Raw genomic sequence first — 72,089 nt, forward strand, 5'->3', positions numbered from 1 at the left:
TCGTCAATCAGAGGAGAGGGTCGGCCACCCTAATCCGTGGAATGCGATTAATCTCGATCAGCCCGTCCACCGTGAACGGATGGAATCGACGGTTCGCCGAAACGCAGAAATTGAGTTGGTTTCAGGAACAGTCTCGCGTGTACGGCTCGTTTTCGTTACACGCGTACGACACGTTGTGGCAATTAAATACCACGAACGAATAGAGAAACTCGAGTCGATGGATCTCGATGGAAACGATCTCGAGTCGACTTGTTTCGTTTCGCGAATGCATATTTCCCATTTCGTTTCGATATTCGATTTAATGCATATTTCGCGAAATATTGCATACCAACGTATAGGTTGTCGACACCATTGACGAGTGAAATATATAATATTTTGAGAAGAGAGAGTTCGAAGATTTGAATTCAGAGCAGAATTTAAGTAGTAGTGCCACGTGCCTCGTAGCAGAGTACACGCGACACTATGACATTTGTTGCAAGCATACTTGCCATCCACAGAGATAAATGTAACGCATGAATCATTTTTATTTGCAAATAAATATGAAATGATAATGTTTCACAACGATAACAAATGAAAAACACGTGCACATAGTCGAGCTGTGAACTGTTGGAATTATATTATATATACAGTAGTAAATGTGTATAAAATAATAAATATCGTAATATACACTAATCTGTAGTTACGTATGCTCTCGTACTATACTAACGTAATCTTTTGGTTTAACACTAGAACTATCGACGATTAAAGCATAAAATTTCCATCAGAGGCATCAGAGTCAAGAAAACAGTCTTACGATAAATTATTTAAATCTTTAAAAATACGTTGTTTTACATCTGTAAAATACCTAACAAAAATTATAAATTGGTCATTTTGATCACTTTGGTAGTTCCACTGTTAAAAGTAAACGACGTAATTCGTGATTCAAAGGACGTAGTAGCTCTAGAAAACTTTTATGTGGAAAATAAAAGTAACAATCGAATCCGTTCACACTCTTCATTCATTCGTCGTAAAACGGAAAAATTCCTCAGACGATATAAAAAGGAATTAATTTTACGTAAAGTCACCGTGGCTTCTTCTCTCGAGCGGGAAAAGAATCCCACAAAGAACATACCCCAGACCGTTTAATGAGAGACGTGTTCGCGAATCCTCGGTCACGGTTCATCGTAAGATCGAATTATACGCCGGAACGTTCCCTCGGCCGACTGTCGACCGGTGGGACGTTAATTAAGTCGTTCATTAAGAATAAATTCTCTGTATTCGGAACCTGGGTATTTTAATAATTGATCATATCGAAACGGCGAATCCGATCGTCCAGCGGGGATTGAGCAGTATTTCCAACGTTGGAATTGAAAGTCCGAGGTTTGAAAACGCATCACGAATTAAATCTTGATGGGATTTCATTCAGTTGGTAGAGCTTCTACTATATTATTTATTCGTAATACAAGGTTCTTTTTAACGAAGTATTTTTGCGAAGCGAAATTGATGTATGTTTTCGTAGAACACAAATCAGAAATATTAACAAATTCTGTTGCTTATAATATGGCAACGAAACAAAAGGAAGTTGTACGAGTAAATTTTTACAAATTTCAAATTATTTGACTCGAATTTTTATAAATACAAAGCAGAGGCTTCTTTCGATATTTCACGATGAAACTCGAATTCCAACTATTTTTACATGTTGCTAGTCTCCCAGTTATTAAGAGCAATCCATCAAATGCAGCGATATTTAAGATTTCTCTCTCGACTTTCAATGGAACAGACGTTCAAAAAATTCTTTCCTCCTCTCGCTCGCCATTTTCTGTCCGACTTTCCATTAGTTCACTGTTAATCCAATGTTTGCCTCGCGCGTTTGCGTCTCGTTACTTGTTACTACGTATACGTACACGGCGCACTTTGATTTTATCGATCGGCCTTAATGAGACATCCTTCGTCAGCGAAATTTCAAACTCGCTGTATACTGTTCCCCTTTGCTTGAGAACGTGGGCAACGTCGCACGTCAGGCAAAATTCCGCGACAAATGGAAAAAGAAGGAAGTACACCCGTCTAATGAGAGACCCGGCGTTTTACTGTCATTTGCATTTCAGATCAAATCAGGGAAACGAACCTGACCGGAATCTCGACAAAACCGTATTCTTATCGGCTCGAGCTCGCCAATTTATACGCGAAGTACAAAAAGACGGAGCAAACGGTTTATTGAAGTTTTCGACGAATTCCACAACAACGCAAGACGTTGTATAAATATTTTATGCAACGACGGGTGGCCAATTTGTAGCCCTTCTAGATTGTTGCTGTAACTACTCTCGTGTAGTATTCATTCACTCGATGAAAGTCTGTCGTTCACGGTCATTTACGTTAAATTTGAACGTTTTTTCTTTGTCGCTTCGAATTCTATTTGTAACTAGATTCGTCTCAAGATGTTCGGACATTCATAAAATCTACACAAACTTGTAGAAACACATAGTTTACATGTAAATACGTTTATTGAATATTTCATTATTCAATTCTGTACTAAGCTTCATCGCTGGGCTTGAAACGTTAATAACATTCTATATAAAACATTTACATTCGTTGAAGCGAGTCGCGTTATCGCTTTCGAGCAGGAACGTGCGTAACGAAAATACGTTCAAGGTATATAAGTTCGATACCTAAAAGCTACCCGATTATTTTCCTACAAACACAAGTTATTCTTTTAGAAGCAGTCGGTGACGGGTCAATTCGTTGGCGCAGTCGCTTGATAATGAAATTTTTAAGAACGAGGGGCAGGGATGGCACGCGTGCACAGCGAAATATAAATCGCGGGGGGGAGGGGAGGGGGGGGGGGGAAGGTAATCATCACGAATTCCCGGCCGAGTGTAAATTTTCGTCCGGTCAAATAACAGGAGGCATTAGCAGAAATTTATCCATTCATTTGCACTCGGTGTAACTCATCGACGATTTAGGGACGGTCGTTACGGCGGTTCACCCTCCCTTCGACTGGACGCGCCGGCGAAATAAACTAAATGTAGCTTAAACAAACGAACGTGCCGCGATAAAAGCTTAGTACCAGAGGGCCAGCCACGTCCCTCTGTAAAAGTGTGACGTCGAGCAAACGAGAAGTCGCCGCTGTTTTTCTCTCTCTTTCTCTCTTGATCCCGTCGAGCCGGGATCCGCGTATTTATCGCGTTCACCGTTGCTCACCGTCAGATGCACAACCAACGCCATAGACAACGACGAGCGAAGAGAAACGACCGGCGACGATATATTTTTGACGCCGTCGACGCGCCCGCCACCGGCCATTTACTCCGTCGCGTATCTCGTTCACGCCGAACGCCCCTTTTCGAAAAAGTTCACCGTGTTCCTCTCTCTTTCGCGACATTTACCGCGTTACACGGCTAGCTACGCTAATTTCGTTCGTGTTCTCCGACTGTTTTTTTTTCTTTTTTTCGACGCAGCAGGGCGAGCCGAAAGGAGGACGAAGAGTCGAGGATTAACTTGATCGAGGTTAAACCGACGACACCACACCGATGATCGAAGTGTAAATATTTCATCGAGGAAGTTCAAATGACCAAGGTGCAGAAGCGTTTGTATCTGTAGTTTGCGAAAGCTTATACTTCGAATTTTTATGAAAAATTACAAATCGATCTTTTTTTTTGACTATTTACGTAGTCTTGTGGCTAGGTTAGTTTTTTTTAGAATCTATTATTGACTATATTATACAGGGTGGGCCAAACATCACTTCCCACTAAAATAAATCCGTAATTTTCAATTTAATTTAAAATTAATGAAATTACTTTTTTCTTATAACATTTTTGATGTTTCATTAAACAAAATAGGCGGGAAGAAACTTTGGTCCACTCTGTGTGTATTATATTATAGTAGAATATATTGTAGACTATAATTATAATAGAAATTATATCATAAGATAATTATAATATAGTAAAATCTCAGTTTTTCTTTTCTTTAACATTAGAACTACCGGCGACTAAAACCAAGAATTTCCATTAGAGACGTAAAAGTGAAAGAAACAGAAAATCTTTACAATACAGTCGAGTACACAAGCTTTTATTTACACATCCTACGAAGGATCGTTCAAGTCTTCAAAAATACATTGTTTTACATCTGTAAAATACCTAACAAAAATAATCATTTGATCATTTTGGTAGTGTTAATACCAAAAATCGCCATGCGACGTCAATCACTTAATTATTATTTTTTTCTTACATTTTTCAACGTCTTTTACGTTCCTTTTGTTCTTTCTTTTCATTTTTTATCTTCTTCAATTAACACTGCTTTCTGAATAAAAGTCCTCACGGCTGCACTAAACTGTTTCACACGCACTCTCATCCGTACATGTTTGAAATGTTTTTCACGTTCAACTTTATCTCCAAGTTTGAGTAATTTCTTACCAGTCTGGCGAAACAGAGCGAAACATCCAATGCCAAACAAGTTGAAGTTCCAGACTGCAGTTAACAACGAGTGGGTCGGTCGAAGATAATGCCTTCCATTACACCGAGAGTCATTGTTGGCCTCCCTGTTACTCGCCATCCCCTGAGACTCACCCACCCCCGTAGGATCCCCGTCTCTTGACGGCGCAAATTCGCACTTGGCAAGGGAACAGATTTTTAAAAAGACGCGGACTCGCTAGACAGCGAAAGCTGAACCATTACAAGCCATAATAAATCGCGCGTTATGTAGGTTAACGCCGAGCCAGGGAGAATTATTCGGCGAATTTACGGCGAGCTTGTTGCCAAAACCACCGGCCTGAGGAAAGGAGAACCGAGACGAAGAAGGAAGAAAGGGGCTCGCGACGATAATGGCCCCCCTCGGTCCAGACGGAGAAGTTAATTTGGGAAAGAGGATTCCTTCGTGGACAAAAAGCTTGTAATCCTTAACAAAGGGTGGCCCCTCTGCTTCCCCAGGGATGGTAATCTGCAAAAAAAGGGGGAATCGTGCCTCCCTTGGTTGATTCTTTGTTTTGTGTTAGACGATGACAGGGACGGCTCGTCATAATCGTTTCAAGGATTCTTGTTTGATTTGAATTAAAGGACAGTTACTCGCCAATTTACGGGGTCTTCTCGCGAATACGCATGTTTGCATGTTATGCGGAACGTTTTGAAATTTTTGTTAACATTTTAAAAGATAGAAAGGGATTGTCAGATTTAGAAATTTGAAAACGTACGGAGAAATTTATTTGGAGTTATTTAATACAAATATATTGGCCTTGAATTTATCTAGAAATTCTTTAAGTATCTGGAGTTTTGAACAACGATCGTAGAAAATAAATTACGTTGGTTCAGTTATTTTATTGTACAAAACGACACGTTCGTATTGTCTGTATTCTCATGTATTCTATTATACATGCTCAAGATAATTCGATGATTATAGTTTTGATTTGATAAACGTATGACTATATTTTGTTTAATAATAATCACACTCAAATCAATTTTGATGAATTTTAATCTATCAATCTATTGAAGTTACTGCACTTTTAATTCTTTTATTTACGGAATAAAACCATTAATAAGGAGCTAATTGTTTAGAGCATTTAGTTTCGCAAGATCAATGTATTGGATATTGGATTTTTGACGTCTGATGAAAAAAAAGTTCCAACAATTTACAAAATGGATAATACCATGGATAAATAATTGATGAGACGTTACATGGACATTGTCAATCATATTTGAAAATATGATTGGCTGATGGACTGTAATAGCGTGTTGCAATAAATTTCAATAATTTGATTGTTTTTCGGAATCGAATTGATCATTTAAGTAGAGAGCATCGGCAATGTGATATTCCATTGAGGTCTCGCAGTGAATTGAACGAAATGTTTTTTTCTTTTTGCACTCGACTACAAGAACAAGCGACTGATTCGATTGTTTTACAAATTATCTAAACTGAAACGTGAAAATTAAAATGCAAGTTTGAAATGCGTTTGAAATGTGTTTGAAATGCATTTCGCGTTGAAGAAGTTATTAGCTAATTAAGTTATCAGTTAATTGGCGTCAGTTGTGCTCTGTAAAATACGAAGCATTTTTCACATATAAAATGTGAATCAGCCACAAAGGTATCCTTGAAATTCTGACTCTCCATTATTTATTGACGGACAGCTCATTTGTATTTTAGTAAAATCCATATTCGGAGGTTGTCATAACGGATTATTATAAATTTATGAATAAATGGAAGAACGGCGAAGAAAGGTAGAATATTAATTAATAAAAAAATTAATAAAAAAAATCATCTGCCATTGACTTATGAAATGTAATATTAATGAAGTCGTGTCTTGTCCTGTAATATTATAACGAAGTACATAATGTCATAACGAAGTTCGTATAATTCATTGAATTATCTATGATCCAGTTTTTTGACCAAAATATTTAATATCCCAATTATGTAAAGAGCAACTATAAACTAGTGAAAATTAGAACAGTATAAACTAAGTTGTATATAAACGAGGATCGAAAGAAATAACCCTTAATAAGTCAAAGTTAGGCGACTTTAAGTAGAAACCGTATGCATGAAACCGTATCAGGCACGTGTTGGAGTCTACAGTATGATATAAATAAATCCTAATCTCGCATAAGTAAATAGGAAAATGCATTATTCGTAAATACAACTGATCATATTTGCAATTCCCTCTGTGGGCTTGGGGGTAGAATAGACCCACCGTAATCCCTGCGTGTCGTAAAAGGCGACTAAAAGGGAAATTCATTGCATAATACGCTACATGATCTTTTATTTAGTCACAATTAATTAACCTTATTACTTGAATAATTATTTTTATTAAAATAATTACTTTATTTATTCACAATTAATTAACTCTATCATTTGAATAATTATTTTTATTAAAATAATTACTTTTGCATTTATTCACAATTAATTTAACTTCCTACTTTAAGAAATTAAGAGATTTCTTATTTTGAACTTTTCGAGGATTTTACATCCACGTAAAATTCTACGTTTTTATTTTCATTATAATTCTATTTCTAATTCAATTTGACACGTGCATTTCATTTTCTCTATACACACTCGTCTACGTGTCGCCCTAACTTATTTATTTCTACTCCTTTGCAATCTTAATTCCTTAAAATGTGGCATGACTTGTAATTGGATTAATTTATCCTCCTTTCCTCTATTTATTCGCCCTCTCGCAGGCCAACTTTCATTTTTTATATTTTTTTAACGCACGCGAACCAATCCTCGAAATGAAAATATATTACACGCGTCGTGCATGGGTATTTCTCTTTCTACCTGAAATAAATATTTATGCGTTACTTAGCCTGTTCGTACGGTTTAGCTCATTTTTGGTGGCTATTGTATAAATAAACGACGAATATTAAATTTCTATTAAATTACTAGCAAATACGAGCAGTGCATTATGTATGTATCTCATTATAATCCAGTACAGGAATTTCGTCGAACGTTTTCATAGTCTTTAATCCATCAAACGCGAAATTACTCATTTTATTCGTATTGAGAAGAAAATACAGGTATCGAACAATTAAGGTCGAAAAACGGTTTCGCATTAAATATATATCGAATTAAATGTTAAATATTTTGGCGAACTGATTGTTCAATCTCCAAATCTCACGTATTCCAAGTATCTTTCTCCTCCTAAATGAACCGACTTTCGATTACGTGAACCACGAGAACGCGACGTGATACAACAGTTCGAGGTTCAAAGACATTCGCGAGCGTTCGTCTCTTTGGTCACATTGCACGCACGTATTCGTATTAGTGGAAACGCGCGGATTCCTGCCGTGCAGTCGAATACATCAATTAACAAGAATATGCCGCGTTTGCAGGACGAAAACCGCGAATCGAATGCGAACGACTCCTTTCGACCGACGTCGGTCGGGACGGTTGTTTCGCAAGTTAGCGGCATCGGCGGGAGCTGTTGGTAGCCGAGTTGGTGGTTGGCCTGATCTGCATAAATTACGAGAGGCCGCGATACGCTTCGATAATAAATCATGGCTGTGTGTAGCGACAGAGAGTTCGGTGGGGATCGTCGCCGCGTATGGAACAATTTAAGATGCCTGTGTACGTATGTACGTACGTCGCATATTTTAACGTTTCACAATCGCACGTCGACGCGTCCCCTCGATGATTTATGATCGTCGTGACGCGGTGAAAAATCCCTCTGGCACGACAGCTCGGCAGCCCGGTATCTTGTAACGGATTTAATTAAAAAAATCGCGCGACTTGCACTGCTGCACTTCGCTGCAGTGTAAGTCCGAGGAAAACGTTGCCGAAGTATTGTTTCATGTTTTCGGGGGGAGGAGGGGTGGGGGGATGCTGGTTACTGGTTCGTGAGGTTTATTCAAACATCTGACGCACTTTTTCATCGAGATGGATGGACACGATGGTTGCAAGTTATTTTATATCGGGCCTATGTCGTAATTCATAGTGCAGTTGGAGAAAGTTTTTTCCGAGGCTTTGTTCCTGGAAATGTTGGGAATGTGAGTATTTGACTTTGATCGACCGTACGTCGAGAAAGACGTACCGTAACTGTGAAAAACATATTCATTACCGTGTGTTTCTTGTAGAATTTTATTTAATTGGGTAGTGTATTACAGTATATTAAAACCTATGAAAGCATATTAATGTATATTGAATTATGTTGAAGAATATAAAAATATATCAAAGTAGAGTAAGATAAAATATATTAAAGTATATTAAATTTCATATAATTTAGCAATATTTTCACACAACTACGAAAATTTGATATTATGAAAATAAAATGTAGGATCTAATTAAAGAACGCCGAGTTGGAATGTAAGGACGTGTACCACTATTTCTTGTATTTACTGTATAGTATATTAAACTTCATTTTACTTAGCGGTGCTTTTATATTTCTGCGAAAATTCGATATTATGAAAATAAAATGCAGGATCTAATTGAAAAATAGGAGCGTGTATAAACGCTTTTTGCACTTATTTTACGAGCTCAAAGACGAACGTGTTTTTATCTCGTTGTATATTGCTGAATACTATCATTTGAATTTCTCGTAATTTTCATGAACGCTGGAAATGTTAATCGTTCTGAAATTCGATAATACTTCGCTTTTTACGAAACGAATAATTTTCTTTGGAAATATATTCTTCGCAATCGGTGAAGATGTTCAAATGTAACCTCTAAGCCAAATCAGCTCATAAAGCCACACCCCCAACTACAAATTAGATCTTTAAGCTAACAAATTATCTGTCCATTGGTGCTCGTTTATCCGAACCTGGCCGTTGCGCGCTTTCCACCGGATAATGGATGATCTCTGAGCGTTATTCACGACAGCTGCATCATTGTTCGATCCTCCACAGTTAGCCTAGTCGACGAAACGCTTTCGTCAGGAATCTCGGACTCGTTTTCGCAAGTTTCTTAAAAATAAACCGTAAAAAAGCAATAAGCATAATTTCTATACAATTCAATGTGTAATTGTTACCATCAAGTTGTATTCATTATTATCATTATTATCATTACTATTATCATCAAAAATTACGAAAAAAAAACTAAATGTATTAATTTTCTAAAGACGGGGTATTTAAATCCCTCTTCGCTAGTGGACGGATTTAAATCGCCAGTTTAATCGAAGTTTAATTTTACACATTTTCATATAAATTATTGTAGTTCCTACATTTTCAAAGTTAATCAAATCAAATAAAGACGCAAGCTACTCGAAACAAGAAGATATATCGGACGTTAGTATTTAGATGGTTAATTCACAACTTTCGTGAAACGGAATGTACTTAATTTTTAACGCAACTTGAACGAGAAACCAATAATTTACTTTACATGACAAAGGCGTCAAACGTTTTTTTCTCCTTCTTCGTGAGGATTGCCGTGAATGACCGCAGTAACGAAACGGTTCAGCCGGCAAGAAAGCCCCGAGAGAAATTCAATCCGCTCGCGTGTGTGTGACTAATGAACACATAAAATTCTGCTCTCTGTCACGTTCCTCGTTTCCAGCGGTGGATGTTTCTATTTCTATTCCAGAGAAAGAAGATAAGGGGTTGAAGGTGGTGGACTGAAGGGAGAACTCGACTGGATAAATCTTCCGAGCTAATTCGTTCTTAGGGCCAGGGTTGTAAGCGTCAGAATTCAAGTCGTTCCGTCCCTCTCTCCGCGAGATCCCGGGCAGAGCTTTTTGCGCTTGTCTCTCTCACCCTCTCTCGTTTAATCCGGTCCTCTATTTTTCCGCGATGACAGCGTCGTTTTCAAATCGTTCCTGGACTAGTTTGCGAAAGAGGCGAACTGGTTGAAACTTAAAGAACGACGTGTCTCTTCTGTTGGTTAATGCCATTGAAATTGGTACAGTCTCGCGATAAGCAGCTCCTGATACCGAGGGAAGGTTACGAAGTCGTAAATATTATGTCATCTCTATTCTTCGTTCTTCCAGCGAGATGTAAAGATAATATTTTGGGGAAATAATTACACGTGCTTTATCGCGAATGTTTCATCGACTCTTTGTTTGTCGATTGATTAAAAGGAGGAATTAACTACTTCAGCTTCCTATCTTTCGAGTTATGGATATTTTATATTTTAAAGTTATAGTTGATGGTGTACATTGCATCATACATTTTTGAGAGCACGTACATATCGAACGTACATATATACCGAACATACGTACATTCATGTTGTCTTATACACACCGTTCTATACGTTCTTGAGAAATTCAAAGTTTCAGAGATAAGTGTTCCTCACATTTAAAATAAAATGCAATCAATTCAATTTTATTTGAAGAACTGGCTTATTATTGATTCATCTGTCCAGAAATATATTATTCTATAATGTCATATAGTGTGTGTTGTATAGAAATAGGATTCATTGACCATTTTAACTCTCGCGACAGACTGTAAATCTTAATCGTAGTTTCTGGAAATTTCTGAATAGAACAAACAAATAGAAATGAGATCCGTTTAATTAATGATTGAATGATAACGTTGTTTCTTAAGAAATAGTGGCCAGAAACGAGTGAATGGCTGCTTGTTGGAGAATACTTTCACGCAATTCACCGATCGCCTGTAAAGGATCTTCCTGTTCGCTATTAACGACATAACTTACAACTCTTAACGATGATATAAACTCGGGCACAAGTAAAATTAATACGATAGCCGTGCGTAGAAATTGCAAAGGGCAACAGCGCTTTAGAAGAGCAGAAGGCTCTAAAAAGTCGAGGCGAACAAGTCACGAAGTTTCGAAGCTACCGAGGTACCTTTTACGTTGGCTTCCTTAAGAAGAAGTGCAATTTAAAGGTCATTCGAAAAGGACCGATTTCCGTGTTCTTTTGATGTACTTTTAAACTCGTTATTCCACGATTCGTCGAACGAACTTTGCACAAGTAACACTTGCGTGTCATTCGTTTACCATATTTCCACTGAAATCACTCGCGTCTGATTATTCGTCGAAATTCGAACGCTTATTCGACTAGAAAACTCTCTGAAAAAACGAAATTGACAAAGAAGGTATGAACTGTCCATCACACTTTGAGCAACGAGAGTCATTCCTACGCGATTCAATAAGAAAAATTTCATTTTACATGACGTACCGACGAATGTGCAGCAAAACGCATTTGGAGCTTTCACGTGATAAAGAAAAAAAAAAGAACATTTCGTGATGTTTGATTACAGATAACTTAAAAACTCGTTTACTATTAAAATTAATTAAAAGCCTCCTATACGTACGTACGCGTATACGTATGCATACGTGAAATATGAAAATCTACGAAAATCTACGAAATCAAGAGAACCACGAACGTTACACGAACGCATTTCCATTTTCATCTCCATTTTCCATTTTAATACCCCGAAATTTTTAACTGCATGTACACGGGCGTGTGTTCATCCTGTCAAAAATTTCCCCATCCTCACTCCCTATCGCCCGTGCAAGTTTCAGAGCAGGTATCGTATTTGTTACAAAACTGGGAAAAATTTAATGGTACACTGTGCGTGAAAGATAATGCGAGGCATTAATACATTAATACAGTTATATTGTTAACTACACGTATCCCTCGAAACATTATCTGCCCTTGTTACTCAATGTTAAATATAAGATAAAATAAATAAATAAATGTGAAAAATATAAACGAATATCGCAAGTAAAACCTTTCAGCAAGAATGTACAATACACGGTGTGTACCGAAGGTTCTTTTGTAGCGAGCATTGAAATATGATTCGCAAGCCCGCGTGTACACGTTCTGAAAAATACGGAAACGTTCAAGTACTTTTCGGGCGGTGGTGCATGTATGTACACCGTACATATACGATGTACACTGAAAATGCACGGTGCCGCGTACTCGAAAAAATTACGAACGCATCGGTGAATACGTAATAAAAGAGGCAAAGTCTGACGCGCGGCGCGGAGGCGGGCCTTTCACAATGGTTACCGGCGGAATCGTTTCCGGCTCTTTTGTATATTAGCTGCAATTCTACTGCCTCGCAAGATCAAACGGGTTAACCTTGCCGCGAGCAACGCGTAATCTAACTTCAAAGCGGCCGGAAGTATGCGTTTTGTTGCCAGCGTTAGTTTCTCTACGCGCCGCCGTGTATTGAAATATTCGAGGTACACGGTCGCGTTGCACGGTGAATCGGGGGTTGAAGAGGGAAGAGGATGGGTTGGGAGGGGAGATGGAGGAAGAATCCGCGAATTCGTTTTCCACGACGATGAAGGGGAAGTTCGACAAGAAACTCGTCCGTCCGTGCGTTTTCAACTCCGACAAAAGTTCCGCCGATCTGATTATGAAAGTTCGCGGAACGGTTCACGCGGAAGGGAACTTCCAGACGGATGGCGAACGCAACCGGAAGCGTCGCGTACGAATATCGCGCGCGACGCTTGTCTCGCGTTCTTAATCGTTAATGTGGCGAATTTTCTTGTTTGTTCTGACGCTTGATTTTTAGCGAATGTTCTTTTCTTATTTCTTTTCTTTTTTTTTTTTTTTAAGGAGATCGATGTGTTTAGTTTGTACTGGAGTATTGTATAGGTGAAACGTTTGAAGCAATTGATTTATTCATTAGGAATTCAAAAAGGATAATACGCACGAGAATTAATCATTTATCAAGAAAATTTACTTATAAAGAGAAATCATGGTTTCACATTTAATCTGACTATTTTATCACGGAATTATACCTTCAACGATCGACAATTATGATTAGGTATCAGAAACCGAAGTGTAAATGACAATAATGTAAAATGAAGTGCATGATTTTGCAATTATGTAATATAACGCTCTATTATTGTAAATTTACATTAAATATGATAACCTAATTATTATCTTCGTATTGCTCTAGTTATTACATTAATTTGTTAAATGGGTAGGCTATTAAGTTACACTACAATAAATTACTTTAATTCTCGCTTAATTTTAATTGATTAGTTTCTCAATAATTGTTCTCTTTGGAATATTTTTCCTCTGATACTAGACGGTGTATCGAAGATTCATTTATATTTATTTTTATCTTTATTATTAATGATACGTATAGCTGTATCAATTTTACATTGAATGAAATTACTCGTAACCTTTTCTTTTATTAATAACTATACGTTGTAGTTACATAGTAACTATTCATGTATGCACAAATTTCTTAATCATTCCTATATTTTTCGTAACATACTCCCTCCTACTATATACTATAATATGCTGTATAGAATAGTTTGATAATTTTTAAATACAAAACAGTTTAATAGTTGCATCATGTAAAATAATTTTGAAATAGTTTGGCGCACCGTATGGAACGACGTTGCAAATTTTTGATATTTTCGATCCGAGGCAATTTCACCGAAAAATAAAAGTTCGCGAGGACACAGGGGAGTCAAAGTGGGAAAAAGGTCAGAGGTACAAATCACGCGGAACGTTATCATTTGCCTTGGCCGAGTGTTAGCGTTGTTCCCTTTATTAAAGGATACCATTCGTTTTGGCGTGGTTCGCGCAAGTAGCGGGTCGCGGCCTGCGATCCCGGTGATTTATTATCCTGAAGAGCGGATTCGGTTTTGCACCGGACAGAAGGCACGTTCGCTCGACACACAGCCCATTAAGTAAGTAACACGCTGGCGCCGCAAAACGCGACGCGACTACTGCCCGCCGCTCTATTGCAACGTATTCCCTTCTGCAACATTAACGATTGATACTTTTCACGTACAGTCGCGCGCGTAGAAAAAAAGAAGGGAAAGAGAAAAGGAGAAAAAAAAAATCCCTCCAGCTATGTTTTTATCAGTCGACAGCGAGCACACGTGGCGGGTATTCGAAACTTTCTGATAACGGGGATCTAGAAATTTTCACAGTGCTGGCTGATTGATAGGAGTTTCAGCTGATCAGACGAATGATCGGTTGGTATACTTTGTCCATTTATTAAAGGGTTGCTTTATTTACCAATAGGTCTCAAAGTGTGATACACACAAAGTATGATTGAATCGACGTGTGATTATGACGGAGCCAATATGTATTTAGTAACAATAGCAGCAAGAATTGAAATGTTTCAAAAGATAAAATCGAACACTTCTTGAATTTGTTAAGTATATATTTGTTGGTTAATTGAATTTATTAACAAGTGTTTTTCGTTTTATAATTAAAACGCACGGAATGTGATTAAATATGATTATTAACAGATATGAAAATTTTATTTTTAAATTCCTTGTAAATACAGAAGTTATGTTTAATTTAATAACAATTCAGAAATAATTTCTTTTTTAAATCTGTATCATTCTTGCTTCGTCTTACTACTTCGGATCAATTCAAACTCGAAAGTCTTTCAAATCTATCGCAGTTTCACAATTCTGCAAGTTTCTCGCAAACTGAACAACGTTCATCAATCGAACAACAGCAATACTCAGACCAAAAATTTCTCCCAATCTTTCAACCAACTTCTCTCTCTCTCTCTCTCTCTCTCTCTCTCTTTCGAACAAAAAGACTGCTCTGTGTCCACAGTCGAAGAATTTTAATCTGCATTTTCTCGATACCAGGACTAAACTAAAAAGAAACCGCGTTACTTCCTTGCCCCTGGGAGGAATCTAATTAATCGCAGGGAAATTGGCATGTCGCAACGTGACACTCGCGGCAGAACATCTGCGAACGCGCGATTTCCTCTCTCGGGCGAGAGACGTGTCTTCGCAGCGAGCGGCGATTAATTATGCAGGTGGAATCGCGGTCAGCAAGTAGCGCTGGTAAATGAAAAATCCGGCCGAGGTGGACGTGAACCTCTTGCCTGTGTAGAAGCAACCAAGACCGAGAATCGATTGGCAATCGAATTAATAGCCTCGACCTGATCGTGCACGTGTGGACAGTGAACGTGTGTGCACGCTATTGAACGCGAGGGACAGCGTGTGTTCGTGTTGGCTCTTGAAAAGAAAAAGGAGAAAAGGGTCGAGAAGAGGAATGAAAACTTTGGGAACGCTTGACAAGCAGTGTAGAGTGAGCCGGACAATCATCATTCTGGTACCACAGTTCTTAGACTAGAATATCTATTAGTTCATCTATCGTTTATGAAGTACGGACCAATTATATGATTATTCAAGATGTTGTCGCTGTTATTGATTCGGAAACAGTCGAAAGATCATTACACTCGCTTGTTGCTAATTTCAGACAGTGTATCATCGTAGAAGAACAGCACTTTGAATAATTATTGCGACGATAATAACTGAAAAAAAAAGTAAATACTGCCTTAAACATTTCATGACACTTTCTAGAATATCTAATACGATCTTATTAGCTAAGATCAGTGATCTCGAGAGAGATAAATTTATACGTAAATTCCTCTGTATCAGTGTTATTTCAAGATCATGTTCTTTACATATCTGAATGTATTTTTTTACCAGCTATACGATGCAATAAAAAAAAAAAAAATATAGTTGTAAAAGTCCTTGAAAAGAAAATGATCTTCGGAAAAAAGTTCTTACCAACTATAAATTTTTCGATACTATTCACGACAGGCAAAAAAATATTGTTTGTATCATCACAATTGGAAAAGAGATTTAGGTTGCCTCACTTAAATTGATCATTCTGCATATTTGTAAATATACAGAATGATCGTTTCGTCATTAAATTTTCCATTCACTGCGGAAGAAAATTTCGCTCGTTAATGTTAATTCAATCATGTGCAAGAATTAATCCTCCAAAAAGAATATTCGCAAATTTAAAATTTATAAAATCTTCGTCTTGCCGATTGCCTCTGAACTTTGAAAAATTTACCGATACCTCTGGCCATGGCTTGGTTACCAAAAATTTCACCCGTGATGTTAATTCGGACGGAGGGCAGCGAGAGAGAATCGAGAGGATTTAAAAGGTTCGCCGCGGAAACCGCAATTAGCCCTCGACAGAACAGATATCGGGGCGCAACAACGTCCGGCGCGGCGCAGACCGATAAATACCGATTATCAACGGGCGAACAGCCTCCAGTGGCAGTTGGCCGGTGGCTCGTTCGCTTCAATTTCAGCCCCCGGGGGGAAAAAAAATTCAGCAGCGAGAAATATCGGCTGGCGGTGGCCGCCGGTTATTTTTACGGCGATCTCGCAGCGGACCCGGAAGCTTTGCCCCTGGTCGGGCAAAGTTTAAGAGCCGGCTGATTCGCCGGAGTTAACGGAGTTTTTCGTTCTTCTTTCGAGGCCGCGGCCGTCGTGATTGTTCACTTTGAGTGGCCCGAACGAGCGAAGTCCGCGTTGAACGGTTGGCCGCGAGCCGATTTTACGAGCTGGTCGAGTGCCACCGCCAACTTTTCGCGTCGTGTCGGCGAGAATCGGGATGCTTAACACTCGAACACTGCTACGGGAAAACGATGGAAACGATGGTCGAGTTATTGGATTGGCCAGAAAGTAATTGCGTTCTCTTTTTTCCTTTTTTCTCTGATAGATATATTACGACGTATATGCGTGTGTATCTTCGTGGCAGCGCGCGTATTTTCCACCACTTGCGCTGGCAACTGATTGCGGACCATAACGAGCGACCAAACCGTATACAAAAATTCGTCGCTTTCTTTCGGAACTCGTCGGTACGATATCACTGGATAGAAATTACTGGAAAGTGATAAATTTATTATTTGTTTTGCCTGAGTTGAAATTAAATATATTTAGAACTGAGAAATTGTTTCAATTTGGAACGAAAAATTCTTGACCTGAGTGCCACATCATTCCAGCGTGAGGTTAATGGAAACTCTCGTATCGCTGTCGCGTAAACCGTGACATTTATCAATAAATCTTCATTTTATTAGTAAATCTTTTGAAAGTAAAACGTCTCTGAATACTGAAATCTTCATAAAAATCACTTGTATCTTTCATATAATGGTGAAACTAATATTTAGCTAGTAAATTAGTGACGTAGCACTAGAACTATCAGAGCGGTCAAAATAATCAATTGACAATTTTTCCTAGACATTTCACAGATTTATCACGGTGTGTTTTTAAAAATTTAAATGGTCTTTCGTAGAATATATAAATAAAAGTTTGTATTCTTTGCCGTGCTATAAACTTTCTCATATTCTTTGTATTTTCAGTTTGAAAATACAAGTTTCACGTTTGCAGTTAAATACACAATTTTTTTCTTCAGTTCGCATATTTTTTCAATTCGATACTTCCAATATGATTGTTTTCATAAATTTTCAATTTTCCTTGTATAATCGTGTAATATTTACAAAAGACGCGGAAATGTTTTAATCAAAATTTTTATTAAAGACCGAGAGGATCTCCTGTTTCTCATTTTGCGCTAAAGGCAGCCGTTGAGTTTCACACCGGGGAATTTTGAAACACGATCATTCCTTGATCCCTCGCCTCGTTTAGAAATTTGAATAAAGACCTTTCACGCTGTTTTCAATTTCTTTTCCATCACAGTCGTTACCAGACCTTCTATGCCATAGACTAGACACGTAATTATCACCAAGAGAGACGAGTGGAAAGTTAATAAAAATTCTTAAATTATCCTTTGTTCCTAACTTTCGCGAAATTGTTAAATCGAGAATCACAATCTTGATATAATTACGCTTAAATTCTCTCTCACACTTGCTAGATTATAGATTAGACTATAAAAGTCACGTATAAAATGGTTTTTCGTTCTTGAATTTATAAACACTGGAAAAAATTAACTCCAATATTTCAGGATTGATACTTCCTTTTCAGTTAAAGAATTTTAATCGAAAAATTTATCTATTAGTCAAGATTGCCCTAGGAAAGTAGGTGTTTCAAAATCGGAATTGCACAGAAGTGTGCAATTTGAAAATCTTTTGAAATTGTGTACTAAAAAATTTAGAAATCGAAAGACCGCAATTTAAATGAGCTAGAAGAATAAGTTTAGAATAAAGATAGTTTTAAATAAAGATATTTGAAACTTGAACTGTTCTAAAGCCAACATTTTAAATGAAGATGTTTAAAAATATTTAAACTGTTCTAAAAAAAAAAAAGAAAAAAGAAAAAATGAAGGTAATAAAGTTATCGTAAATACTCTTAAATTAATTTAAAATCAAAATTACCCTAAAATATCCAATATCAGAGTAATAATTATATAATTACTATGTGATCAAAATTATCCTAAATCTAAAATATCCAATATCGGCGTAATTATTATTATCAATGTAATTGACCAATTATTTAGCGTTAATCTATACCAAAAATATCTGGAGCAATAGAAAGATCGACGATAAAAGAAGGGAAAGAAAGAAACAGAGAGAGAATGAAAGAGTAAGAAAGGAAAGAGAGAGAGAGAAAGAGCGAAAGAGCAAGTGGTTCAGGTCCCTTCAACTCGATGTTTCAGCATGACCAGGCGTGCCGCCGTTAAAATTAGATAGCGCCGGCTCCGTTACCTCGTATCAATGTAGCGCACGCCCTCGAACGGGATATTAGTTTGCAATCAGTTCGAAACATCGTTCCGTTGTCGGGTATCCGGTATCCACCTTGGTCGAAGTTTCTCGAATCGGGCATAGACCGGGTTGCGCCGGGTAGGTATGGGACGACAAGCGAGTGCGAGAGATCCCGGGAGACCTTGTTAGGAGCAAGTTTAAATGCTTTCAAGGTGTCGGTGCTGACCCAGTTCGCACGTAGGGCGACATTGGTCTTGCAGACTGTATAGAAACGCGTCGGTTTCTGTCTTCCAAGATGTTTCGCTGCTAGTTACGTGGCAGCACGATGTCGAACGGGGGGGTTAGAAGCTCTGCGAACCCTCCCTCTCGGTTTTACAAAAGTAGGAGATTCTCGTCGAACGTTCGCGTTAGTACGATCGTCGTGTATAGTTGATGATTTTGTGTAATATGATTAAATGTAATAGAACGGGGGGAGGTTAGAAGCGCTGCGAACCCTCCCCCTCGGTTTTACAAAAGTAGGAGATTCTCGTCGAACGTTCGCGTTAGTACGATCGTCGTGTATAGTTGATGATTTTGTGTAATATGATTAAATGTAATAGAATGTAACGAACGATCGTCGTGTACAGTTGACGATACTGTATAATATGATTGAATGTAATGGAATATAAATCTAAAATATTGGATACATACAATATAGAATATGAAATATGAAGTATAGAGTATAGAATATGAAGTAGAATATAGTTACAGAATATAAAATATAGAATATAGAACATATAGTTATAGAACATAAAATATAGAATATAAAATTTATAGTTATAGAATATAAAATCTATAGAGTTATAGAGTATAGAATATAGAATATAGAATCTATAGTTATAGGATATAAATATAGAATATAGAATCTATAGTTATAGAATATAAAATATAGAATCTATAGTTATAGAATATAAAATATAGAATCTATAGTTATAGAATATAAAATACAGAACATAGAATCTATAGTTATAGAATATAAAATATAGAATATAGAACCTATAGTTATAGAATATAAAATATAAAATATAGAATTTAGAATCTATAGTTATAGAGTATAGAATATAGAATATAGAATATAGAAAATATAGAATATAGAATATAAAATGTAGAATCTATAATTATGGAATATAGAATCTATAATATAGAATCTAAAATATACACAATACATAGAATATGGAATACAAATAGAATATGCAATATAGAATATAAAACAGAAATACAATAAAAATGTATAAAAGAAATGGTCTTGTCTCTTCGAATAAACTTTCCACGCGAGCAATTAACATCTCCACCTCGCATTTTCCAACGCGTGAATGTTATTTTCACGCGATACATGGAAAATTTTCGCATCATCTTCAGGACCTCGTAAACAACGCGGCGTGCTGCGAGCGAACACGAGTGAATCGCAATTAAATTCCAAACGCGATTTGCCAACGTAGCGTCTCTCTTTTTTCGAAATACTTGCCGAGATAGTTAGAAGAGAAACGCGGCCTCAAGGCACGCGAACGGCTCGTTATTATTAATTAAAATTCCACGTGGCGGCCCGACGCAATCGGGGAGACAAAGTTTCCGCCGTTTGATCTTCCCTACAGCTTTTTTCCCTCGCTTCGGGCGCTGAGGAAAACTTCGCAGCTGATTAACAAGTTCTCGAACCGCTATCGGCAAACACGAAAGTGTTCGCTACTCGTTTGTCTTCTTATCGCCACGATGAATCATTCATATTCTTCTGTTTAATCAAGCGGAATATGTTTGTATCGATCCGTTCGTGGCGCTGGGAGTGGACTGCGAATTTTTAATCAATTTTTTTTCGAGCTAAAGAGAAACATTTCTTCTGAAAAGTGTTCTATATAAAATATTATCGATTGCATTATTATGTCACATAATGCAAAATTTGAAAATTTAATATTATGCAACAAAGAAAAGGGAGAACAATGAAGTCAAAGATTCTCTTCGTAATAAACACCTGAATAAATTTCAATGAATAATTTCGCATTGTTAAGCAGCTAACACTATGAAAATGCAAATCGGCAAATTAAAACTCATTTTTTCGCTCGTTTCCCCGCCGTTGAAGGAGAACAAGCCGTTTCCACGCCGCTCGTAAAATCCTTGTTGCTTCGAGGAGATTTACCTCCCCGCTTCTGCCTAAGGATCATCATATTTCCCTGCGCGCTCGAATCCCGCGTGAAAAAGTGCCGGGCGAGATTGCGCGACGTTATCGTTCGTGAGAAAGTAATTGCAGGTGAGAGGAAGAAAAAGAAGGGAGGCGGGCTTTCAGCTCTGAGAGAGCAGAGAGGAGCAATCGGCTGAGAATAGCCTTGCAACCCTTTGTCGAGGTAACGCCTGGCTAATCAAGAGTGCATCGAAGTTTTTCTATTCGTAATCTACGGATCTCGGCTCGAGGGGCGTGCAAATGAAAACCACGATATCCCGATATTCAGGAAAGGAAAGAAGGATACGAAACTCAGGCGCTCGATACGCGGCGAAGATCGAAACAAGAAGGAAGTTACTAATTTCAAGTTACAACTCAGTTGGTTCGTTTCTCTACACTTACATTTTCATTTTCTGCGTATTCTGTACTTACAGTTCTTTGTACAAGTGTATGAATAGGGAAATCTACTTACTCGCTCTTGAATTTTGCAGGTAAAAGTTTACTTTCGAATCCTATATTTTGTAGTATAATTTTTCCCCCCCCCCCCCCCGTTGTAACATTTCCCAATCTTTACACTCGTTACTCCTACTATCTAGTGGCCACAATCTGGTGGGAACCTATGGACACGAGGGAACTCGCAACAATTCGAAGCAATTTAGATTCTCTCAAAGTTAATTTAAAGAAACGTATTATACGAATCTCAAACGTCGTCTTAAAACAATTAATCTTTTAAACGCGATTTCTTCCAAAAGGAACATAAAGGAGCAACAAAGCTCGATTCGATTTGACAAAATTACTGACTTGTTAGCAAGATCAGTAACAGGATCAAACACAACAAGGATGAACTTGCAGAAACATCCTTGACGTACAACTACGTAATATTTTCGAAAATGTGAAAGAGCAATCGGCGATGTTACCGCGTAGCAGAAGGAATTGGCTCTAATTAACAGTAGACGGCGGTAGCTTGATATGTTTACGCAGGGGCTGCTTTTTAAACACGACCCGCTTGAGGGACCCCTTTTGCCGGGTGAGCGCTGTTTAAACGATAACTCGATTAAAAGGGCCGGTCTGAACCGAACAACGGCATTTAATTAACAAAAGTACTCACCGAGAACTGCGCCGCCACCCCAATTCACCGGCTACCACCTCGGGGGTGGTGGAGTTTCACTACGAATTCTTCTATAGGCCTTCGTCATTGCCCTCCGCTACCCACCGCCCGGCTTATTTTACCTATTCTGTTCATTTTCATCGACCGCCGGAGAATAATTGCCAGAATATAGTACAATATATATCAACGGGTACTCTCAGTGGATTTCCCTTCAACCGGCCTTTTCGTCTTTTATTATTTCCATTCTGTTTCCATACCGCCACTGGCATTTCTTCTTTCTTCTTTCTTCTCTACTGCCAATCTCCAACATTGGTTTCTCCTAACGTCGATCGTGCAGTATGAACGATGTTTCATTGTACGATTGGTAATGAAACGGCCCGCGTTGATTAGGGGTGTACTGATGATTTCATTGGTAACGAGATGCCCCGTGTTGATCAGGGATGCATTGATGATTTCAGTGTACAATTGGAGATGATTAAGGATGTATTGATGGTTGTATAGGGTGTTTCAGAAAAGTCTGGAGTAACTTTTGTATTTTTTTTTTTTTTTTTTTTTTTAATGAAACTCACGTGGTGAACTGTAAATTCAATAGGGATGGCTTTTTTTCGTTAAATTTTCCGATTTAACAAAGTTCAAGAGTTTTTTATTTTTGCTTGAACGACATTTTTTGACATCCTCTGTTTACTTCATTAATGATTTGCAAGCACTTAAAGGGGCGTGACTCCCGCAAAACAAAAATTTCTTTGACTGTCATCGAATATTATCTTCTCTTTAGACGGAAATTTAGACAAAAGAATTCAGATAATAGAGATACAATTGTTTGTGCAGTATGACGATTGGATAACGAAATCGTCGTACAAGGTGACTTGGATGAGATAGAAACTTCGCTTTCTCCGGTCACGTACGCGAGAAGTTTCCTTCCCCCTCGTGTAACTTTTGGGTCGGCGCTTCACTAAATTAGTGACTACAGTCACTACAATTTGGACAGGTTACATGCAATTTGATTGCTACGAAATAAAATTAAGCATTTCACTTCCATTTCTTAATGATAATAATGCCGGTACATAGATATTAATCTGATAAAAATTATATCTCTACATAGATATAATTCTGTTGGATAACCATATCATTCTGGTGGACGTAATAACAATAGCTAAGGATAAATAACCATTCCAGTGTTTGAATCACTGTCGTTATTATTTTAGTAACCTTCGGTAGCACACGCGTGCACACGTAACTTTCGCGTTTAATTCCGTCGTTGTGTAATTTGAAAACAACTAACAGGTTTAAAGTTTAATTTCGAACGAGAGAAAATATATTTTTTTCGGTTTCATTCTTGAATCTTTGATATCGTGAATTCTTGATAGAAGCTTTGTTCAGCTTTGACATAGCTTTTGTTGAATTTTCTAGTCGTCGAGACAGTAAATCATTTTAATTGTTCGGTTGGGAGGAATTTGTTTTAATAACGTTCAACTCTGATTTTCGTAACTGCAAATTTTCGTGCGAATATATATTTTTGAATATACAAGACATTCTATTCCGTATCCAACATTACAGAGAGCGCCTCATTTTGAATATTTTGCACATCTTTTCGTAATGTATATTTTCTGTGAAATATCACACTTTTCTTCAAAATTTTCTACAAACGCACGAAAATCCGACGTACGTATTACACACATGCATATTTTCCAAGTCTCCGGAATCATTTTCCAGCCGTTGGAAAATACTAGCAGTCTGAGACGTCGGCTCAATCGTTCTTTATATTTCTCAACAATTAGGAAAAAAAGGAAAAAAGAAAAAAATCCCTCCCTCCCGGACTGCCATTACCGACGTTTACGAACGTTCGCATTATATAAGAACGCAATCAGGACATTTCATCGTGTCCCCCTTTTCTTGGGAAAAAAATCTGTAATAAGAACGCATTATGAATCCGGCTTAAAGTCGTCGCCGAGCAAGAAGGAGAGGAGGAGCGAGACGGGCAACAATGAGAGGAGAGCCGGCCGGATGAAATCAAGAAACGCACTTGCACGTCGATTTGTTTGCACTTCCACCGGCCACCCACCGGATCTCAGCCACCCCCCCTCCCCCCAACCCCTCTGTCGTTCTCCCGATCCGCTCGATTCCACTCGACCTTTTCTCTTTGCTACTTCGAGTGGAATCCGACTGACGTAAGAATCCTACTTAAACCTCTCGTTCTCGCCTCCTTTCTCTCTCTCTCTCTCTCTCTCTCTCTCTCTCTTTCTCTCCTGTCGTCGATGGTTCTTGGTACACCGCCCCTTTTCTTCTCTTCGTCGGTGTACCGAGCTTTTCGCTCGTTGTTGGCGCTTCAACAATTCGCTTTTCTCTTTCTCTCTCTCTCTCTCTCTCTCTCTCTCTCTTTGTGTATCCGAACTTTCTTCGCCGCCTCTGTTCGACAGCTGGCAGAAACTGACAGGAAATGGTGACTTAGGAAAGTCTCGCGCCGCCTGACGGGAACAATCCTGGTTTTCATGTGAGAGCGGGTAATAACGCGGTTCGTTAGAGCAGCACGATGTATATCGGATCTGTCGACGCTCGCGGGATCGATGGAAATTCTCGTTTTACCTCGTCTGTGTAATTGTTATCCGTGCGTCTCGCGTTGACGCTTTCGAGGGTAGATTTTTCCTTTTTCTTTTCTCTTTCCTTACGAACGTGTCGTTTCTTTGAACGCGGAGAAAAATAGAACGCGTAGAGACACGAGCAGAGTTTTGTTTCCGTTTCGCTTCGTTTTATTCCGCATGTATTTTCCTCTCTCTCTCTCTCTCTCTCTCTCTCTCTCTTTTAATTTCATCTTTAATTTAAGAGGTAGAAATTCGCACGCTTCCTTTTCCCCTCTTGTCGAGCGAACCTTCGGCACGATCGAAGAACACAATTCTGAATAACCCTTTTTATTTTTACGACGACCGTGCGACTTTTTCTTCGTGATAGAAAGAGACAGAGAACAAAAGAGCGGAATAAAAATTTCCATTTCTCTGATTGTTTGTATTTTCTTCTTTCGCGGTGGACCTGACGTCAAATCTTTAACGTTAACAGCTCTCAAAGAGAACAGAGTGAGGAGCTATTCCTTCCTGTCGAACGCGGAATTCTCTTTTTCGCTTAATTTCCTCTTGTTACTTAAGTTCCAAACAAAATACTGAATTGGAAACGTAAATTTAAAGAATTCACTTTTCCTTCGTTCTTTCACGTAATTTCCGCCTCACTTTGTGCTGTAACATTTAAATCTGTGTGTCTCTAGTTCGTACTATGATATACAGTGTGTCCCATTTCAATCCATGCACTTACCTTCATGATTATCTTACATAATTATACTTAAAAAAATAGTAATTACCTTCGCGTCTGTCTAAAAGTAAACTAAGTGTGCCAAATTACTACCCTCTCAAAAAAATGCATTTGAGACATTTTTTAAACAACGATCAATTTCGAAGATAATTGAGTTGATAGTTTAAGACGTGATTAGATAAAATGAAAACAAAACTCTCTTATTCAAAGTAATGAAAACACACACACACACACACACACACACACACACAGTGAACATGGTAAAATATACAGTAAACTGCAGCGAGAAGGATATGTCGCGACTATTGCGGCACGAACGTTCGACAGGCCTCGACGAAATAGCGATGCAGAACACGAAGTCGCTTTGAAACACAGCGGCGGATCCTCGGGGCCTCTTAAATCCTGGCGGCGTGCAGAGGGATGAAAACCCTGGCGAGGGTTCGCGTACCCACTCATACCGGATTCCGCACACACGGCTCACGGAAAATTACAGACGTCGCGCGTTCTTGAACCGCCCGTCCGCGCAGATAGAATTTCACTTATCGGAGCTTCGAGCAAATATTCGCTCAACATCGAACGATGTTCGACGATGCAAGTGACAGCAGGAGGGAGAGACGAGAAGAAGAGGAGGAAGAAGAAGAAGAGGAAGACCCCGAGCTCCCGAATCCAGACCACGTAGCCCGTGCCGGTGGCACCTCGTGATTTCACGATCTCCTCCCGCCTTTTTTATGTCCAACCAGCCATCCCCCCCCGGAACAAACGTGGGCCGTGGCCGAGAAATCTCGGCCGGATGAGAAATGTTAAAGGGGGTCTCGTTCCTCTCGAGAGACCCATTTTCGTTCCATCCGCGAGAAGAAAAAGCGAGAGGAACGAACGAAGGGCGATCTGAAGCGAACAGAGGGGTTACGAATGTCCGTGAGGGATGAAAAGAATGGGGGGGGGGGAGAGAATGGCGAAAGATGGTTACACGGGAGACCAATCTGGAGCGTGGATCCATCGCGTTTCCCGACGATTACATAATTAATCGCGTTGTAATTGAGGCGCGGCGAATCCCGCGGCTATTAATTAAATGTCCCTGCTGAAATGATCGCAGCCAGGGCTGTGTGTCCTCCGAATTACATCACGTGCGCTGCGCTCTCGTTTCCCTAAAGTGGCTTCCTGTCGTGTGCAAGCGAGACTAAAAACGAGACGATCGTATGGATTATCTTAGTACAGATCTCAAAGGCATTTTTTTTTTGAATCTGGTAACTTCCTGTAGAATTTTTGTCGGATATTTTGTCCTTAATTGTAGTCGAAGTGATTTCTGCTGTCACGTTTCTTGATCGTCGTTTTGACCGATCGTATACGTTGTTGTTTAATATCCACATATTTCTTGGATGTAAACTTGTTTGAGTTTTGTGGTTAAATTTATTCAAATTTCTTTAGTGAGAATGATAAGGTTGGGTAATTGTTAGGAACAATTGTAATTCTTCACGCGTGTAATTCTTAACTGATCATATTCCTGCCGCAGCTCTTGCAAATTGCCTTTGTAAATTCTTAGATTGTTATCTCGCTCGAGTGCAGAATTTTGCTTGATTAATGGTTTTCTTGGCAATTTCCACCAATTATCACGGCCTGTAAATAAATAAATCAGGCTGTATTTTTATGAACTTTCGCACAACTTATAGGTGCAAAAACACATACAACACGTAAAATACATCAAAGTGTATAAATTATTCAAAGTAGAATGTTTATGTTTTCATTATTTGTAATTTATACAAGTAAATTTATTTGTATTACAATTAAATTAATTAATAATCAGTATCACAACAATTGATCTAAAATATTACGAAATTATTGTTAATCAATAATTAATGAATTGTAATATTAATTTTATTTTGTATAATATTATATTTTCATCATTTCCATTACACCCGTGAAAAGAGAAATTCGTGACTTAGGATTTGAAGAAAAAGATTCTATTTCTATATAGAATATCACTTCTCCTTTCACAATATTTTCAACTATCTCCTACATAATCATCACTGTGTAAAACATTATAATATCTGGAAAAGACAAGAAGATAATTTCTGTCGATGTGTCTCATGTCGATGTAACATCTCGTCGAGAAGATAAATATCAAAAATAATTACCTCCCGTCCCGATCGATACCCGTTAAGCTCCGAGATTATTATCAAAAGAAAACAATGGAAGATCGCCTGAATGTTTGAATCGAAATAGCTATCAAAAGGAATCGGACCGATACCTGTACTCCTGGAATTCTATCAGGCGGTGTAATCCCTATCTCGTCGTATTAACATCGATATCAAACGACGATACGTTTCTTTCTCGCTCGCCAGCCAACCACGATAACGGCGCAAGGACTATCGATCGCAGAGAAAACGAAGGGAAAATAGAAAGAATTATCACAGAAATTAGCAAAATATAGAAAAAGAGCGAAAGGGAAACGTCAAGGGTGGAGAACGAAATGAAAAGAGAGAAAAACAAAAAGGGAAAGAGGAAAAGAAACTAGAACGGAATCGAACGTAAATGTTTACATTGTTAATTACTTCGACAGTAGTTCAAACGTAGGGAACAATTATTCGTCTGCCGATTGAAATTCTGTGGTCTTAGCCGAAAGGTAATTAACTTTTAATTGAGAAAGTTCAGCGAGACGCCGTACCTCTCCGTCGTGGTTCCGATCTCGCTTCTTGTCCGTTTCTCTCCCGTTTCGTTGGCTCTTTTTCCATCTTGTTCCCACCGTGGCGGATCGAGCTTCCTTCCTGCCACTCAACTTGTCTAAACGTCCGATCCGTGACGGTTCGGAAAGGGTGAAAAGGCCGCGCGAAAGAAATCGTGTACGCTCATCGACGATGTATTTAAGCGTTCGCAGCCCTTGCTGCAAACACTTCCATGTTTTTCACGTTTCTCGCGATATCGAGTATCGAGCGTAAGCAGATTTCAATGGAAAAATTTATTAATTGTCGACGTGTAATTAACTTGCCTTTTCACAGTCGAATGAAGTATTGAAGAATAGATCTATCTAATCCTCGATTACAATTTTCTTACTCTATCGTGGAGAATATAGGATACAAAAATGAATAACAATTTAACTAATTCTGATAAACGATTTAAATTGTTGCAGTTGACAATAATTTTTTTATTTGTATTGAGATCAAGCTTTTCAAGTTCCATTCTTATCGAGACTGACGAGTTAAAGGATTACTCTTTCAAAGATTCCCGGATGTGTACTAACTTTTTCACAAGAATTTCAACTGAAATTACAAAAAATCGTTTATAACTTTGAAACTATTAATTTGTTTAATGTTTACTAGCACTTTTTACTCTTCATAGAGGTTATGAATAGTTTTTTTTCTATTCACCCTGTATACAGAGTGCCCCTACGTAGTACAAGTGAAGAGGAGGTAACAAGTCGAAAATAAAGAATAAAAATTTTTTCGTTTCAGACTTTGTTTTCGAGTAAATTTTGAATATTCTCTGAATAGGCGTGCACTTAACGGCGACGTATGTACATGAATGAATCTTGATGCAGATTATTCACAAACAGCATTGATATCATTCGTAATGTCGACTAGTTGTTAATGCCTATTTACTTAGAATGAGTTTGGAAATAATTTTCGGCTTGTAACATTCAAAGTCGATTTGTTCGAGTACAAAAACAGAGTCTCAAACGAACTCTTACTCAAACTTTATTCTTTACTTCTGACTTATTATTTCATGTGGAATCACCTTCACTTCGTTTGTTCACTACCGACGCAGGGACACCCTCTATATATCCAGCGCTTGTAATGAAAGGGTTAATGGCACAATGGACGTACGATCGTGGAAGTATAATCGCGTACGCTTATCGAGGCTGTGTTAGCGGAGGTTTCCTCTTCCTCTCGATGGTTATGCCCTCCTGTTCTCATCTTCATTCGAGTCCGGACGGGTTTTCTCCTCGGTTGCCTCGCGGCATATATATTATTCAGCGAGGTTCTTGTTCTCGGCTGAAACAACCGCTCGCGCGCTCTCGGCCCTTTGGAAACGAAGGCTTAATTTATTTAAAACTCGAGATTCTTCTCCTACGGAGGTAGAACTTTCCCGAGGAAAACGAAGTTTATTTCCCCGAGGACGCATAGCTGTGTACCGCGTGGCTTATAACGCTATAGAATTTGATAAAGTGCACGGGAGGCTGCAACGTTTATTACCACCGGAATATACACCGCTGCCCGCTTGATTTAAAATCACTTGTGCTTGCTCGCACGGTGCGTTCTGCTGTTGAACCGACTCTGGCTGGTTAATCGAAAGGTTCACTTCTTCCCCAAGGTTTGAAATCGCTCGACTTTCATCGAGAAATTTCATCGGTAGTTTGGTCGCATACTTCGCCTCTGTATGTACGATTTTTATTTTCGCAGATCCATTTGTTTCGTTCTTTTATAAACGTTGCCCGTGTTGATTCAAGATTGGTGATGCTTTTTTTTTTTTTTTTTTTTTATATGGGGGTTTAGAGTCGCATCGACTACGAGGTCTTTAGCGACCTATTGCTGTTTACTTATTCGATATTGCATGGCAAACTGCAATGCGTAAAATGCATAACGAATGAATTTTATGACGTAGGAAGACTGACGTATTATAAAGCACGATTGTTATCTAGTTGCGTGGAATACCAGCGAAAAACTAATTTTCAAAATCTTTAATGGCTCCACCGTTGTTTTTGAAACGTGTACGCGTCCAACATCTGCGTACGTGGAAATTTCTTTTACACGTATGGATGTTAATATTTGTTTAAGAAATTTTAATTTGAACAGAAAATTGAATTAAAAAAAAATTGAAACTCTAATTATAACAAATATATAATAAAATAATATATAATATAAAATAAAATAAATAAAATATGTAACAAATAAAAAAAACAAATATTAACAAACAAATAAAATAACATATAATATAAAATAAAATAAAATATATATTAATAAATATAATATAATTAATTATTATAAATTAATTATAAATATTTAGATATTTATAATAAATATATAATTAATTATATAATTAATTAATATAATATATATTATTTTATTATATATATAATAAATAATAAAAAATATATAATATATATATAATAAATAAGTAATAATAACTTATAAACAATATATAATAAAAAAGTACATAGTTTCTCCTGTACGTCTCAAAAATACGTTGAGAGGGACAGTCTCTATATAACTTTTTCCCGATAAATATTTACAGGATGACAAGTACCAGAAGAGACACGTGTTCGGTGAAATATCTAAAAAGCCTCTTGAAAGGAATTCGGCTTCTGGTTTGTCTGATGGATAAGAAGTTCTTGCTGCAGTCTCTTCGTCACATTATATTTATTTAGCTCGGTAAAATCAGATGGACATTTGAACCATCAAATGAGACAAAATTCAAAGCTATCTTGGTAACTTAATAATGATGAAACATTCCCCAACATACTGAAATATCTGTCAGCAGTTGAAGAAATCTTTCGGTAATTCCGCGCATTATCAGAATATCGAGTTGACCATTTTCGTGTTTACTTCTTGCATATATATATTTCGCATAAAAGTAATTTAACTCTCTGAAGAAAAAGTCAAAGTAACACATGAAGTGTAGAAACACGCAATTCGATCTCGATTTTCCCGAGTTATCTTCAAGCGTGACGTCACGCGAACAAGAGGAGAATCATTTTTAACAACCTTGGCGACCCCGAGCAACATTTACAAATATTTGTCGTTGACTATAGCTCGAGCATCGGCGGCCATGTCGAGCGCTGTGTCTGTCATGTTGTCATTAACGATATTAAATGCAAATTATCTTCAAGCTCTCCCACTCTCGCCCTGCGAATTAGAAATTCCCAAGGGGAATTTCTTTCTTTCTTTCTTTCTTTTGTGAAACTCCGCTAGGATCCTCTTCCACCACCACTCCGCGTGGCCAGTGTGTATTTATCAGGCTGTACATCCCACCATCGCAGACTCGGTTCACTCGTTGGATCGAGAATCACGTGGCCTTGTTCGTTCCGTCATTTCGAGCTCGGACTCGCGGCGAACGACAGTGTGCGGCGCGCGCGCAGAGAATCGACACTTCTCGTTGGCTTTCGCGTTTTATGAATCTCACGCGACGCGATTGCAATTTGTTCGTCACTGTTCCGTGATGTTTCTTCGCGAGTCGAACACGGACGACCTCGTTGCCGAATGATCGTGGCTGTGAAAGTATATATAGCGAGCAGTGTGTTCCACGTACGGGGTCATCTTTGCTGGACGCGGCAGAGAAGAAAACAAACGGTGACAGCGAATGATCGCGACGGACAATCGTCGACGTTGAATCTGGTGAGAGGATCTTCTGAGTTTTCGAAACGATTGGCCGCTTGTATCGAAGCGTTAGAGCTTAAAACGTATATATATAATATTTAATCGAATCTAAATGGTCCAATATCAATTGTCAAATCACTGTGTTTTGTTACGTCGCGTGTGATTTTGAAACTTGATCGAAAGCACAACTTCCGCTTGTATCGATTGCCCAGAATTCTCGCGTTATTGTGCATGCATGCATGCATGCTCGGTGTTGTGCAGCGAACACAGAATAATTATTTCTGTATAAAATAGAAGCACGCGAACTATTGTCTTGTTAAATTGTTTTGAAACATATTGCACCCGGGAATGAATAGACGTTCTTCTTGCCATTCTTTCATTTTTCTTTTTTCAATTCGCAAACTGACGCGCGCAATGATGTGTTTTCCGCGAAGCACACGTAACCTACGTTTTTCTTCTAATGCCCGTTTCTATCCCGTTTGATCGATTTATCGATCAAATTCACGCGAATTTGCCGGGGCGTTACTATCTTTAGCGAAGTTTGTGATAAATAAGTAACTATCAGCTTGGCTTCGTGTCGTTGTACGATTGTTTTTTCTTTTTTTCTTCCTTTTTCACGATAAACAAATGTTTTTTCTGTTTAAACCGGAAGTTTATATACAGCTGTAGCGTTCAACTGCTTTCGATCGTTTCAATATCAACATGCGACGTGACAAATCAAAATGTCGTGATTTTGTTGATTGACGTTGGACCTTTTCGATTCGATTAAATATTATGGTTTTTATTTTAAAGCTTCTGAAAAAAAAAAAAGGAAAACAGATTTATAAATTTCATCTGAATTCAGTTTTCAAACGCGGGCGAGGAATGACGGTGCACTTAACGATCAATTAATTGCAACTCTCACAACTGCAAATATCTTAGTGTCTTTCATCTAATACATTATTGTGTTTAACAAGATACCTGAGAAGAACTGATTTCCTCGAAAGAGGGATAATTACGATATCCACGATCTATCGAATCTCTGTTTTATTAGATCGTTTTGTTAGATCGATGTTTCTGAAATAAATAAAATTATTAAAATTCGTAGAAACAATCGAATCATAATTTATACGAAACAAGTATGATAATGAGAATCACTGCCTATTTTTTTTTTTTTTTTTTTTCAATAAAAACCGGTATATTCGGACTTTCCGACAGGAATTATTTACATGATTACACAGTTTGCATTTCTCGGAATTTAGTCTACGATATTTACTATATCTTTTATAGTTGTATAATTCGCAAAATTTAATGAAGTTTCCATATGGTATATTATCAAAGGGAAGATATTACATTCTATTTTTGGGCTCCATCTATCGTATATATATTAGCGCATAGTATTTCGTATTTAATACAGATTTATTGCAATGTGATATTTTGCACTTAGAACATGTAAAATGACAAAATCAAAAAGAATATGAGGAAAATAGGTACGAGCAAGTAAATTAGTGGGTTTTCAATTGGTACCAATTATCAACGGGTAGAAGTTGAAACGTTTCAGAGAAATAGATCTTGTAAGAAGCAAAAAGAGCAAAAACTATCTCGATATAACATAAACGAAGTTGTTAATTTCATTTAATTTCTAGAAAATATAAATAGCGGTGTATTTTAAAAATCAAGCATACATACAAACAAATTCCGGTATTTTAAGTTTTTGTTGAAACGCGTTTTTAAATATAGATTGAACGATCTAACAGTAAGTATATATACAACACTATATATACACTATATATACACTATATATACAACAATATAAAGTTTATTTGATACGCTACGGGAACAATGCAATGCAAATAAATGCATCATTGTTCACAGGAGAATCATTGTTACGTCTTTGAATAAACTGTAGCTCGTGTTAACCTGCTCGAGTGTTTTATCAACTTTCTCGTATCTTGGTTACATTGTGCAAAAGACGAGAAATAGATTACGCGAGGTACCTTATTGTTTCCGATTATTAAATTTACTCTTAAATTTAATACATAGTTGGAAACACAGCGTTGTTTCTCTTATTCATCTTAATTAAGAACAGAGAAAGTAAAATCGGCGAATTAATAATAAATTCGCTTGAAAGAGGATTTTTATTTATCATTTTTTCTGTCTGATAATTCTTGGCTCTGTCTGGCCATTATTTATTTTAGACTTTTTTTTTTTTGGAGAGGATAAAATCCTTTTCTTCTTATTTAGTATGCGTGTATACGTAAGCAAACTTGGACAGGATTCACGGAGCACCATTCAGAGAATTCGCAAAGAGAATGCGAAGCGACCTTGGTTTAACAAAATCGACATTGCCTCTCCACCTGTGCGCGCAACAGCCGCGACGACGACAACTAATAGACGCGTGCAATTCGCGATTATCTAACTCGAAATTATCGCGGAAATATTAATTCAAAGAGTCACGAAATAATTCACCGCAAACAAGCTGCAGAAATTTAATTTCGCCCGCGACAAATAAATCGCTTGAGAGAATAATTAAAAGTAATTAAAACCAAGAGAGGAAAATAACGAACGGAGCTGTATTTATAGCCGCTATTCTTTGGAATCGAAGAATGACTTCGTAGAAATATTTACATTGTCTTATTTCTCAGATGAGATTTTCTGCTGTACTATGGAGCGAATGTGCGTGAAGCAATTATCATTCGTATGTTTAGAAGATTTTAGTGATTTTATAATATAAATTAGAATTTATAAAAAAATGTTAGTTATTTTTTTTTTGTTAGTTTGTTTATGTTAGTTAATTCGTACATTTTCCTTTTTATAAAATGGAGAGGGATTATTCGCTAAAAATATCATCATACAAGGTGTATTTTGTTTGTCTTTGTCATTTAAGATTGTATCTGATTTTTTGAAATTTTTCAACAGCGTATGTGTAACGCTCTACTATACAATTTAACGACAACAAGCCGTGGAATTAGGAAAAACGAATTTATCAATTTATCAAACGTCTGTTGATTCAAAAGCGTAATCACAATGAGACAGACAACGACTGCGTAACAGACATACTCCTACATACATAAAGTAAATATTCTCTCGAATTATTTTGGAGATTCGAAGAATACGGTTGATGTTTTAAAACTTAAATTTAAATTAAATTAAATTTAAATAAAATAAATTTAGATAAAAAAATTTAAATAAATCTTTTCTTATGAAATCCAAATAGAAAATATCTGACAGAAATTATGTCTCTAATTAAAGCAACTTTGTAAATAACTACAGTTAAATTTATTAATTTATTAAGAAAAAAAAAAAGGAAAATGATATGTTTTTAATTAGGAACATTGTGTCTCGCCATCGTTACTGATTTGTTCTCGATTTAAGCATCGTGCAATCGCTCTATCTAATTGATTAGATATTATCATAGATACAGATTAGGTAACATATTAATAAATCAAACATTTCAATTACGAATAGTACAATTTGGAAGGTCATGGTTATAATAATGATCACGACGAATTATGAAACACTTAATCTGAAATATCTAATCTGTAGTATATCGGTCATCTGCGTAAATTGGACATGACTGTCAATAAACAAATATATCAAAACGTATCTTCATGTCAGACGGAAATCATTTTGCAAATCTCTCGCGATGTTTTTCGTCTGTGTTTTGGATCTAACTAGGATCATTATCTACTCTGTGTGCCCCAAGTGTCAGTGTGATATTCTAAAAGTTGGAAAATTGGGTCGTGAAGGGAATCGAAATACGTAAGTGTTATTCCGTTATACTTCGAGATCGCTGCCAAGCTTTATTCAACATTTTTTTAAATGTACTGATCTAGTCTTGACTATTCCACTAATTGCAATTTAATAACATCACGCTAACGAGAAAATATCGACAGGCGTGTAACTTTATACGAAAGTCAACATTTTTCATAATTGTTTGATAAACATGTGTAAGAAATAATGAAAAAAAAAAAAAATTGTCATCGATCTTTCTATCTTGCTATTCATTATCTTTCGTTTCCAGGATATAGAAGTTACGCTAAATATACTTTGATAATTACGTAGATTAAATTAAATAATTTCCAGAGCAGAAAAGTTGATCGTGTCTATTCTTATTAGTTCGAACGACGGTTTCGACAGTAACAAAGGCATCTTGTTCTGTAAAGTAGATTCTACATTTTCGATTTTTCGAAAAATTATTAAATCTTAATTTTCAAAAACTTGAATTAAAGAAAATAATTTGATCTTTAATTTAAAATTAATAGAATAAATTACCTTAGGGATAACAGCGTTATATCTTTTCATGGATCTTATAGAAAAAAAAAAAAAAAAAAAAAATGATTGCGACCTCGATGTTGAATTAAGATAAACTTTAAATGTAGAAGTTTAATAATTAAGTCTGTTCGAACTTTTAAAATCTTACATGATTTGAGTTCAGACCTTTTTTTGCATTTTCTTTTTTTTTTTTGCTAAATATATACGTGACGCGTTAGCACAATGCAACTTGCAAAGCTCAACAATAACAAACCATTTATTAAAGTAGTGCTGAAAGCACTAGAGTCTCACTCCTACACGAAAAATATGTGCCTTGGCACAAATACACACATATCTTAATCGAGTCGAAGTTACAACGTTCGGTAGGTAGAAACAAATTTTTGCTACTGCCGTTCTTTTTATCGTGCGTCCGTGCGAAAATTTATTCACACTCTACTTATCACGTTCGACCTTCGTCAATGTTCACACGCATACCCGTATATGCGTTACGCATTTATCTTGCAACGAGCCGCGGAACGAGGTGTGTCTCATTTCTAGCGAACTCGTGTGTGTAGTAGTTGTCCGGGTCGTTAGCCCGAATGTATCTACGTTTTGTACGCTTGTGAAGGATCTGATACGTGGCAAGCATGATCTTTCGACATTCCTTTCGTGAAAGAATCCAAACGACAATTTCTCGATTCGATCGAATCTACGGCGAATCAATGATCGACGAGTGTAATCACACCTCGTGATCGACAGACACGATTGCAGATTATTAAAACGTTGCCGAATTTAATTAATTGATTTTTAGAACAATGACCTTTCTCCCCCCTCCCGTTTATGATAATCATCCGAAGATTACGGTGATTCACACGATCAACGCAACATCTTTTCTCTGAAATAAGGAAACAGAAAATAAAGAGAGCACTTCCGAGCAGATTGTTTGTTTGATTTACTCTTCTTGTTCTTCGAAGAATAAAGTTTGATATAGATAAAATTGGATAAGAGAGATGAGGGAACGAATATGTCAACACCCTGTTCGAACAGTAAAAATGAATTTTTCCCTGATATTTGCAAACAGGAGTATCGAAACGTATTTTTATCGGTTCATTGATAAATTTCTGAGAAGGCAATGCGCGGGATCCATTTTCTTAAAGCAACCGGAAGAAAACATAGTACAAAAGTTAACGTTTAACGCTATTTTGAAAATGTGCTTTTCAACCGAAATGAACAACAAATCATTTATGAATCATTTCGAGCAAAGTCTGTGGACGTATGCAGCAATGATATTTTTAATATTAAATATTTGCTCCGACAATATTAGCGATCGTTTTTCTCCGTATTTGACGAAGATAAATGCAAACGTTAATCCGATAAACGCGTGAGATGTTCGGTTTGCTTAACATAGTAAATTAAAATATTTTAAATGCAGCTTTCGCCGCAGTTGTTTGAGTCGAGATATTTTCAAACGATTTCAAATTCTGTTCGACAGAGTACGATACTCCGAGAAACAAGAAATAACCACATTTTATATACAGTGGATCAAAAAACTATTGGCGCCCCTAGTTTTCTTGCAATATTTTTAACAAACTCTGTTTCCATAAATAATATAATACTATATTACTATATAATAATATTACTATATATTTCACTATATAATAATATTACTATATAATAATATAATACTATATTATATATGTATAAATAATATAATACTATAATACATACAAAAGTAATGTGCACAGTAGCAAATAATACAAATAATATAAAAATTCAAGAATCAAAAATAATCAAAAATAAATATATATCACATATGGGATTATTATTTTGCAGCTCTACCAAAATATAAAATATTTCTAATGGTCGAGTTTACTTTAATTTACTTTTAAATAGGTTTAAAATAATTTTAGTTTAGTTTACTTTTCTAACTCTCGAATTTTTATATTTCTTGTAATAATATATATATATATATATATATATATTATATATGTGTATATGTAATAATATGTATATTTATATATGTGTATATGTCGTATATATAACTCATTATTGGAAATTGCTTTGGCACGCAGTGAACCATTTATGGAAAATTAGATTTTGTTCATACGTCATTTGCTTTTGTCAAAGATATCGCCAAAAAAGCTAGGTGCGCCAAGTATCACTTTTTTGACCCACTGTATACACACGATTTACGATCTGCGAACTGCGAGTTTCCTTATCATCGCGCGATAGAACCACGCTAATCTGACTCGTCGTACTGCTACTTCCCGTTTCCGATTCCTCTTTCTTTTCGTTATTCAAAAGTTTTCGTCCCGACGAAAGATACTTGACGCGATTTCATAGGAAATAAAAGAAAAAAATAACCTTTATTGTTTCTTGTTGGCAGGCGTAACGTCGATCGTACATACGTCGCGGGAAACTCGGCAGAATGATACTCGACTACTACTCTCTACGACGTTCGATCATCCTCTGCATCGTCATTGCGACGTGCTACGCCTTCAACAGGCAATGCCCGCCGCAACAAGGCTGCAGCTGCATTTCGAAAATCAACGGAGACTACGAGATACACTGTCCCATGAACGAGAGATCGTCCTTCGTCGTGACCGTTCAACAGCATGACTTTATTCAGGTAAGCAATGCGAGTGATGACTCATTGATACTTTTCAAAGAGAGTCCCACTCACTCGCCGAGAACGGAACGTCGGCTATAATGTCGCGCGTAATATCGTATCAAGCTCGCATTTCGCGAGTTCCACGCAACATATTTTTCTTTCTTATAATTATTACTTTATATATCTTTCTGCCATTGATTATATTTATTGATGGAGAGTTTTTTTTTTCCTTTTTTTTTTTTTGCTTCGTTTCTCTTCTCGTGCATACTCGTGTCAACACTTTGTTCTCTTATTGTTTTTTTTTTTTTTTTGTTTCACGATTGAAGATCATAGAGGAAATACACAAGTCATATTCCTCCTCCTCTTTTTTTTTTTTTTTTTTTTTACACGGAGAAAATTCTTTAATTGCATATAAAATATTCAAAGTAAAATATTTGGCCAGTATATCACCACTTTAGGTTCTACTTTTTTTTTTTAGTTTATGGTTTTGGCTCGTGAAAACATGAATAAACTCGTTTGGATCTAATAAATGATTCGTCTTTCAAATCTGTCATATGGGTACAAGTACAATGTTCCTTTTCAACCAGCGAGTGTCAACAAATTACCACGTCAGTGGTACGATTAAATAATGAAGCTTTATCATGTTTCGTTTCGATACGAGATAAATTAACGATCGTCGAAATCATTTTTTGTGTCGTTCATCAATTCTAAATCGATTTTTTGATATCCATTCCATTCCTTCTCCACTCCATTCCTCAAACGTATTAATTGCTTCAAGCGAGTATATTTATTACGCCTCTTTCTTGCATAATAAAATTGTGGAATTAGTTAAAATTATATTTATACTATTGAAATGAATTTAAACGCGAAAGACAGTTAGACACGCTTCGCCTCTCAATTTAATTTCGTATCGGGATCCGAAACTTTCACTTTCCATTACACAACAATTACGTGGAAACAGCTATCGCAATCATCATCAAGCAACAGAAAATTCTCTTTAGCCACAACATGCCATGAAGAATAAATTCTCCACTATAACGTTAACCGTTCGCTTCGATATAAGCAGCTAAAAAATCCTTAATTCATATAAATTGTGGATGGACTTGTTCGATGAAAAATCTCACGAGAAAAATATTCTTATTTTTTTTTTTTCCAGACACAATGCCACAACTCGCCACAATGGGACAGTTTCAATATATCGGAGCTGACATCCACGGACGACGTAAAAGACATATTCTTCCAGATGTGCACTTTACCGACGAGTCTGACTCTAGGAGAGATCGTCAAGAAGTTCGGTGTACGAAACGTGGAGAGGCTGGCGTTTCAGTCGTTCGACGATTTGAGCGGCACGTTGAACAGAAAGCACCTACAGGGATTCCCAAATTTACGACGACTAATATTGTCGAGCAACGGCCTGACCAACCTCAGCAGCGATCTTTTCGCCGATCTGTCGCAACTAGTCTGGCTCGACTTGCGCGAGAATCGCGTACGCTTATCACCGGGGATCTTCAGCTACACGCCGAGATTAGAGGTGCTTGAATTAGGTAACAACATGATGGAGAGCATCGAGCCAGGCATCTTCGACCCGTTGAAGAAGCTACGACTTTTGAATCTATGGCAGAACAAGTTCACGACGATCGAGCCGGGCACGTTCGACAAACTCGAGACTCTGAATTCTTTGGATCTGAACGGGAACGAACTGGCCACGTTGCCCACAGATGTTTTCGCAAAGCTGGTGAATCTCGAGGCGTTGAATCTGTTTTGGAACAATTTCTCGTCGTTGCCGGAGGGTTTGCTCCAGCACAACATCAATTTGAAGACGGTGAATTTGTATAGCAATCGAAGGAACATGACGAGGCTGCCGAACGGATTGTTCGCGAACTTGACGGAGCTGAGGGCGGTGGAGTTGAGGAGCAACGGTTTGAAGGAAGTGCCGGCTGATTTGTTTCGCGGTTGCCTCTCACTGACGAACGTTAGCTTGCAAAGGAACTATATCGAATCGCTCCCCGAAGACCTCTTCAAGGACTTGAAAAACTTGTCGATGTTGCTACTCAATTTTAACGAGCTGACCTCGCTGCCCGATGAGATATTCTTTGATTTGAGTCAATTGACCACGCTGGATTTGTCGAAGAATCATCTCACTTCGATATCCAGGTACAAATGAAGTTAAAATAATTCAATGTTGAAGAGGACAATTTTCATTTGCTATCGTCTAGATACGAAAGTGTAATCTCCCTCTTATTTTACACATTTCAGAACTCTTTTTAGCCGTTTGAAGTCACTGGATTATCTGAACATGTCTGAAAACAAGCTGAAAGAAATAGAGGACATGAGTTTCAACTTCATGCCAAAACTACGGATCGCGGTATTCTCTGACAATTATCTTACGTTCAATACCTCGACGAGCAATCCTTACTGGGATGATTACGGAAAGAAATCACCTTTCCATAGTTGTACCGCATTAGAGGAATTATATTTGGACAGGAACAACATTTCGGAGATATTCGGTGATTGGGTCATAAGTACTTTGTATCTGCGAATTTTAGACCTGCAGTTTAACCAAATAACGCAACTATCGGTGAGACAATGGAGATATTACTGAAAGATTAACAAATCTTTTAGTTACGTTTGTCTCTTAATTAAGAAACTTTGAATCTCATACATGTTTTAGGTCGAGGATCTGCAATTCGTATCCAACAACATTAAAGTGAATTTAACGCACAATCAGATAAAAGTCATCAACCTGGCTCACGTTGAGGAAATAGCGAAATATCAAAAGGTTCCACGCGATGTACTGATATTCGTCGAGGCTAATCCTATTAACTGCGACTGTAGTGCATACGACTTTCTTCGTTACTTGGATGGAAGACTGCACCCTTACGTCCAGAATTATTTCCACATAATACCGCAACATTTAACGTGTCAAACTCCAGACAGGCTTGCAGGCATAGAAGTAACAGATTTGAAATCGAAGCAATTAAAGTGTCAAATATTGGACCCATGTCCCGACAGCTGTACGTGCTGGTTGATACGCGACGACGAAACATTTTTGATCGATTGTTCGTACAAGAATTTGACAAGTGTGCCGCGAAATATCAAAACTTTGCCATCGCGCAATGTCGAGTTAAATTTCACGGGCAACGAATTGACCACAATGGTGCCGTTGGCTGAAATCGGCTTGGATGACGTACAAATATCTAAATTGCTGCTATCGAACAATAATATCAATAAAATATCCGTCAACGAATTGCCATTGAACATGAAGGTACGTAAAATATAAATTTCCTTTATTTTTGAGGGGGGGAGGGGTGGATCTTTTGACTTTTAGTTCATCTGATTAATTGTCAGTACTATCAATGCGACATCATTGTCATTTTTTGTTAGTAAATATAATCAATGAATGAAATCAAATTTTGAATGTTTCAGGTTTTGGAACTGCATAACAACAACATCAGCAGATTAAACTTGGACGTTCTGCAATTTATGAAAAATACTTCATTGACAGAGCTGACATTACACGGAAATCCATGGGTGTGCGATTGCGACGCAAGAGATTTTCTCAATTTCATTCAAACGAAAGTTATAGAGATCCCTGACTCCTTGGAAATTACTTGCGAAAATATGGACGTATCGATGGTGAAGATGACAGCAACAGATCTCTGTCCGATAAACACCTTGATAATAATCGTGGTGAGCACGACCATAGCTATCACTGGTCTGATAATCGGTCTACTAGCAGCACTCTATTACCGATATCAACGAGAGATCAAAGTTTGGTTGTACGCGCATCAGCTGTGCTTGTGGCTAGTAACCGAAGACGAATTGGACAAGGATAAGCTGTACGATGCGTTCATAAGCTACTCTCACAAGGACGAAGACTTTGTTGTGAATGAGCTGGTGCCACAGCTAGAAACTGGTCCAAGACCGTTTAAACTGTGTTTGCATTTCCGCGATTGGTTAGCTGGAGAATGGATACCGACACAAATTGCACGTTCCGTACAGGATTCTAGGCGAACGATAGTAGTGTTATCACCGAACTTTTTGGAGAGTGTTTGGGGGCGAATGGAATTCAGAGCAGCGCATAGTCAGGCGCTGAGCGAAGGGAGAGCAAGAGTTATTTTAATTTTGTATGGAGAGATCGGCCCCACTGACGACTTGGATCCAGAACTCAAGGCGTACTTGAGCATGAACACGTACGTGAAATGGGGTGATCCTTGGTTCTGGGATAAACTGCGATATGCGTTACCACATTCCCCAGAGCTGATAAAGAACGCTATAAGAAGGAAAATCTTTGCAAAGCATCAACCGTGCATACAAATCAGCGGCGAGAAGAAAGAATTAATTCATACAAACAACGTTCCTGAAACACCTCCTGCAGCGAGCACTCCACCGGCAGATTCTCTTAAAATATTTATATCCGACGAGAAGGAAGGAAATAATAAAGAGCATCTAGGAAATTTGTCTCCAACAGATTGTAGTACTAAACTCATTCTTTCGACTGAGGAGTTAATAAAACATAATCTTAACAAAGTACAATGTACCACCGTGTAGTGGGATCATTGTACATGTTTAAGAATATACGAAACATTTTCAAGAAGGAAATATTTCTTCAGCAAAACCAAATTACTCATTTTGTGCCTTTAATGTGAATTTTTCTACGACTTTATTCAAATGGAAAATAAAACATATCCGCTGCCAGCTGATGTGTAGAAAATCGATCATTGCAATTCATGCAGAATTTCATTTGTATAATATGTATAAATAGGTAAATTGAATACATTATGCAATGTGTTATACATGTGCGATTATATTTAAGATTCAATGTAAGCTTCATATATTTGTCTTTCGAAAAACGATGTCTATCATCTATGATACCGGAAGGGACAAAATCAGATCACGTCACATATACATATGTAATAGTAATGAACATGCTTGAATAATATTTCAGGCTTGAAATTATCATAAGTCTAAATTTTTGAGTAAGTATTTCGATCAATATTTAATGCGTAGTGCAATGTCGAAAATTCTTTACAGCCTTTAATGTATCATCGCATTTTTAAATTTATAAATTTCTTTTGTGAAATTTTAAATATCACTATAAGTAAACGTTAAAGACAAATTACATACAACGACTGAACAAACTTGATTTTAAAAGATAGATAGATTGTAGTAAATAAGATTTTTTATAATTTTGAATAGCTTTTAACTTTTAATGTGTTCCCATTATTAGTAAAGTAGATTATTATTATAAAAATAAGATAAATATTAAATTAATTACTTTTCATCAGAATTTTCATCAAATAATATTTGTTTCTCTATAGTACTGTATACTTTATGTATGTATGCAATGAATTTTCATTTATCATTTACATATATTAATGTCTATTTCTTATGTGCGTAAATTATAATGATATTACATAAACAAAATTGCATGAGATTTAATTAGATATACATACATAAAATAATTCATTGTGTTAAAATTCTGTTACTATGATAAGATTAAGATCATATGTATATAGATATGTATGTTATGTTACTATACAATCGCTATTTTATTGCTCAATTTTGTGAGCTCAATAATTTTTTTTATAATTACCATTAGATGTAATATTTTAATAAAAAAAAAAATCATAAAGACATTAAGAACTTTGACTAGAAAAATAAAGAATCTCACTTTAAATTAATGATTTTTTTATTGTATTGTACTCTTTAATGTTAAAACAATTTTATTATATTATTAAAAACGTACCTGAGAAATAAATATTCGTATAATCTTTCACACATATTGTAAAAACTTACCCATAACAGCTTTGGTGTGCCAATTCCTATAGACTCGTTGCATATAAATCGTACTTCGGATGTGTAGGAATCTAATTAATATAAAAATAATAATATAAAATTTATAATTCAACAATAAATAAACAGTACATACTTACTATTTTTATTTCCACATTTGCTACCGTTAGAATATTGAAGTTTTATAACATTTCTACCATAATCAAAAATTACGTTTGTCAGTGATCCATAACCATTATTTCCTTGACATACAGAAGAACCATTACAGCTCTTTTCTCCACATATACTTATACTATATTCTTTTCCTTGTTTATTCTTCACCTACAACAAGTGAAATGAGTTTTCAAAGAATTAATAAATATATTATTTTATTCTTTCGTATAAGACTCATAATTTATAAATTTTACATTAATGAAAACATTAATAATAAACATTCAATTGGGTTTTATAATTTTATCAAATTAATTTACAAAAAACAGAAAATATTAGACTTACATAGTATATTTTCTCATTTTTATGTAATAAAGACAGATTACATTCATGTGAAAGTAATTGATCTTTTATTATACAGGGAGAAGTCCAATTTCCCATTGTAGCACCACACGTTATACTTGTTTTCCACTCAAAAATGTAAGTGCAGTCTTCATATTTTTTAAATTCTGGAAATCCCTTGAAATCATAAATATATAATTATACAATACTCCTCTTTAAAAATCACAGATAGTTGTATAAATAAATATCGATTAATTACCTTATCATTATTATAACACGGAAATGTAAAATTGGAAGAAATTGATTTTTTTGGATTCTCAGGACAGGGAGATCCATCCACGTAACGTAATACAGTTTCATGGTTTTTATTTAATACAGGACTTTCTTTTGGAAACCCTAAACTCTATGTAAATACTTATCATTTTCAGTTTAAAAAAAAGTAATTATAGATTTTTAAAAATTTTTAATTACTTACGGTCTCATTTACATATTCATTATCCGAACTTAATGAAGTTTTGCAAACTGCGCTGCCATGAGCACATGTTAAACCTGATACAGAAATAAGAGGTCTACATATGTTTATATGAAACTCAGTTTTATTTATTTTTACGACATAGTTATTGGTAGATTTTATCAATGAACTTAAATTTATTTCATCATCATCAGTCACACATTTTACCTACAAAGTGTAAATTTTTGTCTGTAATGATTCAAAAACATATATACTTGAAATATTAAGTAAATAATTGTCTATTATTATCTACCCTATTCCCACAAACTAAATTAGTGTTCCAATGTATAATCAATTGACAATCATCTTGTTCCATAATAAGTGGTCCATCAGGAGATCCTTCTGCTCCACATATAAATGCAATAATTGTGTAACGTCGTTGTCCAGTTTTACATACATCTCCATCTGTATAATTTAAATATGGTCCACCTTCTTCCCACATTAAATTTGTATTAGCCTTTCCCATGGATGTGTATGAATTAATACGACAAACACCTAGATGTGAAAACAAAAATACATATAATCCAATAACAAATTGGACAAATAAAATAGTAGTATAATTATGTTTAAAAAATAAATGAGAAAGATATAAAATAATTTAAATAACCTGTTCCTGACGCACATAAATTCACAAGTGAGTTACATACTCCAAATTTATATTCTGTGCCATTTTTTCTTATTGTATAAGAATTTTTATTCATTAAAAGTCGCAAATCATATCTGAAATCAAATGTTTATTAAGAACTAAAATATAAGTGTAAATCAAATTTTTTAGTTTAACCTTACGTAAAATTTGTGAGAGGATTAGTCACTGTACATTTGCCAGCAGTGGCTGTACTATGATTACGTAAAGATTCCACACTGCAAGCTGCTGCAGTTTTCCACATTATTCGATAGTGACATTCTTCACTTCCTCCAGTATATTCTGGAACTGTATCCTAATCAAAAATAGAGACTTACAAAAAAATGCAAATATTGAATTAGTGAATAATATGTACTATAATATTTACCAAAGCTTCAAAATCACATATAAAAAAGATAGATGTCTTAATATGTGGTTCTGTAATATCTCTCACTTTACACAAATCTCCATCCTGATATTCAAGTCTAAGTGCTCCATCTATTATAAATGGTGGGTCATGAACATCACCCAAATTTACATATCTGTAATAAAATAATAATTATCTATATATGCATAATGTCAATGTATAAGTTTGATTACAAATTATTTATAGAAAATTTATAGAAAAATAAAAATATCCATACTCAGTTCCTGTAGAACTCTGTAAACAAGCTCCCGAACGTAATTGACACAAAGCATTGTGTTCAAATATTACAGAGTGACAAATATTTAATATAATCTTTGAAGATATTCTATTACCCGTATGAACAACATAATTTTGTGAATATTTTGTTAAAGGTGATAGATCGTAATGCAATCCATTATGTGTTACTGTACAATTTTGTTTAATTCGAGGTCCACAAGCAAAAGCAGTTTTCCACATCATATATATATTACATAATTCTAATGTCTAAAATATTAATAATAAATTATAAATTTATATTATATATACATATGTGTGTGTGTGTATGTATGATTATATACAATACATACATGAGAAAATAATTCTGGATGAGAATTATTCTCAGCCTCATAATCACATTTCATAATAATATTTACAGTGTATTTAGTATCAGCTGTACAATCATCACCTGTGAATACAAACATTATCGTCCCATTTTTTATATTCACCTTTGGACGCATTTTTCCTACAAGAAAATAAAATTATTTTATCATAGATAGATATCAATTTCAATATTTTATATATATGTATATACATAAAATTAGAACCTATTCCTTTCTCTTCTTTGTTTTTTGTCAAGCAAACTGCATATCCATCTTTCCCATTGCATTTTTCTTTCAGTGGAGAACATAATTGCAAACGTATAGTTGCATTGAAAAACTCATTATTTGAAATATATTTTGTACTTGTGAGACTTGTAAAGTTGTAAGAAAAAAGTTTCAAAACAGGTTCATGAATTACGCAAAAATTGTCATCCACTACTGATATATCCTGCATAAAATATGTACTAATAAACTTCTTGTCTCATAAAACACTTCATTGTCTCATAAAACTTAAATTACATAAACAATTTGAAACAAATTTACAGTTTTATATACACAAAAGTACATACACTATATTAGAACTCATTAAATTTCAAGTGATTTTTTTACGTTGTAAATAATGTAACAAAGAGATATTCTAAGAATATATTATAGATAACAAAAAATAGATTTAATACGTACAGCAGAAACTGCAACAATTGCAAAATAGTGAAAGAATAATAAAATGTTTAACTTGTACATGTCTTTTCTTTGTTTGGTAGTAGATTAATCACATTGTAAATATCTGGCGTATTAACATGCATAACAATAGCATTCGCTGTTGAACGTTTATTAAAAAGTAAATGATTATCTTTTAGTGATAAATACAAAAGAAATATCTAAATCGTTTTATCTGAATGAAACAGCGTTTATTTTAGGTTGGACGATTTATTTTCTCCTTTAACGAATGACAATTGAGAAGTTTATTGACTGCTGGTAAAAGCGTTAGATCTATTTTCCTATAATAGAATTTTAATTACATTAAACAAACAATGATGCCAAAAAATTTCTAAATTATTCTTTAATGTACATTTCGTTATTATGAAAAAATGCATCAATTGTTGTAATATTTTCATAAATAGTAAATACAAATTTCAAAAGCAAAATTCAATTAAATTCAAATTAAATTCAAATTCAAATTTAATTTGAATAACATTATTATTTTTAAAATTCTATACTTTCTGTAGTTTATTATACAATATTTTATAATAATAAGAATAATGTTGAGGCTGATAATATATGTTTTTTTGAATCCCTTCGTATATATATATATATACATATATATATATATATATATATATATATATATATATATATATTTGCATTCGTGTGAGTAAGTATCAACACGTATTTAAAACAAAGTGCATCGATAGTGTCATTTAGAATTTGCAAGATTTTGTTGTTTCAAATAAGAAATGGAACGTTTTAAAATACAAGAAGCATTTACTACCTTAAAGCCACTTTGTGATGCTTTAATGAAAAATCCAAATGTAAAAATTGCTCGTGATATTGCCAATGTCTTTCCAAAAATCTCAGACAAAGTTATTCAAGATTTGTTTGAATATATTTTATTTCCCTTCATTGTGCATCTACCAAATAACACATTAAAGTAAAGTATTTTATATTTTATAATATAAAAATTAATGCAGCTATGTAGTAATTAATTCATCATATATATTATTTAATCATTATTAATGATTATAGATTATAATTTATTTTAATAAATCCTGGAGATTATTGTATTTAAATAAATATAAATTTGTATTTTATTTAATGCAATAAATACAATTAAGTATTCTTAATTCTTCACAGTCGAAACATAAAAGAGGAATTAGTCAAAACAACTCAAGCACTAATATGCAGGACGAAGATATCAAACATAAAATATTTCACTGAATTATATTCGTGCCTTTTAATACAAATTTATGACAAAACTCAAAAAAATATGGGTAAATACAATATGTATTGGAATACACTTTTTTGATTCATTATTTATTTTGCCTAATAATAAGATTATTTTTAACAGATTATTTTAATTTATATTACTACAAATTATATTATATGTAACTTATATTTAATTTTTACAGTAATCACAGGACATGAAGAACTAAAAATAGCAGTACTCTCATGCATTAAAACTTTGATAAATTCTTGTTTCACAAATGTTTTAGAACAGATATATACAAAAGAAAATGCTGCTAAACTAGGACAAGGGATATTATTATCAATAACAATAGGAAGAAATGAAAAATCCAATCTTCTTAGGTAAATATAATGAAAATCTATTGATTTCTTTTTTTTCTCAATAATTTATGAATATATGGTTATATATTTTTTCAATAATTCATGAATACATGGTTATATTTTTTAAATTTTTAGATTAGAAGCTGTTGAAACAGTAATGACGTTATGTCAAATTAATGATGAATCAAATCGATTTGATCCTATATGGCATGATCAAGTTGCTGATATTATTATGTTATTTTTACCTGGAATTGTCAGTGGTTTGCAAGAAATAGCTACAGGAAGTGATACACAAGGGTATAAACTTACGATGGTAATAGAAAGAAATTTCTAAAAATTCAGATTATCATTTCTAATTATATCAAGATTTTATATCAACTAAATTGTAGATAGCTCTAAGAGCTTGGGGCAGGGTGATATCTCTTGCAATGAAAGATAAAGAGGAAGAAGACTACGTACCATCACTAAGTGATTTAGTCAAAATAAATAATGAAAAACCTATTGATCCAACTGATAATGTAGGTGTTTTTCCAAATATGAAAAATCGAAGCGAATTAGAGAATCATCTTAAAAGTACAACAAGGAATAAAGAATGGTTTAATGCTTGCGCAATTAAACTTAGTATACTTGTTCAACAATTACATGTATTAATAAGACATTCTCACTATAAAGTTAGAAAAGAACTAGTTGAAAGTATTCATTTATTGCTTACATCATGTCCTAGGTAATACTTTATCTTATTTTTTAAACATTTCTAAAAGGATATTACATATATTTTTTTAAACAGGAATATGAAACCAAATATTATATTATTAATAGAGTATTTGATGTGTCTAACTGAAGATGAATTTCCAGCAGTACATGACAAAGCTGATGAAGTATTAAATACAATTATTACAAATTTCATACAAGGTAATAATATGAAGTCCTTAGTGGAATTGTTAGAAGAAAATTTTTATGATTTGCTTACAAAATTACCTAGGATTATCAGGAAGTCTGGTACGACAATATCGCAATTATTACTATTATTTAGAAATAATATAAAAAAAAAAGTTTAACAAAATATCTCTACTTTTTAGATGATAGTGACCAGTTAGCTTGTTTAAATCAAATTGCTGGTTATTTAAAGCTTCTTGGAGAAAAGAGATTGCCTCATATTATGATGTCAGCACCTCACGTTCATAGATTAATATTGGCTCTCGTATATGTATCTGAAATAAATTATAGTAATGTCTCTCTTCTGCAAGCAATAAATGTTAAAGATCTTGATGATCCAGCATATTCATATGGATCACATTTGTGGAGACAATTTAAATTTATCCAAAATAATGCGTGTGAAGCGAGAGTTATTGCAATATGTAAATATTTAGGTGAATTTGGAGATCTTCGAATTTTAGTAGATACCATTCTTGATCTTATGCTTAATGCATCACAGCATAGAAAGGAGTTAATCTTATTATTGAACTGGATAATGTATGGTACGTTGAATAATTCTCTGTTTCAGGACAATTTAAGATACATTAAATGTTATTAAATATTTTAGTGCCTGTCAAGGATTCATCAGTTTTATCAATTTATAAAGAGGTTGTTGAGTTTTATATAAATCCTGAATTTTGGTATCCACCAATTGAAATTAGTAAAGATACATCCTTACAAGTTGCACAAAGCAATGTGGTACGATGTTGCTTATTATTAGAAGGTTTGGGATTAATAGCTCAAAATTTGAAACGTGATTATGATAGATTTCTTCTTAATACGTTATATCTTGTTATAGAAAGAGCAGGTGATTATTAATTTTTATATCAATATCAATATAATTAAGAAATGACAAAATAATAGAATTTTTTACATGAAAAGTATTATTTACATATCTTTAGGTAGTGGACATAGTCTAATCAGTTTTGTTGGTACTCAAACTCTCGAACAAATTGCAAAATCTCAGCAACATGATACAGTAGGAGATCTTCTACGTGCAAATGTCGACTACTTTTCATATCATGTTGGTATAAAATTACGTAAAGTAGAACATAATCCTAATGTACTTGATGTGGTTGAAGTTGTTATGAAATATAGTACAATGGATGTATTACCCTGTTTGAAACAAATTGTTGAGGATGTGCTATCACAACTAAATAACAGTTTTCAAAAAAGAAATTCTTATGTTTCTTTTTTAAAAATTTTTTATACTTTTATAAAATGCACTAAAAAATTTGCAAATTCTGAACATGTGCCAATAGTACATGAACAAAGTAAAAACGAATCTTCAACAGCTAAAAGTGAATCTTTGAAAATTATTCAATTTTTATCAGATTATTGTGAAGCAAAAAAAGTTGATGAAGATATAAATGATATAGAACAATGTTGTGATATTAAAGAGAAAGAGGAGAATGAAGAAGAAAAAATAGAAATAGAAGAAAATGAATATCAAGAAAATTCTATAGAACAAGAAGGTAAATATACATTATTAAAATCAATAATAAAAAGAAATTACTATAAATAATAATATATTAAATAAAAATTCTAGAAAAAGAAGAAAATATACCACTTTACATTAAAATAGTTGAAGATGTACTAAAACATTGTACACATTTTTTACCATCTAAAGAAATAGAAATTTCATTGATTGCAATGACAACTATACAAGAAGGTCTTGAGATTTTAACAAATTGGGAAAATCAACTATTACCCATTGTGCATATACTTTGGCACCCACTAGTGGATAGATTTTACGATGAAAATGTATTAATAATTAATCGAGCATGGCAATTATTAAATGTGGTAGCTCGTGTTTCAAAAGATTTTATACGACATAGAACGTTGAAGTATGTATTTTATATTTTATACTCTATATATATTTACAACAATAATTATTATAATTTTTAGACAAGTATTACCCGCACTCTCAAAGTTTCTGAGTAATTCTGTTAATGAAAGTTACAATAAAAGCTCTGAGAGTATATATAAATTTACTCAAACTTATAAATTACAAAAAGAATTACTTTGTACCTTGGGGCAAATGACAAAGAATTTACATCTTCAGGAACGAGAAACATTTAATGTCTTAAGTATTGTAGAGCCATACCTTGACAAACATCAGAATTTCGTATTACAAGTAAATTTTGACGTTACGAACATTTTTACATATAAATGTCGTTTCGATTTATATTATTATTTTACATTTATAGGAATGTTGTGTACAATTGTACAAGGATATTGCGGATTATAATAGTGATATTGTCTGGGTGAAATGTCTTGGTATTTTTAATTCTAAAGTAAAAAAAACTGTTTCAGATGCAACGTTTAGTATTACAGATTTAATGGTATGCAATAATATGAATTTTTTTTAAGAATATAATAATTATAATTATTAAAAGTTAAATATTTAATTTTTATTATTTTTTAGATTACTGAAAATATTTCAACAAATAAATACTTGAAAAATATACAAATTATTATAAAATATATTCAAGATAAAATTGCTGATTGTCATGAAATTAAAAAAATAGTTTTAAAGTGATTGTTTTGTAAAAATATAAAATGTATGTAAGTTTGTATCATAATAAATGTAAATAGATTTATATATAGTATTTCTTATACTTTATTCATAATTGTACTATTTAAAAATTAAAATAAATAAATAAAATTTATAATTTTCCAAACTTTTATTTGTATACAATTTTTATTCAATTATGGTATTTAACATTTTACAATTTTCATATTGTTGTTTACATTCTTATTTGTACAATAACTTATATTTATTAAAAATTTTACATTTATCTACAAAGCAAATAATTATCCTATACAACAGATATATTTTTATAATCTATTCACAGACCACACAGCTCATTTTATATTTATTTAGTTATAAATGTATAGTAAATTAAATCCTTTTGTACTGTGACATACATTTTACTTCTTGTATTTCTCATTGGGTGATATAACTTGATTTTCATTTCGTTACTTATAACACAGTTATAATTTGACAACAATTTACGAATGATAATAAAAATAATAATGTAACTTTCATTTAATTAAGCCAAAAAATGCTTATAAATGCAGGAAATTTGAAATCCGAGATATTAACATCCTTTTTATATATTCTTAAATGCAATTTTAATTTGCTTCAGAAAATATTGTGAAAGTTTTTTTGTTAGGAGTTAACTTTAAATTTCTGTTATATTTTTATAATATAAATCTATAATTCAATTTTTCATATATATCCGCTCTTTTAAACTTTTTTCAATTATTCCAAATATGTCTAAACATATATTCTTCATTACATGCTTACACAATATTTCAATTCTTGCAAGAAAAAACTATAAAGTATAGTTCTTAGAATAATGTGTGTGTGTGTGTGTGTGTATATATATGTTATGAATTTTAAACTTGAAAAATTTGTAATAATTTTTAGGTGATAGAATCTATATAATTTAACACATAAATTTAATATAACATAACTTCTAAATATCATTTTTAAACAGTTGGAAATTAAATTTATGAAATATCAAATTTATGAACAAACGAAATTAAAACCATTCTTGATATTTTTATTCTAATTTTCTATTAAAATTAATTTGTTTAAGTGTATATATATTGAAGAAATGTATAAGTATATTTGTATTCTTTTTTTTAACAAAAAGTAATTATATTTTGAGCATGTTGTCAGTTATTTTAATAATCTAATAATTAATGATCCTGGTCCTCTGTTGTCATACAATGATTAGCACACTTTAAAATGTTCAGAAATATACTAACTACTGTGTGCGTTCTGTACTAATAAAAGGACAAATAATACATATATACATACATATATGTAATACATATGTATATATATTAAGATACTTAGGTAAGATAATAAATTATTAACATTCACTTTGCAGTAACATTGGTTTTTTATAAAACAGTACTTTTTTTACAAATTATTATTAGCAAAATGTCTTGCTTTTAGTGAACAAATATTTAAGAATGTAATGCATTGATTTTCTAGAAAAATGAAACATCATTTCCATGCTTGTTTTTGCGCTTTTTGTGATGCTAGTTTCTTTGTGATGTACGACGAAATTAAAAGCGCTGCCAATACTATCACAATAAGATAATAATCAAAATCTTCTTTCAAAACATCAAATGTTTTAGACGGTGCCACGCGTGTGTAGAATAAGTCTGTGAACATCGTATTACATGCACAATTGTAATTTTCTAATTTCAGTACATTATTAATAAATTAAATATATCAATCTTTCAATTATTAATCATTAATAATATTAGCATAAAATTGCATCTCAAAGTACTTACCGAGACCGTGTACAAAAACTAAGCAAGTACTTTCAAGGCCACTAGGACTAGTATGAATGCCGGAAACCCTAAAGACGCTTTGATTATAATTAATTATTGCATCCATGTGAATAGGTATTTCTGGCATGTATGGTATCACACCCTCCTCGCGTACTTCGGGATTAATAGGCCGCCGTGGGTCTACCATCATCCATGGTAATTCCAATATTCCACCATTAGCTAGGGCCACTAATACATATTTAAAATGATTTATAAACAACTATGTTTTTCTATTCATGAATATTAAAGTTTTACTTATCTTTTGTAAATAAAAATTAATATTTATGTAAAATGAATTGGAGTAACAATTCGTATACGTACCGATAATGTGTTTGCTTGTGATACCTTTTTCTGTAATAGTTTCCCGCATAGATTCTATTGCGGCTGGGAAAATAAAGGCTTGCCTTTCTACAATAGGCAACTTAGTTGTAGCTAAAGATGAAAACACTGAAACGAGACAATGAATTTATAATGTTTAATGTAAATAAAAACAACGATATAAATTATAAATTATAATTATAGTAAAACGCATGGTGTGAACAGTACCTGTGGTATTACTCTGTATTTTTCCTTCATATAATTCTAAACTAGCAATTTCTGTCCTACGACTCTTTTCGTTAAAATAGCTGTACACTATCCAATTTTCTGAATGCACAACATGTACTGGGCCACGTACTCTTTTGTGCATAATAGAAAATATCATTGCTCCAGATACTACATCCAATAAATATAAATTAAGCGTATCTGTAAGTCATAGATTATTTTAAAAATAGTTATATATGATATGAAAATTTAATAATTATTAGTATTAAACAGTTACAAACGTACTTTTATGAGTGTGTCCAACACCCTCAGTTACAATTGTGACTAAATTAGGATTAATATACTTATATAGAACTGATCTATCACTTAGAACTCTACCCTGGGAATGAACACGTTCTATTGGATTTTTCGATACAACGTGTGTTATTCTTTGGTTTTTTGGCGAAAGCAATAATTCCCATACTTTATGAGAAATAAGTTCCTAAAAGATAAGATTAAAATGAATATTTGGTTGTAAAATGTTAATCAAACAACGTATACATACTTGAGATGTACTATATGATAAAGAGTAGCCAGACAATATTCCAGTTGTTTGATCAGCAGTAAATATATATGTGTTTTTAGCAATTGATGCAGCAATTGCAGTTGCACCTTTAGGATATACGTGAACTTTATCTCGTATATCAAAAATAAGTATGCCTCGCAGAAAATCATCTGTTGTTACATGAAGTAACATAGATTGTTTTATTCTATAACCTAATTTTACTAAACCATCTAGTGGTTGGCCAGTAATTGGATTAAAAGTATATACAATTCCTTCTCCTGTTTGCTAAAATATTTAAAATCAAATTAAGAATACATTTACATCAAACTGATGATAATATATAATTATAATACATACTTTATCCTCGGCTAATAACGCGCATTGTGGTGGATATGGAAAATGCCGGCTACCACGTTGTACGTATAAAATTATTGCATCAGATCTTTTACTAAAACCGCGAATACCTCGTACTCTAAGTTGCCAAATAATTTCACCTTTTCTAGTTTCAATACCATATAACTATAAAAATACAAAATTAAGAATTATCACAGAATGTATGATTCAAATTATACATACATATGTATATATATATATAATGTTTGTTAATCAATCAATATAATTATATCTATTTTCATACTTTTCCTGCTGATGTAACAAGAACAATCATTTTATGTAATCCGAATTTATCTCGTACTAAGTCCATGCGTTGATTTGATTGTTGAGGTGTGAGGCTTAATATGGATTGAAGAAACGTCTTCGCTTGTTTAAGTTGAGAACCGACTCTTCTAAACATCATGCTCAATACATCCCCTAGATATAACATAAAATTATAAAATATGTCACACGTATAATATTGTAAATTGTCTTTTTTGTATCACAGTCATAAAAAAAAACAAAGGAACAACAAAGTCTTTTAATTTTAAAACTAACAACCAATTGCAATATTAATAAAAAATATTAATGAAAAATTACAATAAAGCATAATTAAATTTACCAATATAATAATTATTATTTTTTTAATCGTTCATGCACAATGTTTCAATATTCTATTTGTAAGTCAAATTAAAATATATTGTTGCATTGAAAATGTCTAGTCTTGTTAAATTGTAAAATATATTAAAATAATATATATTATCATGCAAATAATAATATTATAGAGATCTCTTTAAATAGCAAAGATAAAAATATTTACTAGTTGGCATTTAATTCATTTATGTTTTCTTGAGTTTCTAAAGAAAATTAACGTGCGTATAAGACTAATAAACAGCAGGAATAAAGTAATTTTCAAACTCAGCCTTTGCTGCTCCACTACTTACATGAACTGTCTACATCAATACCTGCCAGCAGCCATTCACAAAAGAAACGTAATTAATACCATTTTTTTTTTTTTTTTATTACTAAACTAATACTTTTTTGTTTAAATTTAATATTACTTTCATACAAGTGTTATATACTTGTATTAAAAAATGCTTTTCATCTTACAAATATTAAATACTTGCATTAAATATAAGAAATGTTTTATAAATTATTTATAATAGATAGATACCTATTTCGAATTTTAACGAATTTTAATGAATTTTTGATATCGTAATTATCAATGTTTATAACATACATTTTTGAATATTCCTTTTAATGATAATGAATAATTACGTCATTATACTTTTTCTTATAGCGTTTGCTGTGCCTTAACCCGGGATTACCCACGTGGGGGTCTAGTGCAGGTACATCCCCGGCACTAGACCCCCACGTGGGTAATCCCGGGTTAACAAATATGATATGCAGATAGTACTTACTCTCTTTTTGATCGAATTCTGTTTCTATTTCTTGATCCCTGTCTGACATGGGCAATTCTATAATTTCCACTGCTACAATATTAGCAAGTGCTTCTTCTCTAGCCCATATTAACTTATTATGTTGTAGCAGCGCAACACTGTGATCTTCTGAAGCTAATAAATGACGGCATGTTACGCCTTTCGTTTGCCGAGGACAAACAGAAGCTATGATTGTTGGCGAGAGTAATGAATTATGTGTTACGCTGGTAGATATATTTGGCATAGGTTTTGATGTTAAAAGTTCTGAAGCAACAATTTCTGTTACCTAAAATTATAGTAATAGAAGTTTTTTATGATTGTTTAAAAATAATATTTAAAAATCCTTCGTAATACATGCAAAGCGCAAAATACTTGCCCCATTTTTATATGTTGTTTCTAAAAGTATTTTTTCATTATCAACTGACACAACATAGAGCGCTGCATCTCCTACTATATCTCTTTGAATAGGAACAGGTACTTCCCCAACAAGAAGAATTCGTTTCCGTTGGTTATTATCTGCGCTAATTGATATAATAGGTTCTTCACCTAACACTGATTCTAAGTGATATGGACCTTGTGCACCAGCACCAAATATAGTATTTATTGTAACTGATTGTGGTTGAGAATGTGTATCAAATAAATGTACTAACAACAGTACAGCTAATGAACTATCTCCTTTTAAACATGCTAAATATGGAGCAGCTAGAACACATCTAAATGATAAAAAATTATATTAATTTAATATTTTATTTAAAAAATAATACTCTTAAAGAAGACAAAAAGAAAATGAAGTAATTCCATACTCTGTTTCTTGAGTTATAAATGGTGCTGAGACTCTTCTTGTTTTCAATTTATCTCCTGTTTTACTATCGTAAGATGTTACTTCTACAGCACTATTGTAAATTGGTAAAATATGATGTAATGTTCCATCTTTTATGTGCCATTTCACATCTTTAATTCTGTATGGGAAAACAATCTTATTAGTAATGTCAATACAAGTCATGTAAAATACTGTGTTATCTTTGCTGAAATATAACATTTATAAAAAAAATATATTCTGTAAAATAAATATTATTCTGTAATCTCATTGCATTTAAGAATTATTCATATTTATTTTTGTAGAAGGTGTAGAATTGAAATATAAAATATTTTTGACATAAAACAAGATATATTTTAGCACATGAAGTCTAACAAGATCCAGAGTAATTTGTATTAGTTGCTTAATAAATTCATCTTGTTTTTAAAGCCAGAAATATTTTATCTTTTATTATATTTTACTTGATAAAATCCTTTACAGATTTCTTTACACTGGAATTAACTAGTAGATGTGTGATAACTTAGAAGTAACACTAGTGTAACAACATATTGCTGTGAGATAGAACCACTTAGTATGTAAAAAGATATTATTGATTGTGCATTAAATAAGGATAAAGAAACCTGTTAGCACTGTACAATCCCAGTGTAGAAAAGGATATAAATGGAGAGAAACGTCTGAAAATCAATAATGATAATTATATCTTATTTCTTTCAAGAACACAAGCTTTTTAAATAATATCAAATTAATATTAAATAATATAAACAATTTTTATAATATTCGAATTATTTCTGAAAAAACATTAATTATTTAATCTTTTTGTGGCTAATCTGGTGCTTTTACAGGCTAATCTTAATTGTGAATATAGGCTATTTAATTAAAATATATACCACTAACCTATCGTGGTTTTGTTCAGCAATTGGCCATTCATGAAGTATATGTCCAGTAGCTAAATCCCATGCACGAACAATAGCTGGTACACCTCCACTCACAGAAACAAGATCTCCATCTGTAACTCCACCTAATGCTCGAATCCGACCACCATATCCTTTTTCTAATACACGTCTCCATAATATTTGTCCTAAACAGGAAAAATATGCCTTTTTAGCTGGTTTAGGATAGATCATGCAGTTCATATGATTATGTGACATTATACAATCATATTCCAAAGACACATTTAATAAATTTAATAAAATTAAAATGAAGTATTACATTTGAACTGTTGGCATTTTAGATACTAAAATTAATTTATTTTAATTTTTCTTCCTAAAAGCTATTTTCGAAAATTTTTATTGAATATGATAAATTTACATTTGAATGTATGTATGAAATTGGAAAGATTAAAATGATAATTATTACTATCTACAAACATTTTTACGTCAATGTTTATAGCCTACCTGACTTTAGATTTAACGCAGCAATAACATTTTCCTCAGTAGCAACAATTATCTTTTTCGCGGCCGAGACAGTGTCAAAACTGGCGAATTTAATTTTACCGACATAATTCTGTTTCCTGCAAGTACAAGAGCAAATCGTTCATTGAGGAGATGATTCAACGCAACTGATATACTGTCAAATCATGGTAACATGCTACTGCATTATTTAGAAATTCAGCATTGTAATTAACATTTATTCAAGGAATGCAGACGATTTACCAGTCAAATTTCCCAACTTGATCTTCGTAGAGGCACAGAGACAAATTAAATAGTCCAACTAATATGATAAGATATTGTAATATCTGAACATCAATTAAAAACCGGTGGATGTTCCCTCTAAAACTCCGTACGAACGGAGCCATGACGACCTGTGTGAACGTATCAACCCATCCGCTTACACAAATTTCTTCCGCACCTGATATACAACCATTGGCAATATAAATAAACGATGGTCATCTCGTATAGAATCTATGTATTCTTTCATAACTTCTATACAACTTCCATTTTCTAAGTGATTTTTCAAAACGAAAAAACGAATATTTAGAAAAGTAGTGATCGAACATTAATAATAGAAAATCGTTTTTTGTCGAAAATTATACAACAACAATTATTATCGATAAATAAATTTTTCATTACGTTATTACTCATTAAAACATTACTCGTTATTATTCATTAAAATTTAAATTATATGAACTTTGATATAGATTAATTATGAATAAAATCGTTTCGCATGAGAATATTTCATTATAATATAGTTTTAAATACGGCAAAACATATTTACAGATATTCATTGAATTTTGTTAAAATATTTAATACTAATAAACAATATAATAAAATTCTTCAAAAATTTTTAAAAAGAGAAACAGGAATTTCTTATCAATTTTTATATCAATTTCTACCTTGTTGACAAAGCAAATTTTGATAACGATAACCATTGACTAAAGATAGAATAGATGTGACGTTAAATGGAATTTGATGTTTCAGGTTCTGTAATACCGACTAAGAAAAAGTCAGAGTGATTCTTACGCCCTCTGCGATATGTTGCGGCGGAAATAAGAATTATATTCAATTTGATTTGTTAACAGCGATAAAATCAGTAATTGTAAGATCTTTAATTGTTGAATTTTGAAAAGAAAGTTACTACATAATTAATAATTCAATTCTAAATTTCATATAAATGCATAAATATCTGCAATCTAATTATAATACAATATTAAATCTAGAAAGAAATAGAAAGCATATTTTAATCTGGAACAGAAAAGAAAAATTAGTTTCGAACATCAAGATGAAAACAAAATTGATTAAAAACAAACATGATTTGATATTATTTGATAATGTCTGTTAATCCAAAAATCTTTTTATGAATTTGTTCATTTAACAATTTGAATAAATGAATGAAGTAATGAATAAATGATTTATACTTCTGTTTTTATAATATGAATTTTAATTTTATCTTCTGTATTATGACTCCACTCGCGTAATAATTAATTTTCATGCACAAACTCGTGAAAATATAATAAAAATGTAATTTTTATTATTCATGCGAAGAATTAAATTATATCTACAGGCATTCTTTGTGCAAGATTTTCACCCAGAAACGAACGATAATCGCGAGTGAATTTTGATTCATGCACGTTCGAACAATTATCAAGTTAAAATCGTTTCCCTTTCTCGTTTCTTCGACATTGTTTTACATTTTTAATTTATATTTTTATTTTCCATTTCTGTTTCATTCCCTTTTCCTACCCTCGTCTCATTTCCTTTATATTTTATTTCCCTCTCTCTATTTTCCATTATGTACATGAAATTTTATGATATTGAGACTTCTTTCCAATAATCTGCATATTCCGAGTTCGTAATTGAATAGTTTACAAGCACAAAACTGTTACTGTTACTTCATTTCTCAATTTCTTTTCCTATTCTTTAGAAATTCGATTTCTTAACATCGTACTGAATTTCATTTGCAAAAATTATTTCTCTGCCAAACAACATTGCCTTTAATTATTAAAGTCATCAAACTTGATATTCGTAAATGATGCAGCATCCCTTACTATCTTTCGAAAAGACTTTCACTTTTCCCCGGCCTGCGATCCGTTTAACAGAGCGGCGATTCTTTATCCGCAAAAACAGAGAGGAGGAACACGCCGCCGGAAGAATTTACGTAGCACTTAATCCCACCGCTTAGAGAGCCCGGACGGAATCACCCTACTTCGCATTCTTGGCTACCTATTCTTCTCCGCTTCTGGCTCTTTTTGCGCCACTCATCATCGTGAACCTCTTCTTACATTCAAACACTTTCACCTGAACTCTTATTCCTTAACGAGGCGAGCCCGTGGTCCTGTTGCGATGATTTAAGAAGGCAAAACTCGCTTCTTGTGAATTATCGCGCGATCCCACGATAGTGCTTCGCGCGAGAAAAGTAACGCGACGTCTTTCGTTTGGAGTTTCTCTCGAAGGGTGAGGTTAGTTGCATATATAACGCATTGGTTCAACGTAGTAGAATCGTATCGTTTCGAGCGAAAAAATGTTTTATTTTTCGCATCTTACAATCTCTTGTTATCGATATTTTTATTCTACTCGATTATATTTGATCGATTGAGATAAATGTTTCTTGAGTTTTTGTATTTTTCCGCGAAAGAAACGGTCTTTGTGCGATTTCTATATTTCTGCAAAATTATTCAATTATTATACAATTTCGTAATTACTATAAATTTATTTAATTATATATTATTTTGTAATTACTATAAATTATAAATTATAAAATTATTGTAAAACCGTCGTGAACGTAGCTGTTTTATAAATATCTTCAAAATGACTGTGCACGTTATTTGAATAAGATTTGAAGAAATTATTCTACAAAAACAATGAACTATTTGCTGTTTTAATGCATTTAGAGTCGAAGGAAAATTCTTCGTTCGTGGAAAATTCCAAAGGATCCCGAGTCAGTCGTGAAACCAATCCTTTAATCGCCCGCACTAAAATATTATAAGGCGTGTAATTATGGCGACTGCGCCGAAATCCAACGACTAATCTCTTAACCGTAAAAGCGGTTTTATTTACTCATTCGCTTACCCTCGCTGGGTACATCACTTTGCTACTTTCACAGATTTTAATCACAATTGCGAACCGTTATTCTAACTACTGTTGCGTTGAATGCATTATTTCATCGCTGACGCCAATATTTTCTCACAGTTTATTATAACTTAATTTCCACCCTTAAGAATTATTTTAAACAATTTTATATTGAAATGTAGAATTACAGTGAAGAGCAAAACTGTGACAATGAAAAATCGTAGATAATGCACTTGGTTTCATTTTTAAGGTGTGAAGCTTCTAACTTTGACTAATCTTGGATTCATACTTTCCGAAGATGATTTTGCATCATGCAACGAGTGAAAAGATGAGGGTACTTTTTTCTAGAAAATTGTTAGAATTGAAAAATTTTATCGTGACTAAATTCACCAGTTGAAGATTGAAACTTTCTCTTTACAACGATAATATTCTAATATTTTGTAGTTCAATAAACTAATAAAAAACTAATAAAAAAAAAAAAAAATGTGAAAATAGCGAATTCTGATGAGTCGTTGGTAAAGAGGAGACTTCAATCTCTAAAACGAGGGTAAATCTTAGTTATGAAAAAAATTTTTTGACTTTCTTACACACGTTTGAATTTTGATATCTTTTTCATCCTCTGTTATATGATGATAAAGTGATTTTCGAAAGGAACGAACTCACGACTGTCAGAGCAAAGGTTTTACACTTTAAAACGAGACGATTGCTTTCCTACAAAGTTGCATCAGTTTAAATTATCGACAATTGTTCATTGTTCGTTGATACAGTTAGTTCACAAAACGTAATTTCAAATTAAGTTCGAAGATCGTTACTGTTCGAGAGATCAAGCCCAAGTTCAACTAACGTATAAAACGTCACTCCTACCAGAAATCGGATAACATTCCGATCTTGATTCACCGGCGCTTACGCTGTTTAGCGAGACATTCGCAATCCTTTGACAAAATATTTTGAGAGAGATAGTTTCAATATCACGAGCTCTTTCGCTGGATCGATAGCTGGAATGATCCGAAGTTCTATTCTCCTCTAATAATATCCAGCTACGTGTTACTTTGCCGGAAGCGCACCGTTTTTTCCCAGAGGGTGTGTACCGAGAAATGGCCAGAAACAGAAAGGGAAAGAAAACAGAAAGAGGGCCGGCGTCATGTAGAAATGATACTCGTAATCGACTTCCTCGCCCTCCTCCCAATCCCTCGCGTTGCTAGAAATGAATGAAGCTCGCCGGCCGAAGAGAAGAAAATGGGACGTGAGGCTGCGTGAGGTTCCTCCGGGTAACCTCCGCCAGATGAGATAGGATTGAATGGACGTCGTGAGGACTAGAGAGGATAAGGTGCGCAGGGACGAGGCTGGGGAGGCTGGCGAGGAAAACGAACACACACGTGGCGCCGGTGGAAAAAGGGGTTAGAAACAAAACGAGACGCTTGGAAAAATAGAGAGACTACGCGGGAGGAGGGGGGTAGGAAAGAAGAAGCGTGATCCAAAGAGCGAACGAAGAGACAGGGTCGGTATGAAAAAGCGTACCGAACTGGCGAGGGAAGAAGGGAAAACGGGGGAACGAAGCTATATGGAAAAAGAGAGAGAGACGGGTGATACGGCGGGATGGGAGAGATGGACAGAGAGACAGAGAATGGTGGAGGAGAGAAAAAAAAAAAAGATCAGTGGGGAAAGGCGAGCGAGAGACGCGCGAAGGAGTGAAGAGGAAAGAGTTGGGTCCGTGGTACACGGGCGATGAGACGAGACCGGATGAGATGAGATGATAGTGTTGCATGTAGCGCGTGCGCGTACCGACTCAATAAACATCCGTAGAAGCCTCGGTAAGACCCTGGCCTGCGCTCTGGATTACCGCCGCTACTTTCCTTTATTTTCCGGGATGCAATGCCTCCCTCTTTCGACCCATCTTTACCGTGGACTCTCTCTCTCTCTCTCTCTTTCTTTGCCCTGTCGGGACTCGTCATTCTTTATGTACTTCTTCCATTCCATCGTCACCCCGCGGTTAGATCAACGCGGTGACCTCTGTTTGATCGACGATGAATCTTGTGACCTATTTATTTATTTTTTTTTTTTTTTTTTTTGGAAAGAAAGAGGAATAGACCTATTAACGCGATACTTTCTAATACCAGAGAAAACCAGAATGTTTCGAAGATTTATAATATGATTGCATCACGCGTTCTTGTTTCGTGCACTCAGATTGTTGCTGTCAAAGAGTATGACTGATGAACACGTAACGATGAAAAATTGTCGATGGTTTCAACTGTTGTAACTTGGTAAAAGGAGATCTTCTACTTTGATTGTCCTAAGTTCGTTTCTTTACGTGATAACAGCGGGTGAGAAAGTAAACTTTCATTCTCATTGTAAAGACATTCGAAAAATTTTTGAAATTGAAATTTTCTCTTTACAACGATTTTTTAAAACTTGCTGTATAATTTTCTTTTTTTTTACAATTTTATTGAACTTTGAACATTAAGGTTAGATGACGAAACGCTGAGAGTGTTTGAATTTTTGTTGTTTGGCTCTTCCGTTTTGGTTCAAGTTCAATGAAATGATTGCAAAAAAATTGTACAGCAAGTTTTAAGAGATTATTGTAAGTGAGAAACTTTGGTCTTCAAGACAATAATAATAATGGATTTAATCATAAATAACATTTTTCAATATTTTTACGTACGTACATACGTGTGAATTTTTATCATTTTTTTTTAAAGAAAAGGACACTTTTCCATTTGCTGTCAAAATATCTTGGAAAAAAGAAGGAACGGAATCAGAGTAGTGACAACAGAAGCATTACGTTTCAGAATAAGTATATTGTATATATGATTTTCTTTACAAAGTTACAACAGTTTAAAGACGATTTTTCATATAAATTAATTGTGGTGCAAAATTAACTCCACAAAAACAAATTATTTCTATCAAAATAGTGATGGTAGAGATCATAAAATTTTTTTTGGAAAACCAGAATATATGCAAACACTCGATAAAATATTACTCGTTAAAAATCCACGTGAGGTTTGCTCATCACTATACGTACTGAATTTTAATACATATACCTACTAAATTTGCTTTATTATAATATTACACTTCGTATATACCCGTGATAATTTTAATTTCATTCCTCGTCTCCGAATCGAGTCTTCTCAGAATTTAGTCACGTAAAAATTTCGTTTTCCTCTCGTTTGATTTATCTCCTGGAACACAATTGGACCAAGTACGTGAACAAATTTTATAAATCACCGTCTGATACGGTGATACAATATGCTTGTAATTAGAAGCGTTCCTTGGGAAGGATTTACTGCTTTCACGTCATCCAGTCCATTTCTACAACGATGTGGATTTTCGTCGGATGGTTCTTCGGTTTTCTTGTCTTCTGGCTGATAAGAAGTAGAACTTTAGTCCTTACGTACTTCGATTCTCTGTCCACGTTTCTGGGGCAAATCGATGTGATTACGGCTTCCTGGACGTTGCGTTCTCACATTCTTTGAATGCTTGATTTTTATCCCACTTTTTGTTCATTTTAACTTTTTGGTCCTGCCAACTGTTATCTGTATCTGCGAAACTTTCGAATTTCGTCGAACGATAAAATCTTTCTTTCGTGTTTAACGAGCTTACTACCCCTGAGTTTCAAATTGAGATTTGTCTTTCTATTGTTACAAGCACAGGCAATTCTAAAGTATGTACGTACATTTAGTCGGCAAAAAGAGTTTTCTGAAATTGATCGTTCATCCACGCACGCGCAGATACCAACACTACCAATGAAACTGAATATGTAGATACACGTTTTCAAACTTCGTAAAACCAATCTTGACACGAGCTTGAAAATTTATTCTGTCCCTTTCTGAATAGCTCAGAGACACGTGTATATTACGATTTGCACACTACGAAAATAAAAAGACACGCGAGTATTATTTTTTAATACGCCAAATTCGCTATTTTTCTGACAACACGCAACCGCAAACGGGCGATCTGCTCGCTTGAGAAGTTGCTTGAAAGTTGAAAAAAAAAAACGCGCACGAAGATTATACGCGTGTGATCTAAATTAAAAAAAGTAATTCGTAAAAAGACGCTTCATCCCTCGTTCAAATATTGTTCTATTTGTCTGTGCTTGCGCGAAATATGGCACAAGTGCTGCGCAAATAACCGGGCGGACCAATTAAAGAGATAGAAACATCATGTTCCTCGTTACATTATTATCTACGTCGCCGATGAAACGCGGTACAACTGTCGTTCTGACTTCCGTATCTTCGTAATAACGCTCGTGCACGTTGGTTATCAGTGAGTAAACCACCCTCCTAAACGGCTCTGTCTCGCCTTTGAATTTACCCGATTCGTGAGATTCGGCAGGATGCCGATTGTAGAGCCTTCCGTTTGGGTGTAAGAGGCGGTAAGTTGGCTCCCTCGGCACAAAGCGACAGCCACTCACCCTTTGCTTAATTGCGAGAATCGCAGGAGTCGCAAGGTAGACCTTGGTCTTTCGGTTCGGTAGGGTTCGGTTACAGGAAGAAACCTCGTTCTCCTCTTTCCCTCTATCACTCTCTCTATCGTCCGTGTAATGTTCCTCGCCGTTCGTCACCGGCCAGCGTTCTCTCTTTCGAGAGGAGAAAATTAGAGGAGGACGACAACGACGTCGACGACGTTGAATTCACCTCATCTTCGTTTCTCCTTCACGGTTTGCCTCGCGGGTTCCATTCGGGACAGGCTTCCTCCGTGCTCTGTCCCTCTTATTCTCCGGCTTGGTTTCTCAGTTCTCTCCTGCTACACTCTATGCCGGGAAGCCTCCATTAAATTCATTAGGCCATTAGTGGCTGCAACCCTCCAAGATGGCTCCCGTCGCTTGGCAACGCTCTGCTTTTCCACGCTCTCCTTTCTCTCTCCCTCCCCATCTCTCCAGCTCTCTCTTTCTCTCTTTCTATCTCTCCGTCTCCCTCACCCCTTTCTCTCTCTCTCTCTTTCTATCTCTCCTTCTTTCTCCCCTTCGAATCTTCAACACACACCCCCACGACTCCCTTTGTCGAGTCCCGGGTTGTCCCTCTCGCTCCGCTCCGGAGGGACCCTACACGACCCTCTCTTCTTCCGTTGCTCTTAGCAGCTTTACGTGCTCTCCCTCTCGAGCGGGTGGGTCTTGGCGGGTGTAATTAGATTCAACGAGCGAAAAGGGAAGGCGGTGGGTAGGTTCGTAGGTCGGCGAAGGTGGTGGGTAGCCGAGCGCGAGGGTGGCTCGAGAGCGGGCTACTACGGTTACTGAAGAGGGCCATTGCCTCCGGATGTCCAGGCTCTCTTCCTTCCTCTCTTCTGTTTCTCTCCGCGCTGCTGCTACACCCGCCCGCCACCCAACCGTCGTCGCCCTCTCTCTATCTCTCTCTCTCTCTCTCTCTCTTTCTCTCTCTCTCTCCATCCACCGCCGCGTTTCTCCGTCTCACGATGTGTGCTCGTTTGACGTGGCCGCTCGTGGAAAACGTCGGGAAAAGAAGTTTAGTCCCCCGTGGGGATTATGTTGTTTGAGGAATGGAGATCCGAAAGACGCAGGCTATCTTTCCCGCTCTCGAATATTAGGATCCGACTTTAATGCGCCCCGAATCGCGGAACATCGCACTCTGCTAACGTTCCTCTTGGTTTTTACGCTTCGACAAATTGTCCCGGGGATCGAGGACAATTTTTCCTTTACTCTCCGGATATTGCAGTTTGGATTTTTCTTTCCTTCTTCTTTTTTTTTTTTTTTTTTTTTTTTTTTAATATCTGGCACACACTCGGAAAACTTTGAAAGATCTTAGTTTACTTAGCTTGGTTTCGTATCGCAAGCAGAGATTCGTATTTTTGATATTATCGATTTGTACGGTTGTCCAGAATTAGTAATTTCGAAATTGATCTGAACGACGTCAGACAGACGGATACGTTCTTTCTTGAACCTTCTTGCGTATACTATTCATATGTAGCTTCAAACCATTATTCGTGTCACTGCGTCACAGATATCTACATCTAGATTGTTTCAAGACAGTCAAAAATGATGTTTTCTACTTTTAACGACTATAATTACACATGCTACGTCCCATGTATGTACATAAATCGTCAGAGAAAACGCTTCGCCAACGTTTACTTATTACGCACGCTGTTTGCTTTGTAATTCCGGCCTCGTTTGTGAATTACAACGAATATGGTCTGAATTAAGACAACCATAAAACCTTCTTTCTTTCGTTTGGAAGAGTCGTAATAGTTTCGTCTTATCAACCTCAAGTTCCTCTCGGTCAATACGAAATACAATGGCTGTGTTGAATTAAATGAAGCATACGTATGTAATTCACATGAAGAATTGATTTAATTATGTTAATAACGTATTGATTTAATCAATTATTGTATTTCGTTTTTTGAAAGTTTGCTAATTCGAATAAACTTTAATATTAACGCAATTAATTGTTAGAAACAATGCTGGAAGCACAAGGATTTGCAAGGATTTATTGTACTTGTGAGATTCGCCTGTCTGACGCGTGGTGTACAAATCTACTTCGAGGTCGACGTAGCGTAGACGCTCGGTGAATCATAGTAGATCCAGGCGTCATAGATCGGGCAGGCAAGTTTCGACAGACGAATAATTTCGACAATAATTTTCACGTATTTCTACGTTTCTTCTTCTTATTTCATAAATCAATTTATTCTAATTCAATTCTAGCAAGCAGCATTACACGTTGCGTGCAACATAAAACGAATACAGTTTGAAGACAATGCGTGAAACGAAACAGCGCTGAACAAAGTCATTTCAGCACGTAGCGTGTAAATAGGGCGAAAGAAACGTGCAGCTAAGAACAAAGAAGTTTTACTTCAATTTTATGTTTTGCTTTCATATTAACTTATAAAACATGTATATATAAATGTAAAAAAAGGAAACAAGTTGCATTAATAACGCAATTTTATAAAAAGAAATTATATGACAATTTTGGGCTCGTTTTAAAGCTGGAAGCCTCCATTTTCAAAACGCACTATTCATTCTATTCTAAAACGTTCTTACACTACAGTAGTAAAGACATTTTTCTTCACGAAAGTGCTATAAATCGTCATAGGATGTAACAACGTTGAAGAAATTTGTTTCACAACTGAATCGCTGGATCGAAGATTAGAACCTTTTCTTTACAGCGAACTTATTACACGGCTCTCTTCTTTATTAATTTATCGAACGTTGAATGTCAGACGGAAACGAATTTTCACGAAATTTCATCACCTGAGGCATTCAAAGTTTAACAAAATGGTTTTTATAAATTCAAGGTTCGATAAAAAAATTATACAAAATTTTCAAAGAGGAAAGTATCTTCATTCGCTCATTCGCTACCTGACGTAAAAATATTCCACGATAAAACAAGCTTCTTCATACGACTTTTTATTTTTGACAAAATTATACACATTGACAATTTCAATATTTAAGTGTACCGAGTATATAATGGGAATTACTGTATACAAATACATACAAAGACTTTCATAATCGTCGGCTTTCGACGATTATAAAATTATAAAGAAATCGAATTACATCCTCTGTTCTAAATTCCTTTGTTCAATTTTCTCAAGCCCGTGTTCATCCATTTTCACACACCGTTCTATATTACGCCGTCGAAGGAATTCGACGAATTATCCGACGCACGATGCGACGAGGGATTAAGAAATCAGAAACGACGACGCGGCACCGGTGTGCGTTGCATTCCTGCCGCGGGTCCGAGTATTTGTACGCGGCTGTTTTCGGGGGTGGCAGAGCAAAGGGGAACTCTTAAAATACTCCAAGAGCTTCTAAATCATGGAGGCTTAGTAGCCGTCGTGCGAGCAGGGATTACCTACCTTACTTCAAAGTGCCCTGCAGGTGCGGGCTCTTCGTTTCGGATCCTCTTCCACGACAGAACGTTGAATCATGCGTCAGTTGCTGCACTTTAACGATACCGTGCGTGCGTGCTCGCTGCTCCTTTTCCGGAAGCTCGTGTTTTTTTTTCGTTCGCGTGTTTTTCTCGTACTCGTCTCGCCACGCGGACCACGAATCGGTGTCTCTCTCTCTTTTCTTTGATCCAAATTCTCGTTTGATAAATTGGTGTTTATGAATTAACAATAAAGAGAACGAAGATATCGGGTTCGGTTTATCGGTGGTGGAAGAGGAATGATTGGGTGCGGTTTGGATTGCCTTTTTTCAAAAATTTTGGTTGGTACATTTAAAATAATTCAGGTACGATATATCCTTAATCGTACAACAGGTATAGTTTTATTTATATCGAAGAATATTGAAAACAAAGGTCTAATTATTAAAAAAATAAGCCGGGCGTGTTCCAAAGATTCTGGAGAATTAAACCGTCAAAGTCGGTAAGTGTCTTAATTTGCCAATAGTATTGAAAGTTTCCCTCCGCCGACGTGTAATCATAAATTTACAACTTCTTTCGCTCCGGTGTACTTCGTTCCCAAATGCCGATGTAAGGACAATATTCCGCGGCAGAACACACCGCAGAATATTCCAAATCTGAAATTTAATATATTTCCGTCCGAACTCGAAAATTCGCGCGGCAGATTACGAAGGCGATGGGGTTGGAAAACCGCGGTTAAATATTCGATTCTATTAGCCGGCACGGAACTTCCGTTAGCGAAAATACTCAATTACCGTGGCCAGGGAAGCAGGACGGGCGCGGAAAATTCGAAAGCACGAGCAGCGATTACCGTGAGAATTAAACCGAACCACCACCAGCTCGGTGGTAAGGTGGCGACGCCATCTTGAACCTGCCTGATGTCATTTCATTTTCGTGGCGAACGAACGAGAGAGGGCGAAGACGAGGAATTCGCCTGATTTTCTAACTCCCCCTCCCCTCCCACTCCTCCCTCCCGCTCTTGTCCCTAAGCCCTCAATTTCACTAGAGTAAAAGCTGAACGGAGAGCGTGATAAAACGGCTTCTTATTCCCGCGTTTATATTCAATCTCGGTCGACTTCGTGGCCGCGGAAGGCTCCATTTGAAACACGTTAGTCGATGCGGCCGTATACGCCGAAGTGATACAGGGGAGGGTAGAATCGCGGCGATGCATTATGTAGCACCAGGAGGTGATCCTTTATATGCATCTATGCATGGGGTCTGCGTAGACAGATGTCTGGTGTTTGATGTATTAAAAGAAAAATAATTACGTTCACTTAGTCGATCAAGCATAATTGTTGATTGTTAATTGACGTACGACGTGTCATAATTAATAATTGTTAATTCCCTAAAAAAATTTGTCGCTTACACGAACTTGTACGAATACGAAGTTCTACTTGACATGTATTAAAGATTCGTCGCTTATGAAGTTCAGTTTCACATGTCATAAATTGTGAACTGATATTCTTTAAAAATTTGCCCCTTGCAAATCAAATA

At 35.0% G+C, this 72,089-nt stretch overlaps 4 protein-coding genes across 7 annotated transcripts; 2 read left to right on the plus strand and 2 right to left on the minus strand.

Moving 5' to 3' along the window:
* The first annotated feature begins 31,305 nt into the window (after positions 1 to 31,305).
* LOC122529477 (protein toll-like) lies at positions 31,306 to 43,372 on the plus strand. Its single transcript, XM_043655640.1, has 6 exons — positions 31,306 to 31,662; positions 38,264 to 38,506; positions 39,645 to 40,642; positions 40,745 to 41,066; positions 41,160 to 41,753; positions 41,915 to 43,372. Exons 2-6 carry the CDS (start codon positions 38,306 to 38,308, stop codon positions 43,037 to 43,039), a joined length of 3,240 nt encoding a protein of 1,079 aa, XP_043511575.1. The 5' UTR covers positions 31,306 to 31,662; positions 38,264 to 38,305; the 3' UTR covers positions 43,040 to 43,372.
* Positions 43,373 to 44,162: 790 nt separating this feature from the next.
* On the minus strand, positions 44,163 to 47,972 carry LOC122529488 (cation-independent mannose-6-phosphate receptor). 3 transcript variants are annotated; one of them, XM_043655669.1, is made up of 13 exons: positions 47,596 to 47,972; positions 47,140 to 47,362; positions 46,903 to 47,057; positions 46,554 to 46,819; positions 46,298 to 46,451; positions 46,074 to 46,225; positions 45,895 to 46,007; positions 45,541 to 45,782; positions 45,252 to 45,455; positions 45,036 to 45,179; positions 44,780 to 44,953; positions 44,431 to 44,605; positions 44,163 to 44,358 (listed from the first exon to the last, which is right to left on the minus strand). In XM_043655669.1, the coding sequence occupies exons 1-13, from the start codon at positions 47,653 to 47,655 to the stop codon at positions 44,204 to 44,206; spliced, it is 2,217 nt and encodes a 738-aa protein (XP_043511604.1). In that variant the 5' UTR covers positions 47,656 to 47,972; the 3' UTR covers positions 44,163 to 44,203. The 3 variants fall into 3 exon arrangements, with proteins under 3 accessions (XP_043511604.1, XP_043511603.1, XP_043511605.1); XM_043655668.1 differs by having other exon boundaries at positions 44,425 to 44,605; XM_043655670.1 differs by lacking the exon at positions 47,596 to 47,972 and having other exon boundaries at positions 44,425 to 44,605; positions 47,127 to 47,274.
* Positions 47,973 to 48,282: 310 nt separating this feature from the next.
* On the plus strand, positions 48,283 to 53,626 carry LOC122529474 (TELO2-interacting protein 1 homolog). Its single transcript, XM_043655637.1, has 14 exons — positions 48,283 to 48,562; positions 48,766 to 48,902; positions 49,041 to 49,218; positions 49,333 to 49,510; positions 49,587 to 49,921; positions 49,985 to 50,196; positions 50,277 to 50,675; positions 50,741 to 50,980; positions 51,075 to 51,647; positions 51,722 to 52,019; positions 52,081 to 52,309; positions 52,383 to 52,517; positions 52,601 to 52,702; positions 53,609 to 53,626. The coding sequence occupies exons 1-14, from the start codon at positions 48,369 to 48,371 to the stop codon at positions 53,624 to 53,626; spliced, it is 3,228 nt and encodes a 1,075-aa protein (XP_043511572.1). The 5' UTR covers positions 48,283 to 48,368.
* A 439-nt stretch (positions 53,627 to 54,065) lies between these two features.
* LOC122529483 (ER membrane protein complex subunit 1) lies at positions 54,066 to 60,102 on the minus strand. 2 transcript variants are annotated; one of them, XM_043655654.1, is made up of 15 exons: positions 59,896 to 60,102; positions 59,638 to 59,753; positions 59,138 to 59,321; positions 58,230 to 58,385; positions 57,803 to 58,139; positions 57,409 to 57,712; positions 56,932 to 56,952; positions 56,253 to 56,425; positions 55,973 to 56,134; positions 55,616 to 55,900; positions 55,357 to 55,552; positions 55,075 to 55,272; positions 54,850 to 54,975; positions 54,490 to 54,717; positions 54,066 to 54,357 (listed from the first exon to the last, which is right to left on the minus strand). In XM_043655654.1, the coding sequence occupies exons 1-15, from the start codon at positions 60,036 to 60,038 to the stop codon at positions 54,197 to 54,199; spliced, it is 2,790 nt and encodes a 929-aa protein (XP_043511589.1). In that variant the 5' UTR covers positions 60,039 to 60,102; the 3' UTR covers positions 54,066 to 54,196. The 2 variants fall into 2 exon arrangements, with proteins under 2 accessions (XP_043511589.1, XP_043511590.1); XM_043655655.1 differs by lacking the exon at positions 56,932 to 56,952 and having other exon boundaries at positions 59,896 to 60,101.
* Positions 60,103 to 72,089: the final 11,987 nt, after the last annotated feature.

This window comes from Frieseomelitta varia, unplaced genomic scaffold (genome assembly GCF_011392965.1).
Source record: "Frieseomelitta varia isolate USP_RPSP 00005682 unplaced genomic scaffold, Fvar_1.2 scaffold_289, whole genome shotgun sequence".
Classification (NCBI taxonomy): Eukaryota; Metazoa; Arthropoda; class Insecta; order Hymenoptera; family Apidae; genus Frieseomelitta; species Frieseomelitta varia.

Bases quoted from the DNA above. Each gene is read 5' to 3' on its own strand.
- LOC122529477 (XM_043655640.1), top strand. From the start codon at position 38,306: ATGATACTCGACTACTACTCTCTACGACGTTCGATCATCCTCTGCATC. The intron at 40,643-40,744 runs GTACAAATGAAG...TACACATTTCAG, and splicing joins CATCTCACTTCGATATCCAG to AACTCTTTTTAGCCGTTTGA. The intron at 41,067-41,159 runs GTGAGACAATGG...TACATGTTTTAG, and splicing joins ACCAAATAACGCAACTATCG to GTCGAGGATCTGCAATTCGT.
- LOC122529488 (XM_043655668.1), bottom strand. From the start codon at position 47,655: ATGTACAAGTTAAACATTTTATTATTCTTTCACTATTTTGCAATTGTT. The intron at 47,363-47,595 runs GTACGTATTAAA...TATTTTATGCAG, and splicing joins CAATTGTTGCAGTTTCTGCT to GATATATCAGTAGTGGATGA. The intron at 44,606-44,779 runs GTAAGTCTAATA...CACTTGTTGTAG, and splicing joins AAAATGAGAAAATATACTAT to GTGAAGAATAAACAAGGAAA.
- LOC122529474 (XM_043655637.1), top strand. From the start codon at position 48,369: ATGGAACGTTTTAAAATACAAGAAGCATTTACTACCTTAAAGCCACTT. The intron at 49,922-49,984 runs GTAATACTTTAT...TTTTTTAAACAG, and splicing joins TTGCTTACATCATGTCCTAG to GAATATGAAACCAAATATTA. The intron at 50,676-50,740 runs GTACGTTGAATA...TAAATATTTTAG, and splicing joins ATTGAACTGGATAATGTATG to TGCCTGTCAAGGATTCATCA.
- LOC122529483 (XM_043655654.1), bottom strand. From the start codon at position 60,038: ATGGCTCCGTTCGTACGGAGTTTTAGAGGGAACATCCACCGGTTTTTA. The intron at 58,386-59,137 runs GTTAGTGGTATA...TTTCCCATACAG, and splicing joins GCTGAACAAAACCACGATAG to AATTAAAGATGTGAAATGGC. The intron at 57,713-57,802 runs GCAAGTATTTTG...CTATAATTTTAG, and splicing joins AAACAACATATAAAAATGGG to GTAACAGAAATTGTTGCTTC.